Source organism: Polypterus senegalus, chromosome 13 (assembly GCF_016835505.1).
Source record: "Polypterus senegalus isolate Bchr_013 chromosome 13, ASM1683550v1, whole genome shotgun sequence".
Lineage (NCBI taxonomy): Eukaryota > Metazoa > Chordata > Cladistia > Polypteriformes > Polypteridae > Polypterus > Polypterus senegalus.
The window spans coordinates 11,643,686-11,715,774 of NC_053166.1; the positions used below are offsets into that span (position 1 = coordinate 11,643,686).

Here is a 72,089-nt window from a genome sequence, read left to right on the forward strand (position 1 = left end):
TGGAACAAGGTGCTCACCTTCATTCGAACTTGTGAATTTCTTCCTCAGTATGTTTAAGAAGCACTTGAAGATTTGTTTGTTTTGTGAATTTTTGTATAACTGATAGGTTTTTCAACGTGCTTGTATTTTGCTCTAAACTCCTCACACACGATGGTCATTTTTGTAACATGTGTTACTACACAGTGCCCCAAAGAGATGTTTACTTGATTAGGTTGACCACCTTTGTAAATCACCTTGGAGAAAAGCATCTGCTAAGCAAACCGATGTAAAGAAATTCAAACTTGACTGTAATTAGTAACTGATAAAATAATGTTCAGGGCCTAGCTTTTTATGATGTACAAAATCAAAATTCAATGAAAAATTTTTCATTTGAAATTTTACACTATTTACAAGCTAAGTAGCTGAAGTTTCCTGTGTCTCCCACATCTAAAGGAATTGATTTAAAAAATGTTAATGGTTTATTTCTGTCCTAATAATTAATAAGACTATTATTTGGCGGTGCTTGTTGAAATGAGATTAAAAGAGTATCATTTTCTTTTTCTTTGTATTTACTCTGTTGTTTTCTGGACTCACTAAAGAAAAATGGATACGTATAAAGATTGCTTACATGGGCAGTTTTTCAAGTGACTGTACCACATTTTTATTTACTGTAGAAGATGAACAAGACCGCTTTTTAATGTCCTGATATTTTTGAGTCAAGTTGTATTTTAAAAAGTAAAATTAACATATTTCCTTCACTGAAAAATACCGTAACTGCAATCTCTTGTCACATTTTCGCATCTTATAGTCATCTGGTCAAATTCTATCAATCTCATATAGCTCTTTTCTTATGTATATATTTAATTGTTTAGTTCTTTTTTTCGCTTAAAGTTTGTTTTCAGAGGAATGCCTTCATCTTTATTTGAATTAACCGTACTGAGACATGCCATGCTAATTACCGCTCATATATTCTGATAAATACTTTCCTATTACTATACAATGTATATTCGTAATCTTAAAACATGTCCCCAATTTAAACCACAAGTGACTTCTATATCTAAATCTTATTTTTTTGTCAATAATTCAAACTCGAATTACCGTACCTCCCTGTCGGACTTTATTTTTTACCCACAATGCCAGTACAATGAACGCACGGTGCGTTTGCGTATCGACGTTCCCGCAAGCGCGCGCGCGCGAAGTGCAGCGCGACCCTTTATGAGTTCTGCTTCCGGGTAAGTTCTTCCTTTCCCTGTGCCTGCCGCTCAGTAGAGCAGGGTGGGTGCCACCTCAGCGTTTAATCCTTCTCCATCTTCCTGCTAAGGCAGCGACTACACTCACCAAAATGACTGAGCAGATGACAGTAAGGGGGACCCTTAAGGGCCACAATGGATGGGTCACCCAGATTGCCACTACGCCGCAGTTTCCCGACATGATTCTCTCGGCGTCCAGAGGTAACTCCATTTATAGGCCTCTGCCATTTCTGTTTGGTGCATGTTGACAGCTTTGCCTTAAAACGGAATTTTTTTTGTCAAAAAATGCTTACGTTTAAGTATTTGTTAGTATCCAAGTATTCACCGAAGTATTTTATATAAATTATTTTGCTCCGTGCTTTGTGACGATTATTGGGTTTCTGCCTGAACAACAGTTGGAGTAACAATGGCCGGCTGACACGTTCAGTCATGCTTTTCTTCACAACGTGTAATAGGATGTTGGGTTTGATGGGTCTAGTTCGTTTATAACTGCATACATGTGTAGGTGCTTTTATCGGGCACAACTCTGAGGGTAAAATTTCTTGATCATGTGACATTAACTTGGCATGGTACATCTTGCATTCAGTTGGATATTTCAGATGATGTGATAACTTAAGGGGTGTGGAAGAATATCAACTTCTAATTGTAAAAATATGTATCTTAGGATCTATGTAAATGCATGTACTACGGATTTTTGCTGCTTTTTTTATGATTTAGACAAGTCGATTATCATGTGGAAGCTAACAAGAGACGAGACGAATTATGGCATCCCCCAGCGTGCCCTTCGTGGTCACTCCCACTTTGTTAGTGATGTGGTCATCTCCTCAGATGGGCAGTTTGCTCTGTCTGGATCATGGGATGGAACGCTGAGACTCTGGGATCTCACCACGTAAGTGTCCTGATGCATGATTTGAGTGTTGGGAGTTAACATGTAATTTTATCAATGTAGTGTGTACTAAGGTAATTTTTTCATTTGTCACAAAAGTTTAATAACATTGGAGACAAATCCACTCCTCCAGACTTGTTTGGGTAGGCTGATGATCCTGGAAGGCTACAGTGGCAATAGGGTTGTGTTCCAACCAGTTTCCTAATTTGAAGGTTGTCCTTTGCTGGTAATGAAACTTGTTGTTTAACTATATCCCATGTTGGTGCTTGCATTTCTCCAAGACAGTTTTATTTACTTTGGATCCTTTCCTTATTGTCCTGCAGGTTTTTACTTCAACCAGTTTCTTAAATAGGGCCTTACTATTTGCTGTTAATTTGTTTTTTTGTGCTTCATAACTCTTGCTACAATTCAGACCCCTTAATTGCCTTGTTTAGTGTTAAGCAACTACATTTGGGTTTTAAATTGTTTCCCGTTGTCTTCACTGGCCTCAGTTAATATTGAAAGGCAAAAAAACCTGCAGAGACTCTCCCCCTACCAATCTGTGAGTGAAAATCCTTGAGTTGGGTAATAAAATTACAGTTCTCCATATCTCGCCCAGGTTCTGTATTAGTTGCATGACTTAATTCACATTAGTTTTTGGTTAGATTTAGTTTTAAATGCGTTTCCTCATACAAAGTGAGTATGTCATTTTCAGTTTTAAATGGGGAGGGTCTACGGAATAAAAAAAAAATAAAGTTTGAATAAAAGTGTCTGAGCAAAAAAATGTAAAATTTGAGGCCTGATGTCAGTCCAATCCACACAGTTTCCTCAAATGAGGAGTAAAGAGAAATAACTAAAACCTATCAGGGCAATTTAATTTGGCTTTCCTGCACAGTTTCCTGAACTTTTTTCTTTCTTTTGTGTCTTTAGTGCAGTTTAGGGGCTGGATATAGCATTATTTTATATTCAGTGATTTATTTTTTTTAACAATATATTTTATTTGCGTACCCAAGGAATCCAGTCTGCGCGCACATTAATTGTGGAAAAGTCCTGGTATGCAGATATATTCTCTGGGACAAATGGACAATTATTAATGGCTTAGCCTTTCTTTGCCTGAGATTCCCAGCTTAGTGCTGCAGTTAAGAAAATAGTGCTGTTTTGTGGTGGTTAAAGGGTATGTTCATTGTTTTAATAACACATGATGTGCTGTCATTTTTTTGCTAGAATATGGGGGCTTCAAAACAGTAATTCCTGGGGCACACAAAGATTGAAGTACTTCTTTTGGTTTCCTGGTCTTAAATTAAGTATTGGTCTCTTATTACATAGAACTTCATTAGTCCTCGGGTGGAAATTTTAGCTTTTTACAGAAGCTCTTTAAATAAATGCAATAGTAAATAGATGAGTAAATTTTCACACACACTGGATTGACTGTAAAGTAAGAAGTTCTGACTTGGCTATTGCAGTCACCGTGAAACATTATGCAAACATATTGCTGTTGGTATAATGAAGCCCTCGTAGCATGTCTTGACACACTTCTGCTGAACAAGTTGTTGGCTGAAAGTCCTAAATGTTGGTGGGTCAGAGAGCAGATGTGCAGCATTGTTTATAATTGCACTGTTTTCTTTCCTTTGCTTCTATCTCTGGGTGTCTAAAGTGCGTCCTATAACAGAGTTTGGCCTTTTAGTTTGTTGATTCAGTGGGCCTCTCTTGACATGATGTTAGCGGCCCAGCACACAACAGGGTAGAAAATCGCACTGACCATCAGTTTTCGAAGATGCAAAGGATGTCACTTTAAAGGAATGCAGCCTCTTAAGGAAAATTAGCCTGCTCTGCCCATTTTTATAGTTCATCTGTGTTCTAAAACCATTCCAACCTGTCACTTATGTCGACCCCCAAGTTCTTGTAGGAGCACCTTCACATCCACTCCTTGAATAGTGATCAGACATAGAGGCTATTTGGTGTGATTTAGGTTAAAACTAAAAACGTTCATCTACCACCCCAATATCGTATATGTAAAATTTAGTTTGAGTGTGTCTATTTTTATTGTATCAACAAAAGTATGGTTTGATATGGAATACCAAAATAATTTAGGGTATTTGCATTTACACAGATTATTTAAAGCTGCTTTTATACCAGCAAACCTCTCAAATCAGTTTTTTCAGAAAAATCATTTGTTGTTGTGATAGTGTTCTAGTGAATGAATAGGACATTAGTTGGTTAATGATACTTGGGATGAGTAATGGACAAGTTGAATTCTTAAATTTCAAGTTGTCCAACTCCTGATGCTTCGATTTTTCCAAATCTTCCCTTTTTATTTTAATTCGTCACAACAATGCTAACTTTGTGAATAAAATGTATCATTAAATCAAACTTGACAATTTAAGATTATATCAGAATACCAATGAAACTGCCCTTGCTTGGTTTCCAAGTTGTCTCACATAACATTAACTTTATTAGTTATGCTTGTTGAGTAATCCATTTTTGAAAAAAAAAACATTCATTTATTGTTTGTTAATTTAAAGGAGGTGTTTGTCTACAGAGGCCTTTCCAGAACATAACAGTGCAAATTCATTTCTATTAGTGTTTTGGCAAAAAAATGAAATTGTGCATAGGGTGTAATTTTTTTTTCCCCCTCTATTTGTAGAGGCACAACAACCCGCCGCTTTGTCGGTCATACTAAGGATGTTCTAAGTGTTGCCTTCTCTGCTGACAACCGTCAGATTGTATCTGGCTCACGAGACAAGACCATTAAGCTTTGGAACACACTTGGTGTTTGCAAGTACACAATTCAGGTAATAGGGTATTTCATGTTTTTAAGTAACTTTAATATTAGAGTTAATGTGACTTCTGGAATGTTTAGATTTAAATTTCATATGCATTAATTGTGAAGTATTCATTGGGGGAAATCTTGGATGAAAATTTGAAAAATTTAAAATGCTAATTTAACTAATAAAATGCATGAAGTGTGGGCTGTAATGCATAGGATATGAGAGAACTGTGAACAGTGAGCTTTTCGTGAAGGAACAAGCCTAATTATAAGAAATGTGGTGTTTGAATGTACTCTTTCCATTGGCAGATGTTTTGCTCCTACACTTTTTTGAATCCTGCCAATGTGTATTTACTTTTCTGAGAAATTGGAAACTTAAGGGTCATTGCTACTTATTGGTCATTTTTTTTTTCATTTCTTTAAGTGTTCAGGTATCTGGTAGCACAGGGCTTCTAAATCTCTAGGTTGTGACGCACATTTGTTTGTGGGGGGTTATCCTTGGTTGTGCAGGTGGGTTGCCTAAGAGATCAAAAGCAATGCACAGTATTCCCATTTCTATCTGTAAACTTTTCAGGAACTGGGAAGCCACCTCAACCTGCACATTCATTCTCATTTCACCAAAGGGGAGAACCATTTTTGCATGTGGGCTTGATTTGCAAAGTGGAAAATCCCCACTCTTCCATTCTCGTTTGTTTCATTAAAGTGCAGATGTGTCCTGATGTGGACTTAGAACTTGTGACAGAAGGCAGGACAAGAGCAAACCATTCAGTTAAATGTAGTATTTGGATTACTGTCTTAATCCTAGTTTATTGTATATCAGGCCATTTTTAAATTAATAAAGACAATGTGTGGTCTGTTTTAAATGAAGCCTAGGAAGCTTTATTGATCTGTAGTCTTGGGAACTTGGAAAGCTCCTGGTTCTTTGGTAATCTTTTTAATATTTTTTCTGTAGTTACTTTAGTGCTGTTACACTAAATCCCACTTTTTTTAGGGTCATCTTGATCTTTCAGTTTTCCCCATCTTGATTTTTAGCAAATGTCGTCTTTGAAAGCCACAAAAGTAGGGATTTCTGCTTTAGGCATACTTGTTTCTTTTGCTGCCTTAACTCTAAACACTTTGTAAAATTTGTTTGGTATAAATGAAGCCACATGTCAAGCCAAGTGATTAAATATTTATGGTCCTATCATCTGAATTAACTATCTGATGTAAACATTCATAAATATGATGGAGACATGTGACCTACTTTTTTTTTTTTTTTTTTTTTTAAAGAATTAAATATCCCTTGTACTTCTGTTTACTCACTCCTCTCTAGGATGAAAGCCACACCGAATGGGTTTCATGTGTCCGCTTCTCTCCAAACAGCAGCAATCCCATTATTGTGTCTTGTGGATGGGATAAGATGGTCAAGGTATGAGCCTAGTGAGTTATTCCTTAAAGTGCTTCATTCAGTATGTTTACATTGTACAATAGATTTGCTTTAATACTTTCATATGTACAGTCATGCTTCAAATAAAAGATCACATAAAAAAAAATTTTATAAAACAATTAACATTAATAGTTTATTTTAGAAGTGTGTGTATATATATATATATATATGTATATATGTATATGTGGTGTGTGTGAGTGTATGCTTTCAAATTTAAGGGTGATTTAGGGAGTACGTTCAAAGAAAAGGTTTGTTTTTTTTTTTTTCCCCTCCCTGTGATGAGAAATTGTGGTCCTATCATCTGATAATCATTGATGACAAGTCCTGCAATTCTGATGGGATGTCACACAGGAAAACAAATAACTTTGTATGATGTGGCACATAATCTGGCATCAGATGCTGTTCCCAACAAAAAGATGTGTTCAAATGTACCACTTTGTATCCCTGTTTAGGTGTGGAATCTGGCTAACTGCAAGCTGAAAACAAACCATATTGGTCATACTGGATATCTGAACACTGTTACGGTGTCCCCTGATGGTTCCCTGTGTGCTTCTGGTGGCAAGGTTGGTTAACTACTGTAGTAGTATTTATTAAATTCTTGAAATTTGGAAAGCTGGTCAAGATGTGGTTTACTTTTTTTTTTTTATTTTGTGCAAAAGTATACGTGGTGAGGGTATCTTTAAATCCACTGCTTTCTAGTGTGCCACTTGTGTTCATGCATAATCCTATGTACTGTTGCTTTTATCAGCTAGTCTATCCCATCTTTTATTAAAATGTGTTTCAGAGGAAAGTTAGTAGTATAGAATTTTTGAAAATGAACTTTCGGGAGTTGAGTTACTTGTCTAAATTACATTTACAGCTACCGGGACGAAAAAGCTAAGACATGCAATGGAAAAACATTAGCTGACCTTTAATACTACAGAACACTATGCATCGCAAAGCACATATTGAAACTGAAATGTCAAACTAATGGGTGGAAAGCTGAATAGAATACACTACAAAGAAAGCTCCACCTTCCTTAAATTTTAGTGTCACCCCTTGCCCAACCACGCACCATTTTGGTATAGAAATGTTTTAAGAATGAATTCATTCATTTTTTTGGTAACCTGCTTATCCAGGGCAAGATCATGGGGCAGCTGATGTCTGTGTCTGCAGTCATCAGATGCAAGGCAGGAACAACACCTAGACACAGTCCATTACACTGCAAATGTCCACACTTGCCTCAAGGGTTACATTTTGTTTTCTATTTCCACTGCAGTTTACTATTTGCAGAGAAAAGAACATTGCATAACTTGGTGGTGAAAATTTAGTTTATTAAAAATGTGTGTCCTCAGTGCAAAGCTACAATAACACAAAAATCAACTCTGATTCATGCATAATTTCCTTTTCACTTTAAAGGATGGCCAGGCTATGCTTTGGGATTTGAATGAAGGCAAACATCTGTATACTCTGGATGGTGGTGATACAATCAATGCACTTTGCTTCAGCCCCAACAGATATTGGCTCTGTGCTGCAACTGGCCCAAGTATTAAAATCTGGGTGAGTTACATTTAACTGAACTGCTGTCTTAGGTTCGTTTTTGAGTATAATACTTTATAAATGGTAATTTTTAGTCTTAAATACTGTAAGCACTTTTTGAATTGTTCAAATTTAGCAAATGATGCATCTATGATTGAAGCTGTGATGAAACCTTTTTATGCCATCTGTACTGTGGATTGATGATAAAGAGGCTGTTTCTGAGCCAATCTTATTTATAGTGTAATCTGTTAGTTGTAGTTTGGAAAAGTGACTGATTCTGACAATTTGCAAGTAATTCTGTTTTCCAAATTTGTGCATTGAAGGATCTGGAAGGCAAGATTATTGTTGATGAGTTGAGGCAGGAGGTGATCAGCACAAGCAGCAAGGCTGAGCCTCCACAGTGCACTTCTTTGGCCTGGTCTGCTGATGGACAGGTATGTTCTTGATTAGATTATGTACAATTATGAAAATGTAAGCATCTCTCTATCCCCTGGTGATTAGTTTTATTCACATAAAATCTGACTTACAGTGATGACAAGTCCTGCAAATATGAGGGGGATATTAATACAGTTTAAAACCTATCGCTGCTTAAAAAGGGTTTAAACTTCCGTTACATTTTAATTTCTAAGAATTTGTCCGTCCTTTAAATCTGTTGGTATACTGTTTTTCTACACTTGAGTCACACTTGGAAGACTAAATTTTTTTTTCTCCCAACAGACCCTGTTTGCTGGCTACACAGACAACCTCATCAGAGTGTGGCAGGTTACCATTGGAACCCGATAATTTGTTCTGTGACCATTGCTAACTGTAAAGACTTTAGAGCTTTGAATAAAATACATTTGAAAGTGTTTTGAGTGTTTTTATTTGACTTGAATAAATGTCATGATTAAACACTTGACGCAAGCCATTTGTTTGCTGGTTTTGTGAATTCAGTGTGGTTGTAAAATTCACATTTTTAAAATTGTCCTCTGGTTAAATACATAGTTTGGGGGCTGGCTATCTGGTACCAATTATACTTGGATGCATTTGGGATTTGTTTTGGTAATTTGAGATGTTTAAATTGCTGTCATCTCTTACAATACAAAAAACTTTTGCAGAAAAATGGATGTGTGGTGAAATTAGCTTTTTACAGAAGCTCAAATATATAACAAACCCCCTGAAATGCACACCAAACTTGTTAAACAACAGTTTAGGACAGAGTAGCATCTGATAACAAAGGGCTAAACAAAAGCAGTGTGTGGCTTGTGCGTATTTGCATCTACTTAATTCTGTAATGTTTAAATTTCAGTCTATGCTGTTTTCTGGGATTTTTAACAGCTATTGTCAGACACTTGTAAGATCTCTTATCAAACTAACTGTGCCCCTAGGAGCTGTATTTCTGTTTGGTATACATTTTATAATAGAAGCCAAATTGTGTCGTTCTTATGACTTGAATTATGAGATTTCCAAATGTTTGCCAGCTTTATTATCAAGCACTTCTGAGCATTTATTTATTTTATTTATTTTTTTTTTAAAAAAAAAACCTCTTGGCCTAATGTTGTTTTCTGCAAAGTTCTTCCTTTTTGTTCATCCACAATGGCCTCTCTTTATTAAACGGTTGGCCGTATGCAGTTGACATTTTGTCCTGTCTGCTGTGGGGTGGTCTGCACATTAATTTTTGCACATTGTATCCTGTGCAAATTCAATTGACACTAGCTCATTTTAGTAATTCTTTTCCAGAACATGATTAGATGTGTGGTGACCCATTTGGTACCACATGTAAATGTGCTGGAATTTGAGGGTGGTGTTTTTTTTTTTTTCCCCCTGGGGGTAAAATTTCTCTGGCTGATGTAATTGTTCAAATGCCATTTCTGTGGCATCATTTAAGAGCACAGTGTTTTTTTTTTCCAGCTTTGGGCCTTTTCCACCACCCACCATTGGTTTTTGTCAAAAGCAATTTCAGAGTTAGACTTGTTTTTACCTGTATCCAGGGACAGGTGAAAGGAGTTTTACAGTTTGTATAGAAGAATGCATACATGTTATGAGTGCTACACTCGAGCACACGTATATAATACAAATAAATACAAGAGTAAACTGTTCTAATGTCAAAATTGTAAACATTTTAACCTCTGTAAATGTATATAAATTTGTGCATAATTTCTGAAAAGCGAAACATTACCGTGGCATACTAAATATAAAGGAAAAACAGAACTACAAAGTGGAAAAGATCTATTAATCTCCGTGAAACGTTCCTATTCTACTCGAGCTTAACTCGAACTAAGCAAAAATCTCAAAGGTTAAAATAGCGAGTTTTACCTCGCGTTTCCGTATCGTTTCACCCTTACGGCTTGCCGTAGACGCGATTATAAGCGTGCATCGTTACCTCGCAACCGCCTCAGCAAGCTGCAAACCGTGAAGGGAGCTCTTGCGGCTCTTTTAAAGGTAAGAACATTCGCGAGTAAACAAAATTCTTTTTAGTAAGGAATTGATGTTTCATTTTAAAATATATAATTGTACAAAAGTGGGGGAAAAATGATTGCCTGAACATTTGAAGTGTCTGGATCGAATATGTTTGAAAAAAATAGCTTGTTCTCCGTATTGCTCGAACTTTTTCCTCACCTGTAAGTCACTATAGACTACTATTCACATTTCACTCTGTTAGAACTAATTGAAATCGTTAAATTATGCGGACATGTAAGTGTGGCTTTAGCTTTGTTTTATGAATGACTTGACGACACTATTTTCTAATATATACAGCTCAATGTGTGTGTTTGTTCTTAATGTTATTCCTCACCCTGTGGTCTAATCTCAACAAACTTTTCGCACATTTGCCACTTTCTCAGGAAGAGACGAAAGACTGCATTGTAAACCCAAAATTTGAACCCTGGGTGTACGTTTTCCTTTTTACTACAGTGAGTTTTAATATCCGTGCCTTCCCCCAGATTTAGAGAACTAAAATAAAATATTTTTCCCCTGGGAGGGTACACTTTAAGAAACATCATTTCTAGACGTTAAGTAATTCTGCCTTAAGATTACTTACCCGGTAGCTGATGGTAGTTTATTAAATCCAGTGTCGTCGCGATCCAGTGAACTTAGCGCGATCGTCAGAGACTTGCGGGGGGGATGGGCATTGCATGGGGTCGGTCCTTATTAGTGAATCTACTGGCGACCCACTACCATTAAAAACAAAAGCAACTGGAGACACACCGGCGGCATCCCGCGAACTGGACCCAGTGGATGGGAAGCCCTGTTATTATACACGGCTGGCCATTGTCGTCCTCTTGGGTACAACAGAGCTTTGTTCCACAGGTCAGGGGTCCAACAACCACTTTGTCTAGTTGTAATTAACCCGCTAAATTTTAAGAACACATTTCGAAGCACATAGCGTGCTAAGTAAATGGGATCGTTACACAATAAGGTTACGATTTTGTCAGTTAACGGAGACAAAAAGATTCCGGCATATATAATTCGGCCTCATGTGCTTGTTACGCGACCGCGGTTACTGAACCCCGAAACAATGCCGCTTTGTCAGGGTGACACTGGCTCTTCATGAGAAATGTCACTGGGGTAGCTGCTGTTGGTGAAGAGATTCACTTATCTTGACTTTCCCAATTACTGTGTACTGTGATCTTCATGGAGGCTCTGAGATACTGAGTGAGGAGTCTGTGTGTCTGGGCTTGCCAGTGTCCTGGATAAAAACCAACATCCAGGCCTTTAATGACCTCTTGGGCTCGGCCATCAGCAGTGTGTCTGTCTGCGGAGAGAGTGTCGAACTCGTCGAGAGGTTTACTTACCTCAGCAGCGACATTAAGGTCTCTGGTGATTGTGTGTATGAAGTCAGTAGATGGAGTGGGATCGCATTGGGGAGTTGGGGTCTTAATGAGGTCGCTTGAACGTGGTGTGTGGTGCTCCCAAAATCTCTGCAAAAGTACGAAGGTCCAAGTCTTTAGAGTCCTGGTGCTTCCTGTCTTGCTATATGGTTTCGAGATATGGTCGATATCCAGTGACCTGAGACAAAGACTGGATTCCTTCAGTGCTGTGTCTCTCACATCGGAGGATCCTTGGGTACCGCTGGTTTGACTTTGTGTTGAACGAGATCTCATGGAGTCCCGAATAAGGCACATTACCTGCACAGTGACGGAGCGTCAGTTACATCTCTACGGCCATATAGCACGATTACCGGAGGGTGATCCTCATTGCTGAGGCCTCGAGCAGCTGGACCAGACCAAGGGGACGTCCACGTAACACCTGGCTGTGGCAGATAGATGGTCATTTTCCGGAGGGTGGGACTGGACCGCGCGTCTGCTTGGGGGGTTACCAACCGGGATCTTGAGCTGTTTTGTCATGTGGTGGGTGTGTCAACGTACTGTACCAGTGCATGCTCCCCAACCTGACCTGACCCCAAGAGCAGCATTTGGAGGTGGCAAGTGGGGCGACTAAGGGGCCCCACTTTTGAGGTCTGCGTGTCCCATTCAAGCAGAGTTGTCAAATTATATTCTCCAGTATATATATATATATATATATATACTGCTCAAAAGAATTAAAGTAACACTTTTTAATCAGAGTATAGCATAAAGTCAATGAAACTTACGGGATATTAATCTGGTCAGTTAAGTAGCAGAGGGGTTGTTAATCAGTTTCAGCTGCTGTGGTGTTAATGAAATTAACAACAGATGCACTAGAGGGGCAACAATGAGATGACCCCCAAAACAGGAATGGTTTAACAGGTGGAGGCCACTGACATTTTTCCCTCCTCATCTTTTCTGACTGTTTCTTCACTAGTTTTGCATTTGGCTACAGTCAGTGTCACTACTGGTAGCATGAGGCGATACCTGGACCCTACAGAGGTTGCACAGGTAGTCCAACTTCTCCAGGATGGCACATCAATACGTGTCATTGCCAGAAGGTTTGCTGTGTCTCCAGCACAGTCTCAAGGGCATGGAGGAGATTCTAGGAGACAAGCAGTTACTCTAGGAGAGCTGGAGAGGGCCATAGAAGGTCCATAACCCATCAGCAGGACCAGTATCTGCTCCTTTGGGCAAGGAGGAACAGGATGAGCACTGCCAGAGCCCTACAAAATGACCTCCAGCAGGCCACTGGTGTGAATGTCTCTGACCAAACAACCAGAAAGACTTCATGAGGGTGACCCAAGGGCCCCATGTCCTCTAATGGGCCCTGAGCTCACTGCCCAGCAGCATGCAGCTCGATTGGCATTCGCCATAGAATACCAGAATTGGCAGATGCACCACTGGTGCCCTGTGCTTTTACAGATGAGAGCAGGTTCACCCTGAGCACGTGACAGAAGTGAAAGGGTCTGGAGAAGCCATGGAGAACATTATGCTGCCTGTAACATCATTCAGCATGAGCAGTTTGGTGGTGGGTTAATGATTGTCTGGGGAGGCATATCCATGGAGGGTCACACAGACCGCTACAGGCTTGACAAAGGCACCTTGGCTGCCATTAGGTATCAGGATGAAATCCTTGGACCCATTGTCAGACCCTATGCTGGTACAGTGGCTCCTGGTGCACGACAATTCCTGGCCTCATGTGGTGAGAGTATGCAGGCAGTTCCTGGAGGATGAAGGAATTGATACCATTGACTGGCCACCACACTTTCCTGACCTAAATCCAATAGAACACCTCTGGGACATTATGTTTTGGTCCATCCAATGCCACCAGGTTGCACCTCAGACTGTCCAGGAGCTCAGTGATGCCCTGGTCCAGATCTGGGAGGAGATCCCCACAACACCATCTGTCATCTCATTAGAAGCATGCACCGATGTTGTCAGGCATGTATACAAGAACACAGGGGCCATACAAAGTGCTGCATACAATTTGAGTTGCTGCAATTAAATTTTGGCAAAATGGACTAGCCTGCCACATAATTTTTCACTCTGATTTTTGGGGCGTCTTTGAATTCAGGGCTCTGTAGGTTGATCATTTTCATTTCCATCAAACGATGTGGCATCCTTTCATTCCTAACACATTACCCAGTCTATATCAGTATAGATATCCAGGAGGATTTCTTTTCCCATTGAGATCTGATGTGTTTTCAAAGTGTTCCTTTAATTTTTTGAGCAGTATATATATATATATATATATATATATATATATATATATATATATATATATATATATATATATATATATATATATATATCCACCATCCACCATCATTGCCCAAAAAGGGTCACCAGTATAATCCATCCATCCATTATCCAACCCGCTATATCCTAACTAAAGGGTCACGGGGGTCTGCTGGAGCCAATCCCAGCCAACACAGGGCACAAGGCAGGAAACAAACTCTGGGCAGGGCGCCAGCCCACCACAGCACCAATATGATCCCTTCCTAAACTAGGTAGAGCCCATTAGTCACACGGTTGGCTTCTCCTATCTATAGAAAAAGACTTTGCTTCCAGATTAGACTACGAAGATGTCATCAAGTGGATTTTCGTCTCTGAATCTGGAAACTAGTAAGAGATTTCATGACGATACCTCTATGTTAATTTCACACTTCCTATCGAAACACCAAAATTCACATTTTATTTGCATGCCATAAACATGTCTGAATATTAATGCACAAAAACATGATAATCGGCTGACATGACATCAATGTGAGTTTATGACTATGAAATCCTGAATATCGAGACTCAAGAGTGTACTTGCAATTTGGGTACTTTTCTGGAAGAGGCCCTGCTAATTTCCGCATGACACCGCATCACATTTTGTATTGTTGTGTTATTGTCATGAATTATGAATTGCACTTTTTAAATTTCTATATACAGTATACAGTAATCTTCATTTGGATCTTGATCTTTGTTTGTCCACGAATGAATTAGAAGAAACACTAGATGGCAGTAGAGAGACAGCTAAAACATAGGCATTGCATGAAGAATCTCCTCCAGGCTTATACTACTGAAGACTGTAGTACGCCAGTCACACCTCAAAACACAGACATTCAAACTAAACAAATTGTTGTGCTTTAAATTAACTAAAGAGATCTTCATTTAGATCTTGATCTTTGTTTGTCCGCGAATTCCACGCATGCGTAGACCACCGTCCAGTTTAGTACGTCGTTGTTACTCACGGATGTCAACAATGTGCCGGAATAACGAAAGGGGTGGTGGACAGTGTTACGCTGGTTAGCTCCTGAGGCCTGGTTAGAGAATGAGATTACCGAAGATAAAAGGTACGTGCCTACGTAACATATGAATGAAAGAAAGACAGTGGGGAAAATGAATGACAACGTAACAGCACGTTCCGGAAATTATTATTGTTACGTTGCAGCCGGTGAGTGCTGCGCGTCTCACAGTTGTACCATGGCTTGCTCACATGTCAGTGAAGTGATCCCAACTTATGCTTTAAAGAGCCTGGATACCTATGTGTCCCCCTTTTATAACCATTGCTCCGTGTATATTGCCTTACTCTTTGGATTGCCACAAAGCAACCTGCGAGATTGGAGGTTGAGAAGACATTGTGAGAGGAAACGACACCGTCCTGAAAGCGAGACGGACTGTGAACGGATAGAAGCAGAAATGCTCCTACACCACCACATAATTATGATTCGGACAGTGATTCTGAGTAGGCCGATCCTATCGAATCAATGTCCAAGGGTTTTCTTTTGTAATTTTGTTTCCCTTATAAAAAATCATAATGCTGTGCGACGAAGGGCCCAGTTCACGACTGGCAGCCGCGTTTAAACAGGGAGCCCTTCACAGACAACTTTAACACGCGCAACGTAGTTGGCTGCACATGGCTAGTGTATATATAGTTATATTTTGATAAAGTCTGCGTGTTATGTTCAAATTTAGCTGGATACTGTAATGAGAAAATCCGGTGTACGTTAACATTATTTTTATTAGATTGATGCACAAGTTTATACAGTCCACCGGTATATACCGGTAACAGCCTGGCATGGGTTTGGTCAGCCGTAGGCCTCACACACCCCTAAGGCTGCCTCTTCCTGACCTAATCTGACTTTACTGGAACGCATTTAACTCAGATGGGACGTCGTACGCGGCTCTGGCACCTGACTTCTGAGGTAAATGGAACACAGCACATGACCCGTCTAATGAATGACGCTGTTGACTTCCCAACTCTTGGAAGTTTGGCCGTTGAATGTGCGGGAAGGACCTTTTGGAGTGTTATCGCTGTTATATTTCAGGGAGTCGACAACTTTGTGGAGTATTCCGGTGCAAATGAACTTTGAAAGTTGCCCAAATACCCACACAGAGTTAACTCAATATTGATCTCCCCACAACAATATCAAAAATCGCTCAATTTGTCATGATAGCCGCATGTCTGGCAACCCAGACTGGAGATCACATTGCACTGCCAACAAGGCTGGATACATGCTGGACAGTTTTAAAACAAGATAAATGTGATCAATGAAAGATTTTAAGATGTTTTATCAAGTACTTTGCGCATATGAAACTATTGTAAGTATGGCTGCCATCCACTTCATTTCAGAAATATTAATTGAAAGCTTTGTTTCCCACTGCATGCTTGGATCAGAGATTCTTTTAGATGTTTTTATTTGGGTTGCTGTCCAATGAAAAAAATGTAATTGAGATTAATCACATAATTAAAATCACAATTTATCATATTTCCTTCAAGCATATTAATATTTTTCCATAATGCAGAAATAATAGCTCAGTGAATATATCCATCCATTTTCCAACCCGCTGAATCCGAACACAGGGTCACGGGGGGTCTGCTGGAGCCAATCCCAGCCAACACAGGGCACAAGGCAGGAACCAATCCCGGGCAGGGTGCCAACCCACCGCAGGACACACACAAACACACCAGGGCCAATTTAGAATCGCCAATCCACCTAACCTGCATGTCTTTACCCACGCAGACACGGGGAGAACATCAGTGAATATATTTCTGATACAAAACCATTTTAATAATCTCTTGCCTATGCAAAAATAAATTATTTCAGTTAGTTTATTGTATAGTTTTGTGTTACAGAAACAACGCTCAACGACCACTACACACCCCCTACACCCCAGGGTTGCTATAATAGTTTAGGACAGAGGTGCCCAATGCGTCAATCGCGATCGACCGGTAGATCGCAAAGGTAGTGCAGGTAGATCGCGTTGCATTCAAAAAAAAATTTATTTTAAAATGTTAGTCTATCGGTAGGGCGGCACGGTGGTGCGGTGGGTAGCGCTGCTGCCTCGCAGTTAGGAGGACCGGGTTCACTTCCCGGGTCCTCCCTGTGTGGAGTTTGCATGTTCTCCTCGTGTCTGCGTGGGTTTCCTCCCACAGTCCAAAGACATGCAGGTTAGATGGATTGGCGATTCTAAATTGGCCCTGGTGTGTGTTTGTGTGTGTCCTGCGGTGGGTTGGCACCCTGCCCGGGATTGGTTCCTGCCTTGTGCCCTGTGTTGACTGGGATTGGCTCCAGCAGACCCCCCGTGACCCTGTAGTTAGGATATAGCAGGTTGGATACTGACTGACTGTTGTATATTTGCTCCATGATGGGATGGCACCCTGTCCAGGGTTTGTTCCTGTGCTGATAGGCTGCAGCCCCTCAGTGAGTGGGTTAGAAAGTGTATGAAAATTGCATATTTGATCTTTGTTTTTAGTTTTGTTTTTTTTTCCTGTTTTGCATTTTGAATTTCTGTGGAGTGCTTTATGCATGGGAAAGGCATAATAAAATGAAATCAAATAATAATAATACTTATTATTATTATTATTATCTGCGGTGGGTTGGCACTCTGCCTGGGATTGGTTCCTGCCTTGTGCCCTGTGTTGGCTGGGATTGGCTCCAACAGACCCTCCGTGACCCTGTGTTCGGATTCAGCAGGTTGGAAAATGGATGGATGGATGGATGGATAGTCTATCCTATATCCTCCCCATGGCATTTGCCACTTGATTGACGTACAGGGCGGCCAGTCTGAGATCTCTTTTCTTCTAACACGCTGGTCATCCCGCACGTACGATCAAACGCGCCAACTACTGCAAAACTCCGGCTATCTAAGTGATCTAGTTAGCTTTCCCAATTCATACCGACTAAAGAAGGGATTAAAAAAAAATTGTTGTTTATGGGCTGGATGTGGAATTGGAAGAGGATTTTTTTCTCTCACAATGTCACAATCGAAATTGTCTGATCTGTCAATCAATCATTGCTATTCCAAAGAAGGAAAATGTGGAAAGGCACTTTGGAACTGTTCATAAAAACTACGAAACTGACTTCCTTCCAAAAAGCGATCTGAGAAAGAGAAAGGAGAGGGAACTAATATATAATATATATATATCATTTTTAGTGTAGGCAGATCAATTTGACCTGGTCATTTTAAAAGTAGCCGAAAAAGTGTGGGCACCCCTGATTTAGGATATCTGACTTTTAGGACTTGAAGTTGCTAACAACATACCAAAAATACAAACAATTACACAAATAAATACAGTAAAAATCCTCTTAACTGGGCACCTCGGGACTGGACCCATGGTCGGTTGCCATTTTGGCTGGTTAATCTGATGCATACCTATTTTCATGTAGAAAAATATTTCTAAGGTATGTACTGTACCTCTTCGACAGGGGAGGCTTCTTTTCGTGTTTAGCAAGTTAGAGCCTTGTAATTCCAAAAAATAATAATACACTTTAAAAAAAAGTTTTCATTTGGGACATCTCAAGTGAGGGGCGGCACGGTGGCGCAGTGGTAGCGCTGCTGCCTCGCAGTTAGGAGACCCGGTTCGCTTCCCGGGTCCTCCCTGCGTGGAGTTTGCATGTTCTCCCTGTGTCTGCATCACCGGTTTCCTCTCACAATCCAAAGACATGCAGGTTAGGTGGATTGGCAATTCTAAATTGGGCCTAGTGTGTGATTGGTGTGTGTTTGTGTGTGTCCTGCGGTGGGTTGGCACCCTGCCCGGGATTGGTTCCTGCCTTGTGCCCTGTGTTGGCTGGGATTGGCTCCAGCAGACCCCCCGTGACCCTGTATTCGGATTCAGCGGGTTAGAAAATGGATGGATGGACATTTCAAGTGCACTTGAGGGCCCTCTGGTGGCCTCAGCAGCCCTAAGCAGTCAGTCGCTTAGTTTGCTTATGCCTCTGGCCGGCTCTGGCTTGAAAAAGCAGCTCTTGACCACAGAATTAATCTGTTTCTCAAAAGAGCGGTTATTGTCAAAAATAACTCCCAAGATTCCAAACTGGTGGTGTACAGAAGTCTGTGAAAGTGCCAGGAAGTGCAAAACCAATTTCAGCTTTGGCCGCAGGACCGACTAACAGCACGTCCGTTTTATTTATGAATGGGATCAAGAAAATGGTCAGTCATCCAGGATCTTAGTGCTTCAATACAAGTTGTGTAACCGATTCATTGCAGAATTGCACTCAGCAATATAAGCCCGTGTGTCATCAGCTTAACCAAGAAAATAAACATTAAACTTCCTAAAATGAGCTCCTATAGGGTGAATATATATATATATAGATAATGGAATAGGACCCAAAAGGATCCGGGAGGAACACCAGTAACAGTGAACAAAAGAGAAGAACTGAGTGTGACTGAAACATGTCTACCAGTAAGATATGACACGAACCAGTTAAGAGCAGCCCCTTTAAGCCCCACCAGATGCTCAAGCTGCAACTGCAGGATCTCATGGTCGAGAGTGTCAAAAGCTGCTGCTAGCTTAAGTTTCAGCCCAAATGGATAGAAATATCAACATGATTATTTTGCACTGATTACCACCTAGTTTTATTGGTTACAGTATAATACACACTAATGTGGTTTGTCATGTGGTGGGTGCTGCAATGCGCCATCAGCACATGATCTCAACCAATGTAGGTTATAATGGAGGCTACAGTAGTTAACACACAATTAATTAAACAACAAAATACCATATTTAGTTTGGGGGAAGTCTAGGTGAGGTATAAGGAATCGAGTGATTCTACTTGGTGTCATCTGCTCTTTAGCTGCTTGGACATGCGAAACACCTTCACCGTGCTGCTTCAGGTCAGATATCCCTCCATAAACTACATGGCTAGCGTATTTGTCACTAGTGACAGGACTGACTCACTGACATTCTGTATTGCACTCAGATCCCTGTACCTCGACAGCTTCTTACACGTCACTAGCGGACTTGCATTAGCAGACATCACTTCGAGTAGAATCTTGTTCTGGATGTTCCACCATGATACACGAAGCAACTTTTTGGTTTTTGTTTTTTTTTTAACGTCAACATGTGAATGCAGCATAATGACAGGAATGACACTGATGTGCAATGTCACTCAACGCACCATTCATACAACATGAAAATGAAACTCATTCTCTCTGCTTGTATAACTGGTTTGATTTCAATTGTTCTCGTGTTATTCTCTGCACTTTGAAGAGCTAGTATATATATGGACTGATGTGTACGAAAATAAGGATTATTATTAAGTCAATATATTGGTACATAGCATTTTATGTTCCTATACCTGATGATCCTGTATTATAATTGATGAGTGGCAACTCTGATGCTGTGTCTGAATTAAGACTGTTATTAAGAAACAACACAGGAAATGATCAAGCGCCAGTGACTTGCGACTACCATTAATAGACCAGGATTCATTTGGTGCTGCTTGTCATATTGACAGGATTAAATGAACACATTTAGGGGTTCCATTAAGAAATGTAATCACAGAAGTTTTCAATGCATTAATCGATTAATCAACAGCTCTAATTTTTATACAGTGGGTACGGAAAGTATTCAGACCCCCTTCAATTTTTCACTCTTTGTTATATTGCAGCCATTTGCTAAAATCATTTAAATTAATTTTTTCCCTCATTAATGTACACAGAACCCCATATTGACAGACAAAAAAAAGAATTTTTGAAATTGTTGCAGATTTATTAAAGAAAAACTGAAATATCACATTGTCCTAAGTATTCAGACCCTTTGCTCAGTATTTAGTAAAAGCACCCTTTTGAGCTCATACAGCCAGGAGTCTTCTTGGGAAAGATGCAACAAGTTTTTCACACCTGGATTTGGGGATCCTCTGCCATTCCTCCTTGCAGATCCTCTCCAGTTCTGTCAGGTTGGATGGTAAAGGTTGGTGGACAGCCATTTTAGGTCTCTCCAGAGATGCTCAATTGGGTTTAAGTCAGGGCTCTAGCTGGGCCATTCAAGAACAGTCACAGAGTTGTTGTGAAGCCACTCCTTCGTTATTTTAGCTGTGTGCTTAGGGTCATTGTCTTGTTGGAAGGTAAACCTTCGGCCCAGTCTGAGGTCCTTAGCACTCTGGAGAAGGTTTTTGTCCAGGATATCCCTGTACTTGGCCACATTCATCTTTCCCTCGATTGCAACCAGTCGTCCTGTCCCTGCAGCTGAAAAACACCCCCACAGCATGATGCTGCCACCGCCATGCTTCACTGTGGGGACTGTACTAGACAAGTGATGAGCAGTGCCTGGTTGTCTCCACACACTGAGGAGAGGCAAGACACATGACAGCCCGCATGGAGTTTGCTAAAAGACACCTGAAGGACTCGGAGATGGTGAGAAATAAGATTCTCTGGTCTGAAGAGACCAAGATAGAACTTTTTGGCCTTAATTCTAAACGGTATGTGTGGAGACAACCAGGCACTGCTCATCACTTGTCCAATACAGTCCCCACAGTGAAGCATGGCGGTGGCAGCATCATCCTGTGGGGGTGTTTTTGAGCTGCAGGGACAGGACAACTGGTTGCAATCGAGTAAAAGATGAATGCGGCCAAGTACAGGGATATCCTGGACAAAAACCTTCTCCAGAGTGCTAAGGACCTCAGACTGGGCTGAAGGTTTACCTTTCAACAAGACAATGACCCTAAGCACACAGCTAAAATAACGAAGGAGTGGCTTCACAACAACTCTGTGACTGTTCTTGAATGGCCCAGCCAGAGCCCTGACACAAACCAATTGAGCATCTCTGGAGAGACCTAAAAATGGCTGTCCATCAACGTTTACCATCCCACTCACCATCTCACTACATGGAGCAACAGATAAAATCTTCTTTGTCTTGAAGTGCATCCTGCATTGGTTCCTTGTTCTGAGTAATTGGTGGATGACTGGATTATTGGTATACAGACATAAATTAGTATTTACTGGGGCACAAAGCAGGGCATATACAGAAGAAGCAAAGCAAGATTTAATTTCCACTGCTGACCAGGCTGGTGTAAATTCATTAATTTATGCTGTTTGCCGGGTCTTTACGGAGTGTCTATTTGCCTTCTAGTAATAAAACTTAAGGTTAGATAGTGCCATGCCACCATCTGCTTCAGGTCTTTGTAGAGTTGCCTTTTTAATGAGTGGATGACTCGAATTCCAGATAATTGAAGTTCTAAATGAGTCTGGTTTTATTAAAAATGATTTGTTGATGTATATAGGGATGCTCTGAAATAGAAATAGCAGCTTAGGAAGGATGTTCTTCTTGATAATATTGATTCTTCCTACTAAGGTGAGATGGAGAATAGACCATCTGTTAATATCTTGTTTAATGTTTTCCATTCAGTTACCAAAAAATGTGCTGAAGACAAACTTTTTATACTTACTTGTGATGTTTATCCATAGATATTTAAACTGTTTTGATAGAAAGAACAGATAGATGGTTTCCAGGGGCCTCATGTATAACAGAGTGCATAGAATTCAAACTAAAACATGGCGTACAGAAAAAAGTGGAAATGTGCGTAAGCACAAAAAAAATCAGAGGCACAAAAACCATGAGTAAGCCAGCTTCCATCCACTTCTGCTCCATAAATCCTGATCAGCATGAAATGTAACGCACGTGCACATGCCTGCCACCCCACCCTGACTTCTCCTGGAATTATGCCTCTTTGAATGTGCAAATCAATATAAATAGCCCTTTAAGTTCAGCGTTTTATGAAAAGACAAAGGCAAAAGCATGGGGTGAAAAGAAGAATTTTAGCAAATGTGACATGAAGGCAAGGAAAAACGTAGTATTTGTTGGCTTGAGCAGTGGTATAAGCAACAAAAGGAAAATAATCGAGTGATACAGAGGGGCAGAGACACTCGAAAGTTCAAGTTCAGAAAGTTGCACAGTGCCCGAAATAAAAAAGAAGTGGTCAGATATCAAAGTCGCCATGAAAAGGTGAGTCGTAGCCCATCGTCGTATTAGGGTACACAGAAAAGAAAAAAACAAAGGGAGACAGTTAAGAGGTCGAAATGTGATTTTAATCTCGAAATTTCCACTTTAACCTCATAGTTTATTTTGTCATTAAAGTAGAATGTTGTAAACTTCATCTTAAAATCGATGTTTGATTTACTACATTTTCTTAAATCCCATTATAACTAAAGTAGCACATTAAATGCCTTGGGATTAATAAAGTATCTATCTATCTATCTATCTATCATATAGTGCCTTTCATCTATCTATCTATCTATTATATAGTGCCATTCCTATCTATCTATCTATCTATCTATCTATCTATCTATCTATCTATCTATCTATCTATCTAAATGCTTCGTATTCTATGTGTTCTATGTATGTGAATCACTACATGCTTAAACTAACTTTCTGATATTACAGCTCTCTGAACAGTTTAGAATACTAAGATGTATACTTGATATAATATTGTTATAATGAAATGCATTAAAGCATGTATTAAACACAGGTGCATGGCGGTGCAGTGGTAGCGATGAGCTGGCACCACATCCAGGGATTGCTCCTGCCTTCCGCAAGATGCTTGAGGTCGCGCAACCCTTGATAAAATAATATATTGCAGCAGTATTATCTCTGTCAAATGCACCAACGCACAATTCCTGCCCTTCCATTTTCTTTCTCTATGTAACCATCTGCCACAATATATGCTCTGTAATAAATGTCAAACCAGCTGTAAGCTTAGAACGTTGATTCTCCAAAACTTTTAAGGAGCATTGAAAAATCTTCATAATACATGATTAATTATTTCATCCATCTATCCATCCAGGGTCGCGCCATTCCCAGCAAGCTCGCAGTGCAAGGCAGGACCAATCTCTGGATGAGATGCCAGCTTCATCACTACTGCTGTGCCACTGTGTCCCCACATGTTTAGTTATTAACAATATACATTATTCAAATGAAGTTAACAATTTATATGTAAAATATAATATGCATACTTTAATGCATTTGTCTTAAAAATGATATCAACTATAAATCCTAGTATTATAACAGCACACAGCTCCAAAAGGTTGAAGCCAGCCATCATCATCTGTAAACACACGCTCTCTTCTATGGAATTGAATTCCTTTATTGTCATTGTATGGTACAATGAGATTCAATATGCTAATCTTCCAGAAACTTATTTTCCTATAAAATAACAACAACAACAACAACAATAATAATAATAATAATAATATAAAAAACTGTGAAAAATATACAGTATGAAAGCATAAGTACAATATACATGTACATATTGTGCAGATAGTGCAAATGGTTCATAAAGTGGCTCAGGCTATACAATATTAAAGCTGTAGTGCAAGTTTACAGTGAGGTAATTGTAATTCTATGTACAAACAGTTCCACCGGGAGCACTTGATGGACTGATTGAGTGCGTTTATAGCTCTTGGGATTAAATTGTTTCTGAGCCTCAAGGTCCGTGCAGGAAAGTCTCTGAAACATTTGTTGGATGGGAGAAGTTCAAATAGACTGTTTGCATGGCTGAGTGGAATCCATGCAGATGCTGGTGGCTTTCCTTACATAGCATGTGCTATAAATGTCCTCCAGGGCTGGAATCTGCATCTTGACAATCCTCTATGCTTTCGACACAGCTCTGATTCCACACTCATATACAATAGATTTAAATACTCTGAATGGAGCACTGAGACTAACAACACTATAACAGCTGTGGTATTTGGAATAACTTGGCCATTCTGTGCACCATTATATTGTTACAGGTTGATTAAAATCAGGTGCCTTAAATTTTTAAACGATACACGGTTCATTTCAGTATATTTGATAAAGCCCACGTCATCTAAAAAAGAAAGGGAAACCACACAGGAACAGTAGCACTGCTTTGACGCTGGGTGGTGCCAGTGGACAGATTGTATTTGTAACGATTCTTTGTCCTTTCATGAAGCAACACTCAACATACCAAAATTACCAAAACCGAAAGCAGGGTTTTTAAGAACTGCTGATATCACCAATGGACCAGAGACCCATTTTAAAACACCAGGAATTGAATGCAAGATTATAATATACTTAATGGATAAGATTCGGTATTTTTCAAGTTGAAGTTATTTCTTAATATTCATGGTACACCTAGATATACTTCACAACCACTTACAAATATCTGTCGTATGTACAGTAAGTGTGGATTATTTATCTTGTGTATACTATTTATGCATTATTATTATTCTTATCTAATTTTAACTCTGTGGTAGGCTGGCGCCCTGCCCAGGGTTTGTTTCCTGCCCTGCACCCTGTGTTCGCTGGGATTGGCTCCAGCAGACTCTCGTGACCATATAGTTAGGATACTATAGCGGGTTGGATAATGGATGGATGGATGGATAATTTTAACTTCTTTTTCTTTGCATGTAACTACAACATTGACATCCTGAAAAGAATGCTGAGCTCCCTCATTTATACAAAAATGGGCTACAGAAATAAATGCCGATGCTGTTGTATATTTAAATTTTCCACATACAACTGTGCTCTAAAGTGTAATGTTTTTACAAATTTTAAGGTGGACCAAAGGCTCAAAGATGGAGAAATTTTTTCCACATCCTCATATATATGTTGAAAGAACACTGGCAATAATAAAGCCTGACGTGATTGATAAAGCAGAGGAGATTGAAGACATTATTCTGCGGGCCGGATTTACAGTACTGCAGGTATGTATGGTAGGCAACCCACTTGGTTACAACTGGAGCGTTTGTGATTCATAACATTACAACACTGAAGGTTTAGGAGATCCTAGTTTTTATACAATTGTTAGCATACACCTTGACAAAACATGAATAGATCAGTAGCAGTCTTTAAATAAATGAAGAATACTCAAAAATACTGTTGGAATGACAAATGCAATGCATTTTATTACTAAAAATATTTCTGATGCCCCATCTGTTGGAATGTCAGAGACATATCAACCTGACTGGCACACAGACAGATACTGTATGCAGACAATTATCCTTTTATTAAGGTGTAATAATTAAGGCTAAGCTAAGGAAGTGGGCCATTAGGACCCTGTAGGAATGGCTGCTGAAAATGGGACTTTGTGGTCCTATGTAAATAATACATTTAAAACCACCTGTTTCAAGCAGTTAATAGTCATTAGCAACACTAGTAATTCCTTGGCTGACTTTTAAAATCAATTTAATGGTATCTTGATTTAAAAAGAAACTCAGTTTCAACCAGAAATTTCTGGGTGTGTCCAAAATTTCCCCTTGGGATTAATAAAGTATCTATCTATCTATCATATAAATATAGTGTCTTTCACATCTATCTATCTATCTATCTATTATATAAATATAGTGCCTTTCATATCTATCTATCTATCTATCTATTATATATATATATAGCCTTTCATATCTATCTATCTATTATATAAATATAGTGCCTTTCACATCTATCTATCTATCTATCTATCTATTTATTATATAAATATAGTGCATTTCATATCTATCTATCTATCTATTATATAAATATAGTGCCTTTCATATCTATCTATCTATTATATAAATATAGTGCCTTTCATATCTATCTATCTATCTATCTATTATATAAATATAGTGCCTTTCATATCTATCTATCTATTGTGGACGTGCCTCCTCCGGACGCGGCGTCCGTCCTGGTTTTGTTGGGAGCCACGGGTTGAGGGCATGGAAGCCCTACCCTGTAGGGGCCCGTGGTTACCGCCAGGCGGCCGATGCCGGTTGATCCCATGCCGTCGCCGGCGGAGCTGGAGCCCGGCGGGCGCTGGAGGGGCGAGAGGAGGGCTTGTGCCTCCTCCACACCGCGAGGCGTCCGTCCTGGTTCTGTTGGGGGCCACGGGTTGAGGCATGGAAGCCCTTCCTGTAGGGGCCCGTGGTCACCGCCAGGCGGCGCCCGATGCGGTTTATCCCGTCGGTTGCCGGTCGGGGCAGGAGCCCGGCGGGGCGCTTGGAGGACGGAGGAGGCGAGTGCCTCCTCCAGACAGAGTGGGGCGTCCGTCCTGGTTAGGCAGGGGCCTCGGGTACAGGGCTTTGAAGCCCAGCCCTGTAGGGACCCGTGGCCACCGCCAGGCGGCGCCCGGTGCCTAATTATCCCGGGAGCCCGGCACTTCCGCCACACCAGGAAGTGCGGGGAAGCTTTGTGTGGCACCCGGAGCTGCCAGGAAGACAGCCGACACTTCCGCCACGCTTGGCTAGAGACGGAACACCTGGGGCTCATCCGGGAGCCTTATTTAAGGGGCCGCCTCCCTCCAGTCAGTGGTGGAAGTCGGGAGGAAGTAGACGGAACTGGAGAGAGAGGACGGGAGGCGGCCAGGAAGGCACAAGAGACTGTGGGCCTGGACTTGGGGAAATCGGTGCAAGAAGGCACTGGGGGTGCACGTGAGAACTTGTAAATAGTGTAAATAAAAGTGTGTTGGGTGCAAAAATGTTGTCCGTCTGTCTGTGCCGGGGCCAGGTTTCACACTATCTATTATATAAATATAGTGCCTTTCATGTCTATCTATCTATTATATAAATATAGTGCCTTTCATATCTATCTATCTATCTATTATATAAATATAGTGCCTTTCATATCTATCTATCTATCTATCTATTATATAAATATAGTGCCTTTCATATCTATCTATCTATCTATTATATAAATATAGTGCCTTTCATATCTATCTATCTATCTATTATATAGTGCCTTTATCTATCTATCTATCTATTATATAAATATAGTGCCTTTCATATCTATCTATCTATCTATCTATCTATCTATCTATCTATCTATCTACCTCTCTATCTATCTAGTATAGTGCCTTTCCTATATCTATCTTATTATATAGAGCCTTTGTTTATCATATAACACCTTTCATATTATCTATCTATCTGTCTATCTGATATGATGCCTTTCACACTATCTATCTATCTGTCTGTCTGTCTACTGCATCTCCATTCACATCTGTCTATTACATAACTGTAAGACCTTTCACGTCCACCTTACTATATAAGGTACTGTATGGGATTTCTATTTGTCTACAAGTTTAATTAATTTCATTACAACCATTATGTTTTCCCCTTTTTTTTTTCTTTGAAGAAAAGAAAACTGCAGCTCAGTCCTGAACAGTGTAGTGACTTCTATGCCGATCATTATGGAAAACTGTTCTTCCCAAGCCTTACTGCCTTCATGAGCTCCGGACCGGTGATGACTATGGTTCTTGCCAGAGACCAGGCAATTTCACATTGGAAAATGCTTATTGGACCAAATGACAGCATGAAAGCTAAAGAGTCGCATCCAGATAGGTAAGAAAAATAAATGAGAATAAGACTGCAACATTCAATTGTGTAATCCATGCAGCTTTACTGACCGGTGTATGGTGGAGGGTGCTACAGTATGTTGACAGAGAGTGGGCCTTGTGAAGCTCTTATGGGCTCCCCATTTTAGGCAAATATGAATTTCCTTTAGTTCTTAACATTGCACTGGTAGCCCATAGAGGTAACCTCCTTAAAGAAGTTATACCATCTATTTATTGCTTCAATTATCTGACTTTGATTTTGTGTAAGGGCTGTGAATTCTTTCTGACTCCAGTGTAGTGTGTACATGAAGATATATTTCTTTACACATATTTATTGGAGACTTTTCTTTTTGTTTATTAGGCTGCATGTTGTGTTTCATGTTCTATTTTAGCCATTCTGTGTTTGCAAACAGTGCCCAGTATGCCAAGCGCATAAGTTAAAATGTGCTATATAATTTGGGCAGCACAGTGATGTAGTAGTTTGTGTCACAGATCCAGTGTCCCAAATGAAAATCCTGGGCCGGGTCAATCTAATTTTTTCAAGTTTGCACATTGACTTTTTTGTGAATGGCTTCTCTCTAGGTGGCCTCCCTTAGACATCTGTTATGTAAATTGTGTGTGAGTGTTAATGGACTTGTGCTATGGCTGGTTCCTGACTAGTACTTGATGCTTTTCTATACAGTAGCCCTTAGGCTTCCATGACCCTGAACCAGATGAAGTAGGGTTTCAAAACATTATGTGTCTCATTTGTCAAGTGGCATGACATTTATCCAAGTACAGTACTTGGCTGTGGCTACGTCTAAATAATGCCAATCATGCTTTTTAAGAACACTCAGGGTTGGATCTATTATGAAATTAATGAATCTTAAGTTTCAGGGCCTATAATCCTAGAGGTGCCCCAGATGGACTTTAGTACATATTGCTTAAAAATAATTGGGTGCCTACTGTATGAGAATGTTGTTTTTTTTTTTTTTAATAATAATATTAATAATCCAAAGACATGCAGGTTAGGTGGACTGGCGATCCTGAATTGCCCCTAGTGTGTGTGTCCTGCGGTGGGTTGGCGCCCTGCCCAGGATTGGTTCCTGCCTTGTGCCATGTGTTGGCTGGGATTGGCTCCAGCAGACCCCCCGTGACCCTGTAGTTGGGATGTAGCGGGTTAGATAATGGATGGATATTAATAATCCAAAGACATGCAGGTTAGGTGCATTGGCGATCCTAAATTGTCCCTAGTGTGTGCATATGTGTGTGTGTCCTGTGGTGGGCTGGCGCCCTGCCCGAGGTTTGTTTCCTGCCTTGCGCCCTGTGTTAGCTGGGATTGGCTCCAGCAGACTCCCATGACCCTATAGTTAGGATACTATAGCGGGTTGGATAATAGATGGATGGATATTGTGTATTTCAATGCAGCAATTTTAATCAAAATCTGAGATGTATTGGTTACATTTTGAAAAAAAATTGTAATGAGCTGTCATGGAACAACCCCATTGAAGAAGATACAATAGTAGTGTTTACCCGGAACTCGTTGCTGGCTGTATTGGGGGACCCCATAACTTTTAAGGCTCCAAACATGTAGGTCCGCCAGTGAGCACACAACATAGAAATCATTTCAATTAAAGAATGGAGTGCCTAATAATTAACTTTTTTTGTAGTTTAAGGGCAGTCTATGGGACCGATGACTTGAAGAACGCTGTACATGGCAGTGATTGTTTATCATCAGCGGAAAGAGAAATAAGGTTTATGTTTCCAGACTGTAAGTATTCAAAAATAAATAAATAAATAAACAAATGGCAGAGTTCTGATGGTCTGAATTTGTAACGTTGTCAGTGCAATTCTTCTAATGCCAGAGCAACAGCATCAAAATGGTTAGCAATAAAATGCAATAAAGCAACATTACATCCATAAACCTCCTCTTAAGCCTTCCTCTTCTCCTCTTGCCTGGCAGCTCTATCCTTAGTACCCTTTACCCAATATACCCAGCATCTCTCCAAACTAACACAATCTCGCCTCTCTGACTTTGTCTCCCAACCTGAGCTGACCCTCTAATGTCCTCATTTCTATTCCTGTCCATCCTCATCACACCCAATGCAAATCATAACATCTTTAATAATAATAATAATAATAATACATTGTATTTATTGGGCACCTTTCTAAACACACAACAATAAAATATAAATAGGAAGATATAAAAATAAAATCAACTGAAATACAGCAAGATAAAAGTGTCAAACTTACAACAAGTTCATTGACAAATAATGAAATCATATTTGATGTGCAAATTTGAAGAGGTGTGTTTTATGAATAGTTTTCAATCTTGTTATTGAATCTAGTTGGCTAATATGAGCAGGGAGTGAATTCCAGAGTTGTGGCGCAGAAAGTAAAGATGCAGAAGAGGATCTGATAGAGTGGGCCGGGGTACAAGTAAAATAGGGTGGAGCGAGTTTATGGAGAGTTTTAAATGTGAAGAGCAGTATTTTGTATTCTTTACGGTAGTAGACAGGGAGCTTATGAAGTTGGAAAAGGATCAGTGTACTCTATATACTCGTGTTTAAGTTCTCCCGGAGATGAGTCAGGGCTTGGTTTTATCACGTAATTTCCGGTATTTTATAATGTCGGTCATATAAGTCGATAGAGATTAAGATGTGCTAACGCCCACTGAGAGAGTAACCACGGAGCACACTGGCCTTTTTTTTCTATCTATTGTGCCTACGTGACCACACGATAATACACAAACTATTCCGAAGCGACGTTTGCACTGTTTTTTGTATCTCATACCCTCATACACCTTTATCGTAAGAGCATCCCTTATCTGCAATGGAGCGTTCGATCAGAGGAAAATATGAAGCTGGTTTTAAATTAAAAGTCATTGAAGTGGCGAAAGAAATTGGTAACTGCGCTGCTGCAACAAAATTTGATTTGTCTGAGAAACTGGTGGGAGATTGGAGGAGGAAAGAAGATGTAAAAAAATAAAATAAAATAAGTGTCGTATTTTTGAGCGGGGCGGCACAGTGGCGTAGTGCCTTGCAGTTAGGAGACCCGGGTTCGCTTCCCGGGTCCTCCCTGCGTGGAGTTTGCATGTTCTCCCGTGTCTGCGTGGGTTTCCTCCGGGTGCTCCGGTTTCCTCCCACGGTCCAAAGACATGCTGGTTAGGTGGCTTGGCGATTCTAAATTGGCCCTGGTGTGTGTTTGTGTGTGTCTTGTGGTGTGTTGGCACCCTGCCCGGGATTGCTTCCTGTGTTGGCTGGGATTGGCTCCAGCAGACCCCCCATGACCCTGTGTTCGGATTCAGCAGGTTGGTAAATGGATGGATGGATTTTTGAGCGGGCGTATAAGTCAGGGTCTGATTTTATCAAGACCCGACTTATACGCGAGTATATACGGTAATATGCTTAGTGCACTTAGAAGAAAGGAGTATCCTAGCAGCAGATCTTTGTATAATTTGCAAACGATGGATACGTTTTTTAGGGATGCCAGACAAAATGGCACTACAGTAGTCTATATGTGAGGTAACTAAAGCATTAACCAAAACATCAATACTATGTTTTGTCAAGTCCAGAAATATTTTGAAGATGAGAAAAGGCAACATTATTTATATAAGACAAAAGAGAAAGGGTACAATCCAGAGTGACACCTGGGAGGAGATATTTGTAAATGTATTGCTTATCAGAATTGGAGAGCTGTTACAGATTTAGTTACCAACAAGGAGTACTTCTATTTTATTACTGTTTAACTGAAGTAAATTAGACGTCATCCATAACTTTATGTCCTGTAGACAAGCAATAAGAATATTAGGAGGAAGAACAGAACTGGATTCACTGGATAAGTAAAGCTGCACATCATCAGCAAAACAGTGCAAATGAATACCATGATGCCAAAATATAATAAGGTTATCAGGTCATTATTGTCACATACACATGGTACAGTGACGCTCTTACTTGAATGTGCTATCCAACGTGCAACAAATCATACTCTCTGGCACCATGACTAGGGGTCACAATATTAATGAATTTATTTTATTTTTAGCTGAGCTTGAAACCATCCCTGTTGGCCAAGCGGCAACTGACTACCTTAACACATTTGTTAACCCGACTCTGCTTATTGGACTGACTGAGCTGTGCAAGCAGAAACCAGCAGACCCCATCGTAAGAGCTCTTATTGTACATTTTTGCCTGTTTGAATATCAATGTAATTGCTAGCTACGGTGGATTCAGTAAGTATTGAGACCTTTTCTCTTTCTACACCCTTTATTGTGTTTTAAATTGAATTTTAAATGGACAGATTTGTCATTTTTGCCCATCAATCTGCACTTAGTAGCACATCATGACAAAGTGAAAACATGTTGCTAAAAAGGTTTGCAAATGTATTAAAAATCAAAAACTGAAATCTCTCCTTCCTAGAAGTACTCAGACCAGAGTGGCCAAGCTCAGTCCCTGGAGGGCCGCAGTGGCTGCAAGTTCTTGTTCCTGCCACTTTCTTAATAAATAGCCTGTAAGTGATGCCAATGGAACAGACTTCCTTTGCTGTATTTGTAATTGACTCGAATTTTTTAAATTCTGAGTCCATTTTTTTTTCCTAGTCCTGCAGCTAAATAATGATGAGCTGAAAAGCAAGCCAAAAGATGACAATCAAACTCAAGGGTTTCACACTCCACCATTTTTGTGCCAACAGATGTCCAGCTTAGCTGTTAATAAAACTTGTTTAATTCTATGACTTTATTGGTATGCTCAGTCTGCCACACCAGACATTTCCAAAGCTGATGATTTTATTTTTTTCTGATAACACTATTGTTATACCCTGGGTGTCCACCAGAAGTATTCCCAGGTATCACTTAAAGTTAGCCAGCTGTCTCAGCTCAAGGAGCCACTGATACCTGGGGATACTTCTGGTGTCCCAAGGCAGTCTTGGCATTTTCTGTCTCCTGGGATATTGATAGTCATAACCAAGGATAAATTAGGACAATGAGGAGAAAAGGACCAAGACTGGTGCCAAATTGCGTTGTGTGCTCTATTTCAAACAACCTGCATATATTGTGCAATGCTGTCAAATCTTCAAATAAATAAGCTATAATTTAAAGTGCAAGTGAAAGATAAAAATGTTCAATAAATGTTTATTAAGTATGCTAAAAACAAAGACTAAAACATGGTGAACATCTGCCACTCTCTCAAAGTCCAGTGTCTCTCCTGCTCATCCTTCAGGTGGTCAACCCATTTATCACTTTTACCCTTAGACCATAGCCGGTATCTGCTGGGATGTCCACAGCATGACTCCATCATCTCACCACCATCCTTAGGTGTCCGTAGGACAACCCCTGGAGTTCTTGGCTTCTTCTGCTCCTACAAGTGCCTCTCGCAGGGCCTCCAGACCGCCTTGCCTCCACTCCACCGTGCTGGCTCAATCTCCTGATATTTTCTTTCTCTTGATCTTTCCCTTCTTTCTTTCTTCTCCCCACGGGAGGGCAAGTCTTTTCCTTGTCATATGACTTACTCGAAGTTGACTTCTGTCTAGCCGCTCTACCATAAACACCTGATCGATGGAGTGCTGCTGAGGTAGTTCTCCTTCCGACAGGTTTTCCCATCTCAGCAGAGGACTCCCGAAGATCTGTTAAAGTGATCCATGGATTCTTGGTCAACTCCTTGAACAAGGCCCTTCTTGCCTGGTTAGTCCTTTTGGTTCCAAACTTCTTCCATTTCACAACAATTGAGACCACCATGCTCCTGGGAACACTCAAAGCCTTAGAAATGGTTTAACCCCCTCTGCCCTGATCCGTGCCATACCACCACGGTTTGATCATGGAAGTCTAGATAGAGTTCCTTGTACCTTAGAATTCATGCAACATCAGGCGAGGCCACCGTTCACCTTTCATAAGGTCAATGACACAAACACTCAGCCAAGAAAATGTCGGAGTGGCACTATGAGATGTATCTGACTATCCTTGACTGTCCCACTCAAAGTCCACACTCAAAGTCAAATTTTATTTTTCAAATACAAATTATACATAGAGTACACTATGTAGTGAAAGGCTTAAACCCGATGATACATGTGCGGAGAGAGATCTGAAGATGGCAGGTTACACACGATTCCCATCCAATCTAACGGAGCTTGAGAGGATTTGCTAATAAGAATGGGATGAACTGTCCAAATCTGGGTGTGCAAAGCTTGAAAAGACTTACCCACGAAGACTCGAAGCTGAAATTGCTGCCAAAGGGCTTCTAGAAATGATTGAATTAGGGCCTGAAGGCTTCTATAAATGAGAGATTTCAGTTTTTGATTTTTAAAACCTATGCAAACATTTAAAATAAAACGAAGTATGGAGACAGTTCCGAATACTTTCTGAATCCACTTCATGTGGAGACAATCTTAATGTATCCTGATTTTCTAAGATGCCTTGGATGATGATGATGATGATGATGATAATAATAATAAATGCACAATTTTCAGTGTTATTTATTGATTTTTCTTTATCTTAATTCATATGGGATATATTAAATGTGTGGACACTTTCCTAGGCATTGAACATTCTGCCATTTTACATTTTCTTTTTCTATGTTTTACAGACCTGGTTTGCAGATTGGCTTTTAGAAAACAACCCAAACAAACCAAAGGTTCGTGTCGGCCCAATTTTGGAAGAATCTACATAACAAATCTTCATCTAAAATGTCATCCTTGTTGCTTTACAAGCACATGTTCAATTCAGTTTGATTTTTTATTGCACTCTTCACTGAGTGCAGACTCAAGAGTTCTGTAACAAGCGCTCAGGTGAATTCAATTACACACTTTATAAAGTACTAATTCCACACACACTTAGAGACACAGATTTGTTCTTGGTCATCAATTCATGTTCTCGTTCTACAACTGAAATGCATCACAAAGCTTTTTTGTAATGTGTGATAGTAGCATGGGGATGACAGCCTACCTGTGCCACACACACAATACAGGGGGTCCTTGGGTTACGACACAGCTCACTTCCTACAAGAGTGATGTTACCCGAATTTTGGTGTAAGCTGAAACACACTCTAGCCTAAGTCACTTGCCTATCTTAACACATTTGCAAAATCATAATCTAGAACATAAAAACACAAAATCTAAGCCTGAGAAAAAAGAAAAGGACATAAATATACTGTACTGTACACTGTATTGTAGTAACGGACAAAATGAGTGTAAAAAAATCCTTACCTTTATTCCTTCTCATGTCTCAATTGTTTTAAGTTTTTATGGGAGTGAGCGTTTAAACTCGAAACGTTGTAACCCGAGGATCCCCTGTACATAATTTAGGATTGGATTGGCATTTTTTTTGTTTAGTTTTCTTGTTTAAAAAGGTTTGAACTTTAGAAAAAGAAAAAAACCTCAGAAATAGATATATATATATATAGATATGAAAAAGGTATAGGAATAGGAGCTGCCAATACATAATTAAAAATAAAATTTAATAAAGTGCTGAGGTCTATTCTATATCTATTCAATTACATTGTACTAAAGCTTCTTAATTCTTTTCAAGAATTGGCAATAAAAAAAAATTAAAAATAAGAAAATGTGTCTTTTTACAATGCAGCATACAGTTCTGAGCAGAAATGTGACACCCCTGGCCAAAATAGTTTGTTGATATTCAAAATAAAAATAGTTAATAAAGCTATGACAGAAAACAAACTACAGCAATGTCATTTTTATGAAAATGTCAATGTACAGTAATGATTTACGAGATCAACTTAAAAAAAATGTGGAATTTGCTGAAATTTGGTCAGTCAGCTTCAACAGGCCTCACAACTCATTAGGTTGTCACTTTGGTCAAGAATTGTCATTAGGAATTGTCAGCTGAAGAGCCTAATAAATTCTATTACTCTTCAAACATTGTGCAACACTCAACAACCTGGGGCTCTTCTAAGCATCTGACTGAGGGAGGGTCTGAAAATGAAACAAGGGGCCTGCTGGCAAGTTTAGACAACAAAGTACTACCTACAGTATCCACTTACAGCATCCACCTACATATAGCACCTTCCATGAAGGCCCATCTGTCATCTTTTTTTCATCATTAGATCAGTAGACTATTTTGTTGCTGCATTCTCTCACCTTCTTGAATGTCTTATTTTTATTTGCAGTGCAATATTAAAAAGTTTTATTTTTGTAGTGAAAGTTGATTACATTGGATAAACAAATGAAATGAAAAGTGACACACAGAAGTGAACAATGCAGTCTATCTATCAATTATATACTGCCACTCTTATCTGTCAGCGCCACTGTTAAAATCCCATCTACACACACATACATATATATATATATACATACACATATACATACATATATACACATACATATACATATATATATATACACACACACATATACATACATATATATATACATACACATATACATACATATATATATATATATACACACATACATACATACATATATATATATATAATATATATATACACACATACATACATATACATATATATATACATATATATATATTTACACACACATATATATACAGTATATATATATACACACACATATATATATATATATATATATACACATACATACATACATATATATACACATACACATATACATACATATATATATACATACACATATACATACATATATATATATATACACATATATATATATACACACACATACATACATATATATATACACACATACATACATATACATATATATATATACATATATATATATACATATATATATATATATATATTTACACACACACACATAATATATATATATATGCCAGTAGGGGGCACTCCAACTCCCTAAAAAACCAACACAGATAGGATCTGGACACAAGTATAAAAGCAAAAGAGTTTTTATTTTGGGAAACTCTTCTCTGCAAGTCTTTCCCACATCATAGAGCATAATACAAAAAAAAACACACAGCAATATTCTTGTCTTCTTCTCTCTCACTCACTCACTCACTCACTCTCTGTCTCTGTCACTGCCTCTTCAGCTCCTCCTGGCAAACTTTGTCCTCCACCTTCTGACTCTGGCTCCTTGAGGTGAGACAGCTGGCTTCCTTTAGGTGATACCTGGGAATACTTCTGGTGTCCCAAAGACTTGACCCGGGAGCACTTCCAGGTAAGGTGGGGGCCCCATGAAGTAGGGCTCGCTACTCCCCGCAGCACCCCCTGGCGGCACCCATAGAATGCAACATGGCTGAGCCAAAGAACTCCAATTCCCATATTGCCCTGTGGGAATCTGGGGTGCTGCTGCAGCCCAGGGGGGCTGCCATCTGGCGATCCAGGGGAAACAATGTCCCGTATATGTCATCCTCCCCTGTCCTTTCACTACAAAGGCATCTCATCTAGGTAAGGATGTCGTCAGTCCCTCAATATATATATATATATATATATATATATATATATATATATATATATATATATATATATATATATATATAAAACCCGGACTACCTTGCAGTTTTACTATATTCTTCAATTTGGAGAGTCGTCCGCTAACTCTTAAGAATTGCCCAGTGCAGAGAACGTGGACCCACCTGTGCTTGCTGACCCAATGGCTTTCATAAGAAGACACTGAAGATGCCATATTTTAGCCAGATCGCTGGCATATGAGTCCTATTAATCTTTATCTTGAGAAAATGCCTCCAGATAGACAACATTTTAGTGAAAACTTCAAGCCTTGCACTACGTTGCTGAGGGGTTTCACTTGTATGAGCTGCGGCGTTTGCTTCATTTCGATGTTGTGTCTCTTCATCTGTGTCATTAGCATGACGCTGTTGCTGAACGGCAGCATTTGATACACAAAGGTCTTTCGTAGTGACAAGTGAGGTGCATGCAAGTGCCATCTAGTGGCTGTGGTTGAGCATGAGCAGAGAGGACTGCTCCATACAAACATGGTACTTTCGTTTATATATGTCTAACTAGCTGCGTGTGGTCTTCAGGACAAAAAACATCACAAAGAGTCCCTAGCAGTTTTACTATATTGGAGAACTTGCAGTGGCATCAGTTAAGTGGGCCGGGACAGGTCATATCTCGTCCGAGACGGACGTGTAGTTGAGTGCAGCTGTGGCACAAATTGAGCAGGACAGGCTGGAAGTTGTCTCAGGCAAACATTAGGTAGCTCGTTGTGTGAACGTACAACATGCATGTACCACAAAGCTATGTTTGTCTGTTTGGGTTGAAAGAGAAGTGAGGTGCATGCAAGCGCCGAAAAAAATTTAAAAGTGCATGCATGCGCCATCTCACCAAGTGCAAGTCATTCTTCTACATCTTTCATTGAATTCACACCAACTCCGATGGCTGTGGTTGAGCGTAAGCAGAGAGGACTACTCCATACATACACGTCATTCATAGCGAGAAGTGAGGTGCAGTAAGCGCCGAAAAAAATTAAAAGTCTATTCATGCGCCATCTAGTGGCTGTGGCTGAGCATCAGCAGGGCAGACTGCTCTATACACATACACAAGTCTTTCATTTATATATGTCTAATATGTAACAACAGTATATACACTACTAAAAAGGAAACACAAGAGTTGTTAACATGTATAATGTCTCTTTTCCATTAATATACAGTAATAAGTAAATGGGAACATCCTCCAATCTTTTTATTCACTTGCAGATCTCTTCACTGTCAGGGATTTCACACTCCTTTATAAATTTACAGCATGTAAAAGTGGTGGTTTCTGTAATTGCGTTAATGTGGGAACATAATGGCATGAAGGCTGTTATAATAAAGAATGACATATAACACATGACCTGGCAAATTTACGTGATTTTATATACATTATGTGCTAGACCAAGACATTCACATGCTTTTGTCACTGCAATTATGTGTTGAGTGGTGAGAGATGGCAGATTTTTATTTCTGTGATTTCTGTGACATTTTGGATCATTCAGACCAGAACCCATGAAAATTAGACATCAGCATGACTGAAATCTTTCAAATTAGCTATGGTACCACATGAAATGCCTTTATATGTAGTACTCACCTTACTGAGTTAAAAGATGTGCTGTTACTTTGGTGACATGCAGCAATAAAGCCAACAAACAGCAAATTCAAAAATAAACTTATGAACTGTCACATTTAACTACAACAATGTTTTACCAAAGAATTATTGTTAAACACACCACATTATAAACACACACCACATACAAACCTCCATTCATTTCAAAACCTGTTAATTTTGAGTCACAGGGAGCCAAATCTTTTACTGGCAACCTTGGGAACAAGTCAGGAACCAGCTGTAGATGAGGTGCCTCTCCATCACAGGACACATTCACATATGATCATAAATACATATACGGGGGTCAATTCAGAAATAAACTCATCAGTTTAAATTCTACTGAGGGATTAAAAAAATGGATCAGAAATTTAATTAAACAAGAAATCCAGGGAGTTGAATTTAATTGAATAAAAATCTGTGCAATTCCATGTTTATGTTTCTTTTCTTACTGCATATTTGAGATTACGGTACAAGTAATGATAGATAGATAGATAGATAGATAAATAGATAGATAGATAGATAGATATGAAAGGCACTATATTAATAGATAGATAGATAGATAGATAGATAGATAGATAGATAGATAGATAGATAGATAGATAGATAGATAGATAGATAGATAGATAGATAGATAGATAGATAGATATGAAAGGCACTATATTAATAATAGATAGATAGATATGAAAGGCACTATATTAATAGATAGATAGATATGAAAGGCACTATATTAATAGATAGATAGATAGATATGAAAGGCACTATATTAATAATAGATAGATAGATATGAAAGGCACTATATTAATAGATAGATAGATAGATAGAAAGGCACTATATTAATAGATAGATAGATAGATACTATATTGATAGATAGATAGATAGATAGATAGATACTATATTAATAGATAGATAGATAGATAGATAGAAAGAAAGGCACTATATAGATAGATAGAGAGATAGATAGATGTGTGCTAAGGGCAAGGGAAAGGAGCTATAAAATAAAATGTATTATGATTATGATTATTATTATTATTATTAAGCAGAATATTTATCAGAATCTCCAGTACAGAATATTGTGATATTTTAAAAGTAACTTTTATATGGCATTTGAATATGAATGAATAATAAAATAAGCTAAATAAAAGTGAGAATTTGAAGATGACAATGAAGGAATAAGACACTGGCAGAAACCTGTGCCAAGGTACATTCATTTGAAAAAGTAAGTACACCCCATGGAAACTGCTAACGTTTTTAACATATCTGAGCAGGGAGAATTTGAAATGTGCTGCCATGTAGAGATGACATCACCAGGTGGTGCTCACTAGCAGGCCTGACTTGGTGAAAGGGAACAGAAGATCTGTTGGGTTCATCCATATACAGAGGTGGTGATCCTTTGACTACTCTTTACAAAAGCATTCAGGATTTGAACATAATGTCTGCTGCTACAGGAAGCTAATGTGGTGACCTGAAATTATTTTAATTTGTATGATGCCTTAAACATTAAAAAACATGAATATAAATATTTAATTGCTAAATTCATGCTCCTATATTTATATACTTCACACACCATTTTATTGCATCGAATCATCGTTATATCTTCACATTTTTATCACTAAGATTACATCTGCGAGGCTTAAATGTCTTGGCAGTGGCATTGGAAGCGAATTCCACAAGTGCTGATGAGGCAGGGATGGCTGACAGTTGGGATGCATGACTGATTTGGAGTCTGTTTCAGGGTTGTGGAGGGTCAGAGCCTATTCTGGCAGCACTGGATTCAAGACAGGCACTAGCCCTGGACAGGGCACCAGTCTGTCACAGGGCCCACACTCAAACACCTAAATGTGGAATCACCAGGTAAGCAAGCTCTGCACATCTTTGGAGATCAGGAATAAAATGGACAGAAAGAACATGCCAACTACATGCAGATAGTATTCAGGCACGGTTAACCCAATCAGTCTCTGGATCAGTGAAGCAACAGAGTTAAACCATGTCACCCTCAATAACAAGTTTTAAATAAAAAAATACAATGTAATATTCTATATTCAAAGAATATACACATTCACAAATATAGGAACATTAATTTTTAAAAAATTAAGTAGTTTCTTTTCCGTTTTTTTCTGAAATACAATAGTATAGTATTATTATTATGCCATCTTTTACCTATTGTTAATCCAATCAGATCCAAAGCTGTCCACAGGAAAGTGATCTGGGCAGAAGTCCAACCACCGACTCTTTAATAAGAAAATAAGTTTTTAAACTTTAGAAGAAAATACACAGACACACATACATATTTGTAAGTTAAAAATATGACTACATTCTTTGATAAATCTATCTTTTGATACTAATACTATACAGGACGGGGGAAACCATCTCTGTGTACTCTAAACTGCTTAATAAAATTTACACACTGGGGAATAAGAGTAAAAACGGGACATAAGCTTGAGTATAAGTTTCCGTAGTGTAGTGGTTATCACGTTCGCCTAACACGCGAAAGGTCCCCGGTTCGAAACCGGGCGGAAACAAGTTTTCTTTCTCTTCACATTCCGATTTCTTTATTCCTCTGCCATTTACCTTTGCGTTTTTCCCCTTATGAGTTTCGCGAAGTATATAGATTATATCAGTCATGTATTAGCACTGTCACAGAAAATTAACGAGAAACGGTTCAGATAATTTTAACTGAAGAACCAACGGCCAAGGCTGCGTTAATTGTGATTGGCTTACAGTCTGTGTCAGCCATTCACGACAGGCCGCGGTAATGCATTTTGATTGGGTAGCAGTCTGTGTCTCACGGCTGCCCTCCCCACCCCGCAAAAAGTACGCAGATAATAAAAAAATTAGATTATAAACACAGTACCTGTAGTAGGTTGTAAGTCTCATAAACTATTGGGCGTTCGGTAATAATATTGACGTACAATACACTATAATACCCAGATACAAGCAGTTTATAAACTGCATTGAGTAAAAATTATGAAAGCCATCGCAGCTTGCGTTGAGGTTTGAATTACGCTTTACACAGTGAACTGTACAGAGCGTCGTTAAGTATTTTAATCAATATTCCCTCACCACGTTCTTTCTGAATGTTGTCATCCAATCAAATGAGGGCCTGTCCGACAGGGTTGTTTGATTGGACAATTCCTTAAATGCCACGCCAGCTTTTTTTATGGATTAAACTGGAGCCAACTTCGTCTATGCTTTTTTGTCTTTTTGAGATTAAGGTACATGTAGTGATAGATAATATCATTTAAAACGATCATAATTAATGTGCCGATCTTGGGATCATTCTTGTCTATTTAGTTTACCTGCTGTCGTACAATAGTCGAGGCAAAAAAGGAAACTGAAATTAAATACTGCAAAACACTGTTGAAAACCCGCCCTTGACTTAAATATTTTTTTTCATTGACTCAACTCACATTTTTAAATGTTATTGGTTTTGTTTGTCACAGGAAAGAGATTTCAGAAATATGCTATATAAATATTAAGAGTTTATATATATGTAATGTTTCTGGCTGTGATTTTATACATTTGTACGATAAACAAACGCAGTGAGACTAAGGTTGTCTTCTTCAGATATCTATATTGCCATCGGCTCGTTTTTATTTAAAAGTTAAGAAGAGTGCCCCAGGCAGCTGCACATACAATCGCACCCGCACAAATATTCACGTTTTAAATTATTCATTCACAATTTTCTAACAGTTTTATAGTCTTCCGTTGACCGTGCCCTCCTGATTCCTATAGGACTGTAACTAAAATGATGCCTTGCAATGCGGACATGCGCATTCGCTTGCTGAACACTACAGTGCACGCAAGCTTATTCGACATGAGGACACAACAGTCCTCTAGTTTGTTTAGTAGTGTTACTCTGTTGAGTCTTGCGTTTAACTATTTACAATTCCCTCTTCTATAAATTATGAAATATTCAAAACTGTTTCCGCCCGGTTTCGAACCGGGGACCTTTCGCGTGTGAGGCGAACGTGATAACCACTACACTACGGAAACCTCTGACACATAGCGCTTACCGATCGTAACATGTCTGATTATTAAATTAACTAAATACATATTTTTAGTATGAATAATCCTAAAGGTATTTGTTCCACAGTAAGGCACTGAAAACGGAAAAACAACATTCAGAAGATGGGATTGTACAAAAGGTAATAAATCAGCAACGGATAATTATCCATTGTCCTTAATTACAAAACTAAATGTTCTGTATAGGAGATAGGATAGGAGTAAACACATACACAAATTACTTCATAACTGTGACAACATTGTGTAATAAGAAACCCTTCGTTTAAAGATTTGTTAAACTTATAGCACTGACATACACACACGATTCTCAGACCCGCATGGTCTAATTTGGGGGCGTGTGGCACGATCCTTTGGGTTGAGCAGCCGATTCGAAGAGGCACCGCACAATGTAAGTTAAATGTAATTACATAATATTTTAAAACTCGCTTAGTCAAAATAAAACTACGTAATGTAAAGCTTAAGCTGAATTTCAGAAAAGTAAAAGTAACTCCGCTTGCCATTTTGGCAGTTGAGCCACTTGACGTTTCTAAGCTCCACCCATTATCTCTGCATTTATACTGTATATACTAGTTTAATATAACCGAAATTCTCTAAATACACAAAAAAAAAAAAACTAAAAAAGAAACAAAAAAAAAAATCTTGTAAAGCGCCTTGGGATGGAGTTCATTATGGGAAGTGTTTTCAAGTCAAGGCAACTGGTTTTATTGCCATACCATCCATACACAGTTTGCGCACCAGTAATAAGAAAAACACATTTACTCCCACAAAAACAGAAATATTTATTTATTTAACACAAGCAACCGAATTTCAAAATCTGAGCATGGGACTGGCAGTATTTAAATACATTGTACTATTATTATATTAAAACAAAATGACATGCTTTCCTGTCACTTTTACAACAAAACGTGCTTGGGCACTAAACGGACGGCATGAGAAAGCTCACCCACCGAGCTTGTTTTTAGCATTACATGTGTTATGAATTCGTCAACAGTTCTGTTTTCCTTTCTCATGTCGTCCATTTAGTACACAAGTACCCAAAATATAAATCAGACAGCGTATTTAAATTTGTTTATAGGAATAAAACAAACCTGATTGTTTCCGCCCGGTTTCGAACCGGGGACCTTTCGCGTGTGAGGCGAACGTGATAACCACTACACTACGGAAACCTATAAGTACCATTAAGAACGACCGAATATGAACTTTTTCTGATGTTATCTTTACGTGAAGAATTGCCCAAAATTTTTATTACCGGTATTAGGAGAATCTTCTTCTTCTTCTTTCGGCTGCTCCCATTACGGGTTGCCACAGCGGATCATCTTCTTCCATATCTTTTTGTTATTAGGATAATATTCGCCCAAAATGTACTTTCTGAATATGCCTCCTACTGATATTAAGCCAACTCTGCGAAGCGTAGTATTCCTTTAGATCTTAGTTAGAGAAATAGCGAGCAGAAATTACACCACATGAATTTGGACAATAGTAATAATACACATGATAATCAAAGTCAATGCAATTTCTATGCCGGTGTTCTGGCGTTGACCACCCTAACACAGCAACTGGAATGTTTTGGTTTACCGCCGCCTTTTTTGTCTTTAATTGTTATTAAACTACGGAACCTTCAAAAAAAAGGAAAAAAACGCAAAAGAATTGCGTTATTTTGCAAAAGTTTAGCATTTTTCACAAAGATGCAGCAGTATTGCCAAGTACTGTATGGTCCTGTGCCGAATAGTTAAAGATAGATTAAGGATATTGTGCAGTCAAGTAACAAAACTGAACAAAATTCACGGGTATACATGTAATCCTGCATATGCTGAGGGGTACATCTAATCGACCCAGTTTAGAGCCAGTGAGCTGAATGACTTCCGGCCTGTTGCTCTGACGTCACATCTGATGAAGACCATGGAGCGGCTGCTGCTTCACCACCTGAGGCCACAGGTCCGCCACGCCCTCGACCCTCTGCAGTTTGCATACCAGGAGAAGGTGGGAGCGGAGGATGCCATCATCTATATGCTACACCGATCCCTCTCCCACCTGGACAGAGGCAGTGGTGCTGTAAGAATTATGTTTTTGGACATCTCTAGCGCCTTCATCACCATCCAACCTCTGCTCCTTAGGGATAAGCTGACTGAGATGGAAGTAGATTCACACCTGGTGGCATGGATTGTGGACTATCTTACAGACAGACCTCAATATGTGCGTCTTGGGAACTGCAGGTCTGACATTGTGTGCAGCAATACAGGGGCGCCGCAGGGGACTGTACTTTCTCCGGTCCTGTTCAATCTATATACATCAGACTTCCAATATGACTTGGAGTCCTGCCACGTGCAAAAGTTCGCTGATGACACTGCTGTCGTGGGCTGCATCAGGTGTGGGCAGGAGGACGAGTACAGGAAGCTAATCAAGGACTTTGTTAAATGGTGCGACTCAAACCACCTACACCTGAACACCAGCAAAACCAAGGAGCTGGTGGTGGATTTTAGGAGGCCCAGGCCCCTCATGGACCCTGTGATCATCAGAGGTGACTGTGCAGAGGGTGCAGACCTATAAATACCTGGGAGTGCAGCTGGATTATAAATTGGACTGGACTGCCAATACTGATTCTCTGTGTAAGAAAGGTCAGAGCCGACTATACTTTCTGAGAAGGTTGGCGTCCTTCAACATCTGCAATAAGATGCTGCAGATGTTCTATCAGACGGCTGTGATGAGCGCCCTCTTCTACGTGGTGGTGTGCTAGGGTGGCAGCATAAAGATGAAAGACGCCTCACGCCTGGACAAACTTGTTAAGAAGGCAGGCTCTATTGTAGGATTAAAGCTAGACAGTTTAACATCTGTGGCAGAGCGACGGGCATTAAGCAAACTCCTGTCAATCATGAAAAATCCACTGCATCCACTGAACAGGATCATCTCCAGACAGAGGAGTAGCTCCACTGACAGACTGAGGAGATCGTTCCTCCCCCACACTATGTGACTCTTCAATTCCATCCGGGGGAGTAAATGCTAACATTATTTAAAGTTATTGTCTGCTTTTACATGCATTTTTATTACTATTTAATTGAATATTGTTTTTTGTATCAGTATACTGCTGCTGGATTATGTGAATTTCCCCTTGGGATTAATAAAGTATCTATCTATCTATCTATCTATCTATCTATCTATCTATCTATTGCAGCCGCACTTGGTAGCCTACTGTAGAGAAACGCCATGCTAACACTGAGCTTTAATTTGGCCTTTTTGTAACTATATTTTAGCTCCATCCTTAATGAACGAGATATTCATAGAATTATCATACTCTTTCGAAGAGCCTGCAATCTTTATCAGGGCCATTTCTAGGCATGGGCAGTCTAGGCAAGCGCTTAGCGTGCCCTCTAGTGGCCATGGTGCATTACTGCAGCCCCATGTAGAGATTCCTAATATTTTGTTTAGAAAAATTTGTCCGGACGGGACCGAAACACAAAGAAATATTTATGTTGTGCCGATTTAATCTACACTATGATCGGTTGCACTTGGCAAATATCGTCCTCTGTTGCTCACCACCATTTGTGAGATTCGCTTTGGGCACGCTAAAGCAGCTATGCGTTTTATTGGATATAAATATATATAAAATATATATAAACAAGAGACTGGTATGCTTTTTTTTTTAAATTAAATTTTAATTAAATTATTCTTATAAAGCAGACCTACACCTTTAATACTCAGATGATTCTACTCATGCTGTAGAATAGCATACATATTATAGATATATATAGTTAATTATATATATATATATATATATATTTATATTTATATAGAGTATATTATTATTATTCTACAGGGTGGGCCATTTATATGGATACACCTTAATAAAATGGGAATGGTTGGTGATATTAACTTCCTGTTTGTGGCACATTAGTATATGTGAGGGGGGAAACTTTTCAAGGTGGGTGGTGACCATGGTGGCTATTTGGAAGTCGGCAATTTTGGATCCAACTTTTGTTTTTTCAATAGGAAGAGGGTCATGTGACACATCTTATTGGGAATTTCACAAGAAAAACAATGGTGTGCTTGGTTTTAACGTAACTTTATTCTTTCATGTGTTATTTACAAGTTTCTGACCACTTATAAAATGTGTTCAATGTGCTGCTCATTGTGTTGGATTGTCAATGCAACCCTCTTCTCCCACTCTTCACACACTGATAGCAACACCGCAGGAGAAATGCTAGCACAGGCTTCCAGTATCCGTAGTTTCAGGTGCTGCACATCTCGTATCTTCACAGCATAGACAATTGCCTTCAGATGACCCCAAAGATAAAAGTCTAAGGTGGTATCTTTATATATATATATATATATATATATATATATATATATATATATATATATATATATATATATAGATAGATAGATAGATAGATAGATAGATAGATAGATAGATAGAGATAATGGCGCCTCGATCGCTCTCCGCTACCAAGATTCTACCAAGAATTGAAAGCACGGGCCAATTGCGGCCCGTATCGGCTACAAAGAATTGACCATTCCCAACCCGCTTCTCCTACCAAGAATTGACCATTCACAGCCCGTTTTGGCTACCAAGAATTGGCCAATGACGGCTCGCTCTGCTCTAACGAATTGACGAATCACGACTACCAAAACTCGGAGAGGGCGGGCCAACCTATTTTCAGTTAATGTACTGTACTCTGCAAAAGCTTGTTCGTGCGATTTGCGTTGCTTTTTGAACTGTCTAAAAATGTTACTCACTAGTGTCGGTTTGTGCAGTTATATTTACGTTCACCTACACATGTTCTGAATTATTTTTTTAAACATTCTTGGTTAAGTTTATTACATTTACTAAATATTTGTGCAACACGTGTAAAGACAGATATAATAATGTATAAATACAGTATAATAAATATTGAATTGTATAATCATAGTTTCATTTTACAGAGTGAGCTTTAAAAATAATAATATGAAGTGCTCATTAATTATAAAAATACAAATCATAGAGAAAATCAACTATGTGTACATATTTCCTACAAAAGACCCTTGGGTATATAAAGACCAATAATTGTTCATGAATTACTGCAGTAAAAATTATATATATATATATATATTTTGTACTGTATATATGTACCTGTAAAAACAAGAGACTGGTATGCTTTTTTTTTAATACTTAACACTAAAGTATTCTTATAAAGCAGACCTACACCTTTAATACTCAGATGATTCTACTCATGCTGTAGAATAGCATATATATATAGATATAAATAATATATATATATATATATATATATATATAGATATAAATATATATATATATATATATATATATATATATATATATATATATATATATATATATATATATATATAGGTGTGTATGCTTGTTTACTAGAACACATATAGTTATTTTGCACTAAGTATATAACCATTTCCCTTTGCAATATTTCCAAATATTTCTTTTTACCTACTTCAAGAATGTCAGTTTGTGCAGATATAATTACATTTACCTGCACATTTTTTGAATATTTTTTTAAACATTCTTGGTTAAGTTTATTACATTTATTAAATATTTGTGCAACACGTGTAAAGACAGATATAATCATCTATAAATATAATAAACATTGAATTGTATAATCAGTTCAATTTTACAGAGTGAGCTTTAAAAATAATAATATGAAGTGTTCTATAATTATAAAAATACAAATCATAGAAAGTGAAAAGTTTTTTTTCTTGACTTTACCAATTTAAAAACTTTAAACTGAATTGTTTGGGCGAGTTCATTTTTATCTGAAAATGATAAATCAACTATGTGTACATATTTCCTACAAAAGACCCTTGGGAAGTCTTTCTGGTATATAAAGACCAATAATTGTTCATGAATTACTGCAGTAAAAATTATATATATATATATATATACTGTGTACTGTATATATGTACCTGTAAAAACCAGAGACTGGTATGCTTTTTTTAATACTTAACACTAATTTAACAAATCGTTCATATCAAGGCCAATATGTAGAATAATAATAATAATAATATACTCTATATTAACATTGATGTTATAAATTAAAGTAGACCTACACCTTTAATACTCAGACAATGCTATATATATATAAGTGGTGTGTATGCTGTTTACTAGAACACAGTTATTTTGCACTAAGTATATAAATATTTCCCTTTGCAATATTTCCAAATATTTAATTTTACCTACTTCAAATTAATTGTCACCATCAACTAGAATATATTACTTCCCAAATGTTATAAATACATACAAACACAAAGCTGTGCACTATTATTTATTCATTCTTATTGTGCTTTCGTTTTTATTTTATCCTTCTTGATTATCTGTGCAGCCGTCTCAGGCCATAGTAAAGGCACTATATAAGGAAGTGAAATGCATTATTATTTGTTATAATTATGATTCAATAGAATGGGCAGGCAGTTTGTTTAAGTGTGATTTTTAACTTTGCTTGTTTTCTGTGTGTTCCTTGACAAATCATTCACTAAACAGTTTTCGTTTCATCAAAAAAGAAAAATAAACAAACTACAACGTAGGATTCAAAGCACCGTTCGTTGAAGAGAAAGTTTTTTTTTTTTTTCCCATTCGGCAATGTGCCTTGAGCGGGATTCGAACTCGCGTCCCTGCAATAATTTCTGGTAAATCGTCTCTCAAGAATTGCAGCCGTACCTCGACTAATGCGCGATATCCTCACGGCTGCACGGAGGCGGTTACTCGATATTCTCCATTCATCCATCCATTTTCTAACCCGCTGAATCCGAATACAGGGTCACGGGGGTCTGCTGGAGCCAATCCCAGCCAACACAGGGCACAAGGCAGGAACCAATCCTGGGCAGGGTGCCAACCCACCGCAGGACACACACAAACACACCAAGGCCAATTTAGGATCGCCAAACCATCTAACCTGCATGTCTTTGGATTGTGGGAGGAAACCGGAGCTCCCGGAGGAAACCCACGCAGACACGGGGAGAACATGCAAACTCCACACAGGGAGGACCCGGGAAGCGAACTCGGGTCTCCTAACTGCGAGGCAGCAGTCGATATTCTCAAATTGTGAATTTCAGATCCTAAATACTCCACTGTCCCCAGTCCTGTCTCCAGGTCTCAATGCACAGGTCTGGCAGATGATGATTCCTCTCAAAGCAAAGAGGATGGCGAGGCACCATTTACAACATCACTTAGGGCAGCAAAAATCCTCGAACCGGCTCAGATCTTTATTCATCTTTACTTCTCTCTATTCCAGGTTCTTCTGTGGTGGTTCAAACGCCTGCGCAGCTGCCTGTGATGTTTAAATGAAAGCAGACATCCCAACCTGTCACAAGACCCACTGAACTGAGTCTTCTAAGACAAAACTTTAAAAAATAAAAATAAAGAGCAACTTAAGAATATTTACAGTATTTAAGACAGACTGCCCAGTAGGCGAATGGGCAGTCTTTTGATCTGGAACCCTCATAGATTTTCTGTTTTTTTTTTCTCACCAGCTTAGCCATTTTTTTCTGTTCACTCTGGCCAACTGACCTTTACTGTCATTTATTTAAACAATTCTCTATTTAAGGACTCTATGTCTCTTAATTATATATCTCTCTTATGTAAATGTGCATTATTTATTTGGTGTATCCTACTTATGGATTACAGTATTTCAATCTAACTTTAATTTGCTTTTCTCTGTATGCAACTGCTTCTTTGACATCTTGTAAAGCACTTTGAGCTATGCATCGTTTGGATGAAAATGTGCTATAGAAATAAACGTTGTTGTTGAGTAAGGCAAGAAGCAAATGAGGCAAACAGGACACCAGTACTTTGCAGAGCACAGCCACAGTGTAATGGATGCAATCCAATGACAGGAACTTATAGATAAAGTTTTAATTTTGTTGTTTACCGTATTTTAGAACAGCGCGGTCTGGTGGCACAGTGGCCACTGATCATAACTAGAATGTTCTGGGGCTCAGGTTGGGGATGGAAAAATTGGACAGACGTTTTTTACTTGCAAACCATGTGACAGATTTTATATATATATATCCATCCATTATCCAACCCGCTATATCCTAACTACAGGGTCACGAGGGTCTGCTGGAGCCAATCCCAGCCAACACAGGGTGCAAGGCAGGAAACAAACCCCGGGCAGGATGCCAGCCCACTACAATGCAAACACACACACCAGGGACAATTTAGGATCGCCAATGCACCTAAACCTGCATGTCTTTGGACTGTGGGAGGAAACCCACGCAGACACGGGGAGAACATGCAAACTCCACACAGGGAGGACCCAGGAAGTGAACTCGGGTCTCCTAACTGCAAGGCAGCAGTGCTACCTACTGTGCCACCATGCCACCCTTTTTTATATATTATATATATATCGGTTCGTTTATTTGACAGTATGTAGATCGGGGTAATTACATTCAAGGCATTTGTAGTCTGAATCACAATCTGACTGTGGAACCACACGCTGGTGGCGCAACGCAAGAGGCTTCCCCTCTAGCACCAACGTCCAAGGTTCGATTCCCGAGAGAGGGGGTGCAGTGAGTGTGAACGCCTGATGAGCCCATAATTAGGGCGAGACATTATTTGACAGTAAAACTATTTCAACCATTCTATGATCTGCTTCTCACAACTGAAAGGTGGACGTTAGCTAACTTGCTGATCAACCACAAGCGTTACCTGGTAGGTAACCACCCATACAGTCAGATTGTGATTCAGACTACAAATGCCTTGATATATATATATATATATATATACACACACGCTAGTAATGGTGCACTGCGAATACACTTGACTTGACTGTTCATAGTTTCCCTGTACGTTTAGTATTCATTTGCTCAGAGGTTGATGCGCTTATTCCTTCCTGAGCAGCTCTTCTTTTCTCCACCCTAACGGCCCGCTTCTTCTCTTCTTTCGTCGGCATCTTTTCACGTTAAAACTGATTATGCACATCCTTAATCTTTTTCTCACTAGCCATCATAGGATATCCAGAGCATGCGTGTACACAATGATATCAACCACACCAGGCAATATGTTTGCAAAATAACACTGCAGGTTTTGCAAAATTATCTCAAAACGCTTTGCAAAAATAACACTTTTTTTTGTACTGCAGCAGATCAATCTACTGGGCGGCACAGTGGCTAGTGCTGCTGCCTCACAGTTAGGAAACCTGGGTTCACTTCCTGGGTCCTCCTTGTGTGGAGTTTGCATGTTCTCCCCGTGGGTTTCCTCCCACAGTCCAAAGAACTCCATGAGCAACACAAAGTCAAACCAAGAATACCCAAGGATTTTCCAGAGAGACACAGTACCAAAGGAGTCCAGTCTTTGTCTCAGGTCACTGGATGGCGTCCATGTCTCTCAAACAGGGGGCACCAGGACTCTAAAGACTTGGACCTTCGTCCTTTTGCAGATATCAGGAGCGCCACACACCCCTTTCTGGTGACCTCATGACCCCCCCATGCTCTCCCAATCCATCTACTGACTTCATAGGAAGAGTCACCAGAAACGTGAATGCCACTGCCGAGGTGAGTAAACCTCTCAATGACGAGGTCGACACTCTCTCTGCCGACAGACACACTGCTGATGGCCGTGCCCAAGAGCTCATTAAAGGCCTGGATCTTGGTTTTTATCAGGACCCCTCACTCAGTCTCTTGAGCATCCTGATCAGAGCCTCCATTGACTCCGCGAAGATCACAGCATCGTCAGCAAAGTCAAGATCAGTGAATCTCTCTTCGCCAACAGATGCCCCACAGCCACTGGACCCCACGACCTTGCCCACCACCCAGTCCATACAAGTATTGAATAGAGTAGGAGCAGAACACCCCCCTGACGAACCCCAGAATCAACTGGGAAAAACCAACTGTGTGTTAGAAAAGAACATGGAACAAATAAATGGCTCAAGATAGGGAAAGGGGTAAGACAAGGCTCTACACTGGCACCCTACTTATTTAACACATATAATGAGTATATTATGCAGATTGCTGTTCTACAGGACTCAGAAACTGCAATCAAAATTGCCAGAAGAAATATCAACAAAAAAGAAAAGTCAAGGAAGAGGTGAAGTGTATCAGAAATAGTAAAGGGGAATTAAAAGACAGTGAAACAGCGGATGCCCTAAACTTACATTTTTCTGAGGTGTTCACAAGTGGATAACCTCACAGCGGTAACAGGGACTACTAAGGAGGTACTGAGGGGTTTGGAAATTGTAGAGGGAGAAGAGCTGCTCAGATTAAATAGGCTGAAATCAAATAAATCACCAGGACCAGATCATATTTACCACAGAGTTCTTAAGGAGACTAGCGAGTACAGATATAAATCTTGACACAAATTGTTAGGAAGTCACTGCGCACTGGACAGTTTCCGAAGAAATGGAGAATGGCAAATATCATCTCATTATATAAAAAAACTGAGAGGGCAGATCCAAACAACTATAGGCCAGTAAGCAGAAGCAGAAGAAATAAGTGGATAGGACTGGAGGGCTTTGTTGGGCTGAACGGCCTGTTATCGTCTAAATTGTTCTAATGTTCCTGGAGGCCTTTCCATAAATTAAGAAAACTGATAAAATGTTTTTACTCATATTTCTAACACACCGCACCAAGTTTGTGTAAATCAGATTTCTGGTCCATTTCCTACTCTGACACGCTTGATCAATACAGGAGCGTCGGATTTGACTAAACGATTAAAAAACAACAACGACGTTCCTATTTAAGTGCAACCCGGGTTTAACTATTTTGTCACGGTAATTTATTATTTGTGTCTCATGATAATCACTGTGATTATATTCTTTACAGTTCGCTTTGTTGAATTCCGCTCGGTTATTATTTGGTTAAACCCGATTCATGGCTTACATATCGTCTTTTCATTGTGCATTTCTGCCATCATATATATTACTTTTAAAGGGATTCGTGACTTACAAGTCTTTTTTATCCATGTCTACTGTCGTATATATTCCTTTAAATGTTTCCTCACTCATGTTGACACTTTTTTCTGTCTTTCATTTGCCGCTTCTCGTTTCTGCACCTCCATCTTTTGGTTTCCCGCAATCCCGCCTGTGTCCGTCTTGTAGAGTCGTGGCGCTCTCCATTTAGTAAATTCGATAATACGGAAATTAATGCAATAATCACCGTCGATAGTACGCATACCAAAAGTGGTTGGACGTTTTCTATAATTCTTTTCAATATTTTCAAGTATACTGTAGTACAATATTTTTAGTCTTCTTCTCAAGCTTAAATTGTACGGGAACGAAAAACCCAACAATTGTTTCCGCCCGGTTTCGAACCGGGGACCTTTCGCGTGTGAGGCGAACGTGATAACCACTACACTACGGAAACTGTGGCCGTACTAAACTTTCTGCTGTTAGGGACATCGAAAAGGTATCATTGTATGGAGGAATATTTCGGACAAAATGAAATAAATAAATAAATGCGTAAATAAATAAAAGTACTGTGAAATGTGAGCATAAATAAATAAATGTGTCATGAAATGACAGCCTTAATAAATAAATATGTCATGAAATGAGAGCATAAATAAATAAATGTGTCACGAAATATGTTTTTCGTTGCTTATTTATTTATTTCATTTTGTCCGTAACATTCCTGCAAACCGTCATGAAATACGGCTTGAAATAAAACTGTCACTTTCACTCGTCAAAGTTGAGAGGGTGGGCTCTAACACGCCCTCTAGTTACTGATTGGTGAATCGATAGCACAAGAATTAATTAGAAAAATGCTTACTACTGCCGATGAAATGGATTCTGCCAAAGATATTACGTATTTCAGAGAGAAAATTGAAGATTTATCGGACGAAATTACAATGTTGGCGGCCCTTTTAGACCCCGATATAGATTACACTATTTTTGAAATTATCGAAGAACAGGTGGAACAGACTCTACTACACTCGAGTTCAGGTGATGCAGTACCCTGCTCTGGACGTCCATCCTTTGACATTCCAGCTGAGTCAATAGAACACCTTCTGTTATGCGGTTTAAAAGTACAACAGATTGCAGATCTGTATGATGTATCAGAGAAGACGATCACAAGGCGAATGAGCCAGTTTGATATACGGTAAGCTGCAACGGCTGTATTAGTTTAGGTACTTTGACATGGAATGCCCAAAGCAGCTCCACCTAATATTTTGAACTGAACAACTTTACCACTAATCAGAGCTGTACAGTTGTTTGAAAAAGTAGCTTCGAATATGCAACTGACTTTATACTCGTAAAACAAGGGTGAAATACTCAGTTCTAAAAGGGCCGCCAACATTGTAATTTCTTCCGATAAATCGTCAATTCTCTCTCTGAAATACGTAATATCTTCGGCAGAATCCATTTAATCGGCAGTAGTAAGCATTTTTCTAATTAATTCTTGTGCTATCGATTCACCAATCAGTAACTAGAGGGCGTGTTAGAGCCCACCCTCTCAACTTTGATGAGTGAAACTGACAGTTTTATTTCAAGCCGTATTTCATGACGGTTTGCAGGAATGTTACGGACAAAATGAAATAAATAAATAAGCAACGAAAAACATATTTCGTGACACATTTATTTATTTATGCTCTCATTTCATGACATATTTATTTATTAAGGCTGTCATTTCATGACACATTTATTTATTTATGCTCACATTTCACAGTACTTTTATTTATTTACGCATTTATTTATTTATTTCATTTTGTCCGAAATATTCCTCCATATCATTGTTGTATCGAGCAAACATGAAGATTTAAAATTAACCAATAGTACTGTAGCGACCTCCGCGTCAGACTCGAAAAGAGAAGTAAAGAAACAAAAAATAAAACAAATGTAGTAAAGTCTCACCAAAAAGTTTTTAGTTGAACAATCAAGAAAAAGTGGGCCGACCTCGTAACCCCAAACACACCCCCTTTTAAGCACCCTCTCTAAACCCCCGGGTCCCGCCCCCTTAACACCTCAATCCATAGAGTGGCATCCACCTGTAGAGTCACAGCACCTTACGTTACCGCAGTTGTAGACCTGCAGTTACAGACCCGGAAGTGACGTCTCCGTCGTTTCAGGACTGACTTCGTAAAATTACTTTTGGAAGGTTTCGGCAGGTCTCGGCAAAGCCCAGAGAGTAACGTCGGGTCAAAGACCCGTTTGGAAGCCAAATAATACGAATCATTGTGAAGTTCAGAGTGGTTCTGCCATCACGTCGTGTCTTATATCAAACTAAACAATACGGATAGTTTCTGTGAAATACACCATTAACATTTACATATTGTATTTAACATGTCGACAAAATTAAAATCATAAAGATATGTTTTAATTGAAAATAGATTTTCGTTTACATTCATGAAACGAAGTATACAATATAATTATAATGTTTACACCACGTTAGAGTTTAGTAAAACGTTAATAAAAATGTACCATGCATGTGTGCAATATTGTTCTAAATAAGGTGACCTTCCGTCCCCGTTTTCCGCGGACAGACCTCTTTTTTCTCTCAGAAACATGTCCCCAGCTTAAGATTTTGTCCCCGGGTTCAGCTGGCTAACTTTTTTGAATGTATCTCATCACCACGATAATTTGAACTCGGCGCGCGTGCGCACTGCGCAGTGTTTTGACGGCAGTTATGCCTTACCTCATCCAGCAACTTTTGCGAGAAATCACGTGATAAGCTTTCGCTTTATACTGTACTTTGTAGTGTTTAGAGTCCCTACTCGTGATCTGTAGATTCTAAGAGAGGCACGCCGTGCTCTAACTCTGCCTGTGGCTGTGTCTACGCGTGGCTTGCTTCTGGATGCGAGGGCAGCGTGGCGGCTCTTTTCTTCCACCGGTTTCTGGATTTTGACGTGGTGATTCAACATGAGTGCTAAAAGGAAGTGTCAGTTCAATGATAGGCTTCAGCGTAAATTTTCGTATTTGCGTCCGACCCCGTGATCTGCAGCGTGTGCGGCTCAAAGTTTTCCATCGGTAGTGGAGGGAGAACTTCAATCACGGAACACGAGGGGAGTAGTCTACGCTCCTGTAGCCCAATCAATGTCCCCGGATTGGCCCAAAAATTCTGGTCACCCAATTCTAAACCAATTTGTAATAAACATTTAGGCCAGTCTAATATTTTTAAACATGTATGTGAAGAAAACGGCAATACATATTCTACACTGAATAATGTAATATATTAATTGCCTTATATAGAACTGCTCTAGTTTTTGTCACTTGTTATTATAAACGATGGGCCATCAAAAGAAAAAAAAAAATACTAATAAGAACGCAATTTATTTATATAGCACCCTACCCAAAATTCAGAAAGAACAACAGGACCTATATAACATTGGCTACAATCACTAAATAAAGATAAATACAGGATATACAAAACATTCAAATAGAATAAAAGACAATAATGCAGACTGAAATACAACATATAATGCTACAAGAAATCTTGAACAAATAGCATAAATTGTGATAAAATTTCAAACTCTGAGTACCTGGACAGATAGAGGGGGTAAACTGAAAGAAGGGGCAGAATGTCAGGTCTTCCTAAATGAATGAGTTAAATAAATGAATGGAGTCAGCTGATCTGATTACTTTTGGGAGTTCAGTCCACAGTCAGGGCGCTATATAGCTGAAGGCTCTGCTGTCACCCACAGAGTGCAGGTTAGTGTGGGGCACAGAATCAGAGGACCTTAGTGGGCAGGTTAATAACAGAATTTGATATTCAATCCTGTAAGACACAGGAAGGTCCAGCAGGATGGCTGTGATGTGCTCGCAGGTGTTGTATTGTATTGTATCCATATGCCTCAATCAGTACCCCGCTGTTAGTGTTCCCTGCTGTACTCCACCGTCCCTCAATCGGACCTAACAGTCAGTAAAAAAAAAAAAAGACTTCAGCCTGGCTGGGACGCTGCAATATCAATGTGTATTTTGTAACACCAGTAAATAAACTAGAGTTAATTTGTTTTATTAGTGTAGATCCAAATTCTGATGATTAATAATAAATAGGTGCGAAAACATGCTGAAATGAAGTCAACGATTTCACCGTTGGTGAAATTAGATCGATAAAACTGGAGAGTTTTATTACTGTGTTCTTATGCAATAAGGACTTCTCCAGTTAAATTAGCAAAGCGTTCACGGTCCCTTATCTAAAAAATAATAAGACGTGGACGTCAGTAGGCTTTGCGCCCTCGGAACCGTTACCCGAACTAATTTGTGGCATTTCAGTAATTATTTACTGCTCTGATGCTGATATTTCTGATAATAAAATAGTTCATTACGATAGCAATTGAGGGGAAGAATTAATAATTAATTGCAAAATTACAGTATTTGAGGGTTCCCGTAGAGCGCGTCTTTCTCCTGCACGATTTGGCACAAAAACTAATCACATCTCATAACAGGCTTAAGTTTCGAGTTGGGTATTTTTCCATCCAGCTGGACCGTCTTCAAGAAACTGTGACACACACACAGACACATATCCATCATCGGGATATGGATGTTTTCGGTATCGGGGGACCCTAAAACGTCGAAAACCGGTGATTGAAATTTTTGGCGAATCTAAAGCTTTCCCCATAGACCACTGATGTAAAACTCCCCTCCTGGAGGGCTGCAGTGGCTGCAGGTTTTCATTCTAACCATCTTCTTAATTAGTGACCAATTTTTGCTGCAGCATGCTAATTAACTTATTTTGCTGTAGTTTTAATTAACTTGACTCAGGCCACTTCCTTAATTAGCTACCAAACAATAATGAGACACAAAACATGACCAGCTCACCTGTGCCCATCATACATCCATTGTCCATCCCGCTGAATCCGAACACAGGGTCATAAGGGTCTTGTGCCCAGCCAACACAGGGCACAAGGCAGGAACCAATCCCGGGCAGGGTGCCAGCCCACCGCAGGACACACACAAACACACCAAGCACACACTAAGGTCAATTTAGAATTGCCAGTCCACCTAACCTGCATGTCTTTGGATTGTGGGAGTAAACCGGAGCACCAGGAGCAAACCCACACAGACACGGGGAGAACATGCAAACTCCACTCAGGGAGAACCCGGGAAGCGAATCCGGTTCTCCTAACTACGAGGCAGCAGCGCTACCATTGCGCCACCGTGCTGCCCGCCCATTATGCAATATCTGAAAATAAAGAAAAATGAAGGTGTCAGTAAGGCTGATCTCTCAGCTCACCAGAACATCTTGATGGTGTCCTTAGAAAAAACAGAAAATCAACAGTTTTGGAAATGTCTGCTGTGGCAGAATGAGAGCATCAACAGGCCACGGAATTAAATAAAAGGGCTTAATTAACAGCAAGAATTGGCTTCTCTTTAAGAAATTGGTTGGAGTTTGTCTGTTGGCTTCTTTGACGTCTCATTTCTGTCATTTAATGAAGAAAAGAATCAGTTCAAAGGACCGACTCCTCAAAAACAGGGCTATTAAAATGAAGGTAAAAGAGGTTAATTAGCAGTGAAAAGTGGTCACTGATTAGGTAAAGGGTTAGAATGAAAACCTGCAGAAGTGTGACACCCCTGCCATAGATGATAGGTTATGTTGGGGGAAGGTGCAAAGCAAAAACAACTTCTGGCTGCACCGCTGTCTGATTTGGAATTATAAAAATATAACGTTCAAAATGAAAAATTAATTTTTTGAATATTGGTACAGGAATAACATTACTGTAGTAAGTCATCTTCTAAATGAAACTGTCCTTTTTCAGGTAATCGGAATTCTTGCTTCAAAAGAACTTCGCAGCTTCTTTAAAGGAATTTACCACAGTCAGAGGAGCACTTCCTGATGGTATACGTACCCTTATGACAGATCTCCATCCATCCATCTTCCTAACTCATTTATTGGAGGCAATGTCATAGGTATAAGCTGAGTTTAAGGTGGGCATGACCTCAACACCCCCAAACGAAGAAGCACCATGTTATTAAAATAATTCTTTAATAAAGGGTTGTTCTTCTTCAAATATTTTATTTTGGAATGCCCCAGCTATCCTTTAAAAAGAGAAACCTTATGTACTGCATAAATTACAGACTAATTTACAGTTTCAAATTCAGCTTGGGAGAGGTCACTTCAATAATGGATACAATGAGGCTATTAGAAATAAACTGGATACACTAGGATTAAAAGTCAAGACGGAGGTAAAAAGCTTAGGGGTAATTGTTGACTGTAATCTGAATTTTAAATCGCATATTCATCAGACCACTAGGACAGCATTTTTTCACCTAAGAAACATAGCAAAAGTTAGACTTCTTATATCTTTAAAAGATGCTGAGAAATTCATTCACGCGTTTGTTTTCAGTCGACTAGATTACTGTAACGCACTCCTCTCAGGACTACCCAAAAAAGACATAAATCGTTTGCAACGAGTGCAGAATGCAGCTGCTAGAATCCTAACTAGGAAAAGAAAATCCGAACACATTTCTCCAGTTTTAATGTCACTACACTGGTTACCTGTGTCATTCAGGATTGACTTTAAAATTCTGCTTATGGTTTATAAAGCCTTAAATAATCTCGCTCCATCTTATATATCGGAATGTCTAACACCTTATATTCCAAATCGTAACCTCAGATCCTCAAATGAGTGTCTCCTTAGAATTCCAAGAACAAAACTTAAAAGAAGTGGTGAGGCGGGCGGCCTTCTGCTGTTATGCACCTAAAATCTGGAATAGCCTGCCAATAGGAATTCACCAGGCTGATACAGTAGAGAACTTTAAAACACTGCTGAAAACACATTACTTTAACATGGCCTTTTAATAACTTCACTTTAACTTAATCCTGATACTCTTGTATGTTCAATTCTTCATAATAACTATTCATGGTGGCTCTAAAATCCGTACTGACCCCTACTCTCTCTTCTGTTTCTTTTTCCGGTTTCTTTGTGGTGGTGGCCTGTGCCACCTCCACCTACTCAAAGCCATCATGATGCTCCAACAATGATGGACGGATTAAAAGGCAGAAGTCTACGTGACCATCATCTTCAAGTCCTTCCGTGAGACCCCTAAGTCCAAAGAGGACTGTTTCATTTATGTTAGATAGAATGCCCAGAGGGGACTGGTCAGGTGGTCTCATGGTCTGGAATCCCTACAGATTTTATTTTTTTCTCCAGCTGTCTGGAGTTTTTTTCTGTCCCCCCTGGCCATTGGACCTTACTCTTATTCTATGTTAATTAATGTTAACTTATTTTGTTTTCTTATTGTGTCTTTTATTTTTCTATTCTTTATTATGTAACGCACTTTGAGCTACTGTTTGTATGAAAATGTGCTATAGAAATAAATGTTGTTGTTGTTGTTGTTCAGATTGTATATTTTGTTTACGATATTTTACACCTTTAAATTTCAAATAGCCGTTCCTTAAGTAGCTATTTAAATGACCGCAAAGTAGCACTCGTGCATCTGTTGGTGTCAAGTGCCGCCTGTACAATCAGTGGCGTGGCTATCTGAGCAAAACTCAGTAACACGTTACACACACAACTCCTGACAAAATCTTTAATAACATTTAATAACACACAGACAGCATGATAGTTCTATGCAGGATGAACACACACACTAGGGCCATTTTAGCCACAGACATATATAGGTAGACGCCGCATTCACTGTGCTGCCCAGTCGACACGATACGTCAGCGCATCCGCCATATTGCGAGTGGAAAAAGTGCCACTTAAACTAATACAGGTAGACGTGGAAACCGGGTTTTCTGATGAAAAAACAATAACGTTTAAAACAGTATCGTTTACATGCAACAGATTTTGTCGAATCGTTTACATGCAATTATTTATATCCATTTATACACTAATAATGCCAATTATTAAATAATAATATTATTAAATAATTCCTCCCATATAAATAACATTTCTTGGACTGCCTTCTTCTATTTCTAGACTTCGTCCTGTTCTTACGCAACACAGTACTGAAGTATCAGTTAATGCCCGAGTCACCTCACGTACAGATTACTGTAATGCTATTCTAGCTGGCATCCCACATAAACGTATCCATCGCTTACAACTTCTTTAAAATTCTGCTGCCAGGATAATAACCTGCTGTTCTAAATCCACTGAACATATCACACCGATTCTCTCTCAACTTCACTGGCTCCCTGTTCACTACTGAATACAATACACAATCCCGTTCTGAACATTTAAAGCTCTCCACAACCTCACTGATCTCCTCCAGACTGGCACTCCTCTCGCTCACTCAGATCCTCATCTGCAGCTCGACTTTCTGTACCGCACATCAGACTCAGTGCTATGGGAGCTCGAGCGTCTCTCCTTGTGCTCCTCAAGTCAGAATTCTCTTCCCTCTCATATCCGTCAGCTCGATTCAATAACACATTTTAAAACTGCCCTCAAAACGTATCTTTTCAAACTGGCATACCAACTGTGAATTTTGCACTGTTACTGCCAGTTATCTTTGTTTGTTTGCTAATTATTGCTTTTTGATTTATCATTCTCTTGTTTTAATTTTACTAATGTTGTTTCATTTTATTGTAAGGTGACCTTGAGTGCTAAGATTATAAAGCAGGATTTTCTAATGGCCAGATATAACCAAAACAATTGTTCAGCCTTACCTATGAAATGTAATCCCCGGGATCTGGTTTGGAGCGTACAGCGGTTTGCACAATCCCAAGGAGCACATGCGTGAGGCATCTTTACCCATTACACTGTACTTCACTCCACAGCAGGGCCACTCGCAATATGGCGGCGACATTGACGTATGATGCTGCTGGTCATGCGGCGTCTAGTAATTCTATGTCTATGATTTTAGCAACGTCAATTCACCTAGCTTGGAAAGGAAACCCATGCAGACAAGGAGAGAAAATGCAAACGCCGGAAACACCCGGGATACAAATGTTTCAAAAATAGTCATTTAATGCATGAATAGCTTGGAACAATTTCTGTCACTATGGATATTCTCTCTCTCTATATATATATATATTGTGATGGATGCCATTCATCCCAGCCAATACCCCCAAACCAGGTGGAGTGCATGGAGGTCCCCAGAAGACCAGCAGGGCATCATGGACATTGGAGTTTTTATGCAAAGCCCTGCTGGATGCCGTGGGGGCCACAGGAGGGAGCTGCAGGGAGGACCGAGGGCTTCTTCGTGCCCTGTGACCCGGAGGTTGACGGACTTCCTGGTTGAAGAATGGGACTATTTACCCTGACCCGGAAGGAATAAGGACTTGTGGACTGGGGATTGAGAACACTTCCGGGTCAGGGATTATAAAAGGACTGTGGGAACTCCCAGACAACAAGCTGAGCTGGGTGGAAGGGTGGCAACGCGTCTGGGAGCTGGAGGATTCGTTTATTGTATTATTGTGATTTATTGGTGATTATATGAGTATTGTGGTAGAGAGTGTGCTTTGTGCACTGTGGAAGAGAAATAAAGTCAACATTTGGACTTTTACCTGGTGTCTGAGTCGTCAGGGGTTCTATCATTCACAATATATATACAATCTGTCTGTCTGTCTGTCTGTCTGTGTGTCTGTTTGCATTTCACAAGAGAATTACTTAATGGATTTAGATCAGGTTCTTTTCTATACTTTGCTTGAAAATCTCTGTTGATTTTGCAACTTCTCTAATCTCACTAAGTATTATAGTTCTGATGTGGCACCGATATATTCATGCAAATCCACGAGACAGACTGCGGGCTGAAGAGATTGGGCGACGGGACCTCATGAGTAGGAAGCTGGGCGAGGTCCTCCTCACCCACACGCCAGCCTCAGTTCAAGTCGCTCTACCTCTTGCCAGTTGTTGGAGTGCACCTCGCCTCCGCTTAGCTAGCGATACCTGTTTGTTCAGCAGACATTATCATCTACAGATTGTAAAGAGTAACTTTTGACTGTTTTGAGAGAGAGATCAGACCTATGTGTATTTTAGAGGGTAGCTGCTCATTGGCAGAGATGTCACAGCCACGTGCTCTTCTCCCCATGCGGGAAGACGCTCTCCCATCAGAGCTGAACACGATCATATATACAGTGCCAATGTTTGACGTGGGGGCGTACCTACCTTCCGCTTGGCCAAACATACCTTCCCAACTTTTTACATTTTTTGCAAAGAGAACACAGCTACATTCTCGCCCCGATAGCAAAACCAAAAATATCGTAGATCAAGAGGTCTGTACTGTTAATGCTGTAATCTGCACATGCTCCCAACCTCTCCTCCTCTCTCTTAGTCCTGAACAGGAGGGTTTGCTGGAGCCTATCCCTGCTAGGACAGGGCGCAAGGCAGGAACAAAACCCTGGAAAGGGTGCCAGTCTCTCACAGCACAGATGCAGAGTTTCAAAAAATAAAGCCAAATAAAAACAAAGAGTTAAAATGGGCAAAGGAACACAGACACTTGACAAAAGATGACTGGGAAAGCTTATTAAGGCCAGCATACTGGAAGCATCATTTCTCTGTTGCAGATGGCACTAGAATTTGTTGTGAATTTAAAGAAGAAGACAGGCATTTGTTCCTCACATTTTGATGTCCTTATCCTCTTATGCAGTTTCCCATTTGGGCCTTTGCCCTTCTGTTTCTGTCCTGCTCTGATCCAGTTCACCTTCTTCTCTCCAGACAGTAACTGACACCTTTGTATGAGTTCTTCTGTTTCTTGGCAGTCCTGTCATATGGAATATTGATTTTGCAGATAAACAATAGATGGACATATTTCTTAAGAAAGCTGTTTAATTTTGGCCATTCTTGAACCCAAAAGTGAATTTTAAGAATGCCAGTACAGTCTAAGTGAACAGAATAACAGGTTTTAGCTGCGCTAATGCAAGTACAAAGATTTCTCTAATATCCAATAAGCATGTAAACATGACTTATTAGGGATAATTAAAGATAAGCTAAGGGACCACCATTAGGACACTGAAGGAACGGCTGCTTAAAATGGGGCTTTGCAGCCATAGGTGAATAATGAAGGAAGAAAATCAGTAATTTTAAGCAGTAATAACCATTATAAACACTACTCGGCTGTATTTGTAAATCAATTCAATGGCATCTTGATAAAAAAGGTGTCAATTTTTATCAAAAACATGAAAATGAATGTAAAACATGCAATACCTGGAATACAAAAACGATACCATACCATTTTGATTTGTTGAGAGCTTAAAAACACAGCATTACAACTGACCGAAGCGCTGTACAGTTAAAACAAGCCGGACTAAAAGCAAAATATCAAAAACAAACATTAAGAGAGAATTCATCCATCCATCCATTTTCCAACCCGCTGAATCCGAATACAGGGTCACGGGGGTCTGCTGGAGCCAATCCAAGCCAACACAGGGCACAAGGCAGGAACCAATCCTGGGCAGGGTGCCAACCCACCGCAGGGCAGACACACAAACACACCCACACACCCAGCACACACTAGAGAATTAAAACTACTAAATACTAAAAATACTAAAAAACAGGTCAGGGGACCCAGTAAAATAGAGAAATAGCAAAAAGCAAGTGAAAATGAGACAGGTTAAGAATTAAAAGCCAATGTGAAGAAGTGCGTTTTTAGGCGAGATTTGAATGTGGCGACTGAGGCGGCTTGCCTAACCACTAAGGGTAGGGAGTTCCAGAGCCTGGGTGCACAGACGGAGAAAGCCCTTTTAAAACGTGCCTTGGGAACGGTTAGGAGCAACTGATCTGCGGCTCTAAGAACACGAGGGGGATTGTGACGATGGAGCAAGACACTCAAATAGGCGGAGGGCTAGACTGTTTAATGCCTTATAGGTCAGGAGGAGTATCTTAAAATCAATTCTGAATCTAACCGGCAGCCAGTGTAGGGTTTTTAAAATCGGTGTAATGTGTTGGCTTCTGCTGCTTCCAGTTAGAAGTCTTGCAGCCGCATTTTGAGCCAGTTGGAGTCTAGAAAGAGATGCTTTACTGATACCATATAGCCAGGAATTAGAGTAGTCGAGCCGGGACGTAATGAATGCATGGATTACTGATTCCAGGAGGTGGTTAGATAGAATCTATCAACATAAATTCTTCTCAATACAAATTATTCGTTTTTTTTTTTATTATTTAATGATTTTAAAGTTTGTCCTGTTTCACAACTACTGAGGTGGAGCCATGGGGGACAACTAGTAAATATATATATTGTGGTCTATGGCCGGCTTGTCATCACGGCCAATACCCCCAGGCCGCCAGATGGAGCTCTCCCTGCAGCATGGAGGTGCCCCGGATGCCAGCAGGGAATCATGGACTATGGAGTTTTCCCTTACAAACCTGCTGGATACCCCAGGGGCCAACAGAGGACACTGCAGGGAGGCATAGAGAATCATTTGTGCCCTATAACCCGGAAGTGCGTAATAGGCAGAGTGACAGTAGAAGTGAAGTACTTCCGGGGTGAAAAAAAAGGACTTCTACCTGACCCGGAAGTGATAAAGAATAACATGGACTGGGGATGGGGAACACTTCCGGGTCTGAGAATATAAAAGGGCTGTGGCAGCTCCCAGATGGCGAGCTGAGCTGCGTGGTAGGAGGGCAATGCGTCCGGGAGTGGAGGATTGATTATTGTATTTGTGATTTGTAATTTAATGAGTATAGTGGAGGAGATGGTGCTTTGTGCACTGTGCTGTATGAATATAGTCAAAGTTTGGACTTTTATCTGGTTTCTGGCGTATTGGACAGGGGTTCAAGGGAGCGATAGTGCCCCCTATCTGTCACAAAATATATATTGCAAGATTGACGCTATATAGCGCCTGACCCGACACAGATTGAACACGGGAGGCACATGTAAAATAAAACAAAATACTTTTATTTTTCTTCGTCTGTGGGCTATGCCTTCCCCATACCCACAGACACAACACAGTCCCAAGCACACAAGTAACACAAGCACTTTCTTTTCCTCCTTGGAACCACCACTCCTCCCAGGAAACCTTGTGCTCCTCCACCCGACTGTGGCCCCTGAGTGGTGGATGCTGGCTCCTTTTATAGTTCACCCGGAAGTGCTCCAGGTGTTTGAGGAATGTGAGGTATATGTTGCTCATACGGGCTCAGGAGTCCCAAACACAGCACCCCCTGATGATGCCTGCGGGACCCAACAGGGCTGCACCCAACTCCAATTCTCAGGATGCTCTGCAGGAACCGGAGGCCATGCTCCACCCCAGGGAGGTGGCCATCTAGCGTCCAGGGGGAGGTATTGCAGTGTCCAGGGCTGCTCCCCCTGAATATCGCGTGCAGGGGCATCCCGACTAGGTATGGATGCCAGCCGCCTGTCACAATATATATACATATATATACTGTATTTGTTAAGGGGCAGCACGATGGCGCAGTGGTAGTGCTGCTGCCTCGCAGTTAGGAGACCTGGGTTCGCTTCCCGGGTCCTCCCTGCGTGGAGTTTGCATGTTCTCCCCGTGTCTGCGTGGGTTTCCTCCCAAAGTCCAAAGACATGCAGGTTTGGTGGATTGGCGACTCTAAATTGGCCCTGGTGTGTTTGTGTGTGTCCTGCGGTGGGTTGGCACCCTGCCCAGGATTAGTTCCTGCCCTGTGTTTGGATGGGATTGGCTCCAGCAGACCCCTGTGTTCGGATTCAGCGGGTTGGATAATGGATGGATGGATATATTTGTTAAGAATCTACAGGGGTCATTTGTTGCGTATGGTAATAATGCAAGTTAAATGCCATTTTTTGGAAAAAAAAGTTACTTTAAACTTCGTACAACGGAAACAATGCTTCACTTCTGGCTGAAATTTGGCCTGACCTAGTTTGAAGAGTGACACTGGCTAGCTGTGAATTTACCCAACTTATCAAACGACCTTTGTATTAATTCTAAAAACCCACCCAGCTGTACAGTTTAAGTGAGCATCAAGATACATGGTTGACCGGAAAATGGAAAGATCACTTCCTGAAAGATACAGCATATTTTGAGAAATAAAGTGAAAGACGTATCATATCAGACCATTCATCCACTACCAGTAAAAAGTTTTACATTCATTTTCATGTTTGAAATGGAAAATTGTGCTTGTGTATAATCTTCTTCTATAATACGCTACCATGGCTGTCCATTTGTCTGTCCAGGATTTTAAATCACCTGTAGCTCGCAAACCATTTGACCTGAAATTTGATACACATATAGTACGTGACATCTACTATCCGCTTTTTGGGGTGATGATTAACCTCCAAGGTTATTCCTCTTTTTAGTTTTATTTTATTGTGGAATCAACTTTCGGCAGCTGCCAGCAGGGCGGCGGTGTGGCGCTTGTTTACGGGCGCCATTCTCATTCCCTACCACCGTCACAGTCACTTACCCTGCCTCTTCATATCTTAAATCATACTTGAGGCAGATTGAAGTGAAAATATAAAGAAAACATACAGGTTGACATTCAAAAATCCGACTGTCGATAATCCGGTTCCTTCAGATTTCTAGCATGGATTTCGCATTTCCAAATTTACAGCATTGGCGCTCCACTGTTGTCTGGGGGTGCCATTTATGTTTTGATGGTGCTGTAGTCGATAATCAGATGTTGGGTCTTACTTGCACCTGCTAACAGCCATTCCTGCTCATTTTATCATTTATTAGCCCCATTATGGATTCAGCAAAGAAAAGAGGTGGCGTAAAATGTAAGCATCATGCGTTGTCGATTGCAGAGAAAGTGGAAGTGCTAAAAAAACTTGATAGCGGCGTGTCTGTGCGAACCATTTGTGAAACATACGACATTGGCTCTTTAACAGTATATGATGTTAAAAAACAGAAAGAAAAACTGTTAAAGTTGTTTTCTGACAGTGGGACAAATAGTGAGTGGAAATATACAAGTGACTAGATAGCTATGGTCAGATCATCTTCTTTCATCATAATTCTATTTGTGGAAAATGAATGTGATTTGGAGACATTCTTCACCTTACTGTTTACTGCAGCAAAGTCTGGCTTTGTACAGCAAAAGCTTTCCTTTTACACTAGGAAATGTGAAATGAACTATATAATGGATAGACAGAGAGATAGATATATGTGAAATGAACTATATAATGGATAGATAGATAGACAGATATGGAAGGCACTATATAATCGCTAGATAGATGTGAAAGGCACTATATAATCGATAGATAGAGAGTGCGGTATATGGCCAGGAATTTATCCCGGCCAATACCCCCAAGCCACCAGATGGAGCCCTCCCTGCAACATTGAGGTGACCAGAATTCCAGCAGGGCATCATGGACCTTGGAGTTTTAACTCACAGCCATGCTGGATACCATGGGGGCCTCCAAGGGATGCTGCAGAAAGGCTCAAGGACTTGTATTTTCCGTATAGCCCAGAAGTACTTCCCAGTCATGGGGACAGAGGAAATGACATACTTCCGGGCTAAAGAAAAGGAGGTTTCATTTGACTCGGAAGTGAACCCTAAATCCAAAGAGGACTGTTTCATTTATGTTAGGTAGAATGCCCAAAGGGGACTGGGCGGTCTCATGGTCTGGAATCCCTACAGATTTTATTTATTTTTTGTTTTTTCTGTCCCCCCTGGCCATTGGACCTTACTTATTCTATGTTAATTAATGTTGATTTATTTTGTTTTCTTATTGTGTCTTTTATTTTTCTATTCTTTATTATGTAAAACACTTTGAGCTACTGTTTGTATGAAAATGTGCTATAGAAATAAATGTTGTTGTTGTTGTTGTTGATGGGAAATCACATAAACTGAGGGATAGAAGCACTTCTGGGTCATGAACTATAAAAGAACTGTGGGAGCTCCCAGCAGGCGAGCTGAGTTGGGAGGAAGGGTGACAAAGCGTCTGTGAGCGGAGGATTGTATTGATTATTACTAGTGTATTGTGTATTGTGTATAGTGGAGGTGGAGGTGCTTTGTGCACTTTATTATAATAAAAAAGTAATTATTGGGACTTTTATGTGTCTGACGTGTGGTCTGAGGGTTCGAGGGGACAAGAGCACCCCCTATCTGTCACAAGAGATAGATCGATGTGAAAGGCACTATATAATGGATCGATAGATAAATGTGAAAGGCACTATATAATAGATAGATGTGAAAGGCACTATATAATGGATAGATAGAGAGATAGATAGCTGTGAAAGGCACAATATAATGAAACGATAGATAGATGTCAAAGGCACTATATAATGGATAGATAGAAAGATTGATAGATGTGGAAGGCACTATATAATGGATCGATAGATAGATGTGAAAGGCACTATATAATGGATAGATAGAAAGATAGATAGATGTGGAAGGCACTATATAATGGATAGCTGTGAAAGGCACAATATAATGGATCGATAGATAGATGTGAAAGGCACTATATAATAGATAGATGTGAAAGGCACTATATAATGGATAGATAGAAAGATAGATAGATGTGGAAGGCACTATATAATGGATCGATAGATAGATGTGAAAGGCACTATATAATAGATAGATAGAGAGATAGATAGATGTGAAAGGCACTATATAATGGATCGATAGATAGATGTGAAAGGCACTATATAATGGATCGATAGATAGATGTGAAAGGCACTATATAATAGATAGATGTGAAAGGCACTATATAATGGATAGATAGAAAGATAGATAGATGTGGAAGGCACTATATAACGGACAGTGTGATGCCACCAGGTTGTGTACTGCTGCCCTAACCCCGACACAGAAAGGCAAAACACATGTTCAACTCAACACCTATGTTTATTTACAGGTTTGTACACAAAATACCAGCAGTATACCAATATACAGTCCCTTCTTGCTGCCAGTCCAACCACCTCCGCTCCACCACAAGTCTAATCATATTTCTTCAAGCATTGATTTGCTGAATCTTCTTCCTGTCCAAGGAAACTCTGAGTCATTTTCTCATGCACCAAAGTTCAAAAGTGTTGATTTTCTTGCATTCGGCTTTACTTATAGTCCAATTCTCAGAGCCATACGTCACTAATGGAAACCATATAGCTTTAATAATATGGACCTTTCTTGACCATATGATGTGTCTGCTCTTCAGTGTCTTGCCATAGCTGTCATTCCCAGAATTTAATTTCATGGCTGTAGTCTTCATCTACAGACATTATGGAACCAAGGAAAACAAAATCTGTTATTGCTTTCACTTGCTCCTTGTCTATTAGCAAAGACTCGATGGGGTTGGTTGACATCTTTTTTTTTTTTTGATTTTGAGTAGTAAGCCAGCTTTTGGTCGTTCACTTTTCACATTCATTAAAAGTTTCTTCAAAACCTCCTCACTTTCAGACATTAAAGTAGCGTCATCCACATATCTAAGGTTGATGATGTGTCTTCTGGCAATTCTGATTGTATCATCTGATTCTTCTAGACTAGTATTTCACATGTTATACTCAGCATATACTGTAGATTAAATATGTTAAGCTGGCTCAGTAAAGTGAAATACAGAGTTGATCAGTAGAATTGATAGAGAGAGAGACATCCTTAGATGTTTAAAGGCTTATCTGAGGACACTTGGGTTTGGAATGCTTTTCAGTTTATTCAGTGGTTGTGGTTGTATCTGCCATTCTCTGCGTGAGAAAATTCCCAAGAGCCTTTAACGTATCCATGTCAATTTACTTGCAGCTTGGCATCTTTGATTGGTGTATACAGGGCCCTTTGAGGCAGAGGGTGTTAGTGACCATTATAGACTGGTGTCACTAAGCTGTTGAACATTTAAAGTGACACACACATTTTGTTTATTGTGGCTCTATCATACGTGATTGCTCTTTACAACAAACTGCAAGCAAGTAAGGTCAAATTTGTCAGACTAACTGCACATCTTTTTAGGAAGTGAACATGTAATAAAATGAATTTCAACCCACAACTGTTTAATAAATTAAATAAAATAATTCAAGTATGTTAGTTCCTGCGAAGGTCAGGCACCCTGCCCATGGATTGTACTTGCCTTGCACCCCATGCCTGCTGGGTTCCAACCTCACCCCACACCTAAAAGTATTGCTCAGGATTAAGCTGTGTGACCACAAGGGGGCATCACCGAGCGCCAAACCCAAGACACAGTAATACAGCACACACTTTTAGAATAAAATAAAGGAGTTTTATTCTCACAGAAACATTTTCACAAACTAATCAGC

The 72,089-nt window shown here is 39.6% G+C and overlaps 2 protein-coding genes and 4 non-coding genes across 6 annotated transcripts; 3 read left to right on the forward strand and 3 right to left on the reverse strand.

The window, feature by feature from the left end:
* The first annotated feature begins 1,214 nt into the window (after positions 1-1,214).
* rack1 (receptor for activated C kinase 1) lies at positions 1,215-8,653 on the forward strand. The gene is made up of 8 exons (XM_039774668.1): positions 1,215-1,430; positions 1,947-2,118; positions 4,739-4,886; positions 6,174-6,269; positions 6,740-6,850; positions 7,686-7,826; positions 8,129-8,239; positions 8,523-8,653. The coding sequence occupies exons 1-8, from the start codon at positions 1,322-1,324 to the stop codon at positions 8,586-8,588; spliced, it is 954 nt and encodes a 317-aa protein (XP_039630602.1). The 5' UTR covers positions 1,215-1,321; the 3' UTR covers positions 8,589-8,653.
* Positions 8,654-10,143: 1,490 nt separating this feature from the next.
* Positions 10,144-35,219, forward strand: nme5 (NME/NM23 family member 5). Its single transcript, XM_039774906.1, has 6 exons — positions 10,144-10,226; positions 25,420-25,567; positions 27,966-28,171; positions 29,814-29,914; positions 32,185-32,303; positions 34,716-35,219. The coding sequence occupies exons 2-6, from the start codon at positions 25,439-25,441 to the stop codon at positions 34,797-34,799; spliced, it is 639 nt and encodes a 212-aa protein (XP_039630840.1). The 5' UTR covers positions 10,144-10,226; positions 25,420-25,438; the 3' UTR covers positions 34,800-35,219.
* A 6,382-nt stretch (positions 35,220-41,601) lies between these two features.
* Positions 41,602-41,674, forward strand: trnav-aac. Its single transcript has one exon. It is a non-coding gene; the product is annotated as a tRNA-Val (tRNA).
* Positions 41,675-43,075: 1,401 nt separating this feature from the next.
* Positions 43,076-43,148, reverse strand: trnav-cac. Its single transcript has one exon. It is a non-coding gene; the product is annotated as a tRNA-Val (tRNA).
* Positions 43,149-44,271: 1,123 nt separating this feature from the next.
* On the reverse strand, positions 44,272-44,344 carry trnav-cac. The gene has a single exon. It is a non-coding gene; the product is annotated as a tRNA-Val (tRNA).
* Positions 44,345-54,406: 10,062 nt separating this feature from the next.
* Positions 54,407-54,479, reverse strand: trnav-cac. The gene has a single exon. It is a non-coding gene; the product is annotated as a tRNA-Val (tRNA).
* Positions 54,480-72,089: the final 17,610 nt, after the last annotated feature.

Excerpts from the sequence above, each read along its gene's own strand:
- nme5 (XM_039774906.1), top strand. The coding sequence starts at position 25,439 with ATGGAGAAATTTTTTCCACATCCTCATATATATGTTGAAAGAACACTG. Across the intron at positions 28,172-29,813 it reads AAAGAGTCGCATCCAGATAG|TTTAAGGGCAGTCTATGGGA; the intron begins GTAAGAAAAATA and ends CTTTTTTTGTAG. Across the intron at positions 32,304-34,715 it reads AGAAACCAGCAGACCCCATC|ACCTGGTTTGCAGATTGGCT; the intron begins GTAAGAGCTCTT and ends TATGTTTTACAG.
- rack1 (XM_039774668.1), top strand. The coding sequence starts at position 1,322 with ATGACTGAGCAGATGACAGTAAGGGGGACCCTTAAGGGCCACAATGGA. Across the intron at positions 1,431-1,946 it reads GATTCTCTCGGCGTCCAGAG|ACAAGTCGATTATCATGTGG; the intron begins GTAACTCCATTT and ends TTTATGATTTAG. Across the intron at positions 2,119-4,738 it reads AGACTCTGGGATCTCACCAC|AGGCACAACAACCCGCCGCT; the intron begins GTAAGTGTCCTG and ends CTCTATTTGTAG.